The sequence below is a fragment of the Triticum aestivum genome, chromosome 1B (assembly GCF_018294505.1).
Source record: "Triticum aestivum cultivar Chinese Spring chromosome 1B, IWGSC CS RefSeq v2.1, whole genome shotgun sequence".
In the NCBI taxonomy this organism is placed as follows: domain Eukaryota; kingdom Viridiplantae; phylum Streptophyta; class Magnoliopsida; order Poales; family Poaceae; genus Triticum; species Triticum aestivum.
The window spans coordinates 578,074,532-578,146,620 of NC_057795.1; positions in this window are offsets into that span (position 1 = coordinate 578,074,532).

The following is a 72,089-nucleotide window of genomic DNA, read 5'->3' on the forward strand; positions in this document are numbered from 1 at the left end:
TCTTGGAGAGTGGGGTCTCCTAGATTGGCTAGGTGTCACTTGGGAGCCTCCGACAAGATTGTGGAGTTGAACCAAGGAGTTTGTAAGGGCAAGGAGACCGCCTACTTCGTGAAGATCTACCGCTAGTGAGGCAAGTCCTTCGTGGGCGACGGCCATGGTGGGATATACAAGGTTGCTTCTTCGTGGACCCTTCTTGGGTGGAGCCCTCCGTGGACTCATGCAGCCGTTACCCTTCGTGGGTTGAAGTCTCCATCAACGTGGATGTATGATAGCACCACCTATCGGAACCACGCCAAAACATCCGTGTCTCCAACTGCGTTTGAATCCTGCAAACCCTTCCCTTTACTTTCTTGCAAGTTGCATGCTTTAATTTCCGCTGCCTATATACTCTTTGCATGCTTGCTTGATTTGTGTGATGATTGCTTGACTTGTCCAAAGATTGCTAAAATCTGCCAAACTCTAAAATTGGGAAAATGTTAAGTTTTTAATTGGTCAAGTAGTCTAATCACCCCCTCTAGACATACTTCAAGGTCCTACAATCACTCATGGACTCGAATACATAAAGAGATCACAAAGCAAAACTCAAACTACTTGATATCAAAACTTAAATCTACTAAATTAAGATACTACTAAAAGGATCGAACTAAATAAGACGGTAAAGATATGAGTGTGATGGTGATACGATACAGGGGCACCTCCCCCAAGCTTGGCAGTTGCCAAGGGGAGTGCCCATACCCATGTGATTATGTCCTCAGAGGTGATGGAGGTGGTGATGATGATGGTGGATAATCGCAAATCGAGCGTAAAAGCTCCTCCAACTTGCGGATAATGCCCTTGAGTCCGGCAATATGATCCTTTAAAAAAATATTCTCTTGCGTGAGATACTTGTTCTGTATGCGAGCTAACTCAATCATCTTGAAAGCTTCAATCTCTGTTGGAGTAAAGAGGTTAGGTAAAGGTTGAGGGACGTCTTCTTTCACCGCCGGGACTTGAACCTCCATGGCCTTCTTGTTCCCTTCATCTTTGTTGATATCTTCCGGTTCTTCTCTTTTCAGCTCTATCTTCAATAGCTAAGCATCCTTGTCTTCGTTGTTGGAGAAGGGTGACGTCATGGTGCTCTAGATCTGAAACAGAAACAGTTCGAAATGAAAATAGAGGATATTCACATGATACGGTGGTCAAAACCTTCGGGAGTATATATAATGAATTTTTACCGACCAAAATACATAACGTGCAAGAAAACGGAGTCCGGAAGGCACACGAGGTGTCCACGAGACAGGAGGGCGCGCCCAGTAAGGGTGGGCGCGCCCTCCACTCTCGTGGGGGCCTCGTGTCCCTCTCGGACTACTTCGTTCTTCCTAAAATTCTTAAATATTCCAAAACTGATAAAAATTGCCATTGGAGTTGTTTTGGAGTCGGTTTACTTACCGTACCACATACCTATTCCTTTTTGGAGTCTGGAACGTTCTGGAAAGTGTCCCTTATGTATTCCTCCGGGGTTACGGTTTCAACAATATTAGTTTCAACATTAATAGGATTACCTGAAATATAATGTTTAATTCTTTGACCGTTTACCACCCTCGGACTTGTGCCTTCAAAGTTGTTGATTTTTATGGCACCAGAACGATAGATCTCCTCGATAACGTAAGGACCTTCCCATTTAGAGAGAAGTTTTCCTGCAAAAATTCTTAAACGAGAGTTGAATAATAACACATAATCTCCTACGTTAAACTCACGCTTTTGTATCCTTTTGTCATGCCAGCGTTTGCCTTTTTTTTTGAATAGCTTGGCATTCTCATAGGCTTGGGTTCTCCATTCATCAAGTGAGCTAATACTAAACAACCTCTTCTCACTGGCAAGTTTGAAGTCATAGTTGAGCTCTTTAATAGCCCAATATGCTTTATGTTCAAGTTCTAGAGGTAAATGACAAGCTTTTCCATAAACCATCTTATAAGGAGACATACCCATAGAATTTTTGTATGTAGTTCTATAGGCCCATAACGCATCATCAAGTTTTTTGGACCAATTCTTTCTAGATCTATTGACAGTCTTTTGCGAAATTAATTTGAGCTCTCTATTGCTCAACTCTACTTGACCACTATACCGCGGATGATAAGGGGATGCGATTCTATGATTAACATCATACTTAGCAAGCATCTTACGGAAAGCACCATGAATAAAATGTGAACCTCCATCAGTCATAAGATATCTAGGGACTCCAAACCTCGGAAAAATAACTTCTTTAAGCATTTTAATAGAGGTGTTATGATCGACACTACTAGTTGGAATAGCTTCTACCCACTTAGTAACATAATCAACAACAACTAAAATATGTGTATAACCATTAGAGGCAGGAAAAGGTCCCATATAATCAAAGCCCCAAACATCAAATGGTTCAATAACAAGAGAGTAATTCATAGGCATTTCTTGGCGTCTACTAATATTACCAATTCTTTGACATTCATCACAAGATAAGACAAACTTACGAGCATCTTTGAAGAGAGTAGGCCAATAAAAACCAGATTGCAATACCTTGTGTGCAGTTCTATCTCCAGCGTGGTGTCCTCCATATGATTCAGAGTGACACTTGCGTAGGATCTGTTCCTGTTCATGCTCAGGCACACAATGTCTAATAACACCATCTACTCCTTCTTTATAAAGGTGTGGGACATCCCAGAAGTAATGTCTTAAATCATAAGAGAACTTTTTCTTTTGCTGGTATGTGAAACTAGGAGGTATAAATTTAGCAACAATGTAATTAGCATAATCAGCATACTAGGGAGCAGTACGAGAAGCATTAATGACCGCTAATTGTTCATCAGGAAAGCTATCATCAATAGGCAGTGGGTCATCAAGAACATTATCTAACCTAGATAAGTTGTCTGCAACGGGGTTCTCAGCTCCCTTTCTATCAATAATATGCAAATCAAATTCTTGGAGCAGGAGAACCCATCTAATGAGTCTAGGCTTAGCGTCCTTCTTTTCCATAAGATATTTAATAGCAGCATGATCAGTGTGAATAGTAACTTTGGAATCAACAATATAAGGTCTAAACTTATCACATGCAAACACAACTGCTAAGAATTCTTTTTCAGTAGTAGCATAATTTCTTTGGGCAGTATCAAGAGTCTTACTAGCATACTGGATAACATTCAATTTCTTATCCACTCTTTGCCCTAGGACAGCACCTACAGCATAATCACTAGCATCACACATAATTTCAAAAGGTAAATTCCAATCAGGTGGCTGAACAATAGGTGCAATGATCAAAGCTTTCTTAAGTATTTCAAATGCTTCTACACAATCATCATCAAAGACAAAAGGAATATATTTTTGCAATAAATTAGTCAGAGGCCTAGAGATCTTAGAAAAGTCCGTAATGAACCTCCTATAAAAACCGGCATGACCAAGGAAACTTCTTATACCTTTTATGTCCTTGGGACATGGCATATTTTCAATAGCATCAACTTTGGCTTTGTCAACTTCAATACCTCTCTCGGAAATCTTATGCCCCAAGACAATGCCTTCATTAACCATAAAGTCACACTTTTCCCAACTCAGGATGAGACTAGTGTCTTCGCATCTCTGCAAAACTCGATCAAGGTTGCTCAAACAATCATCAAAAGAGGATCCATAAACGGAGAAGTCATCCATGAATACCTCACAAATCTTTTCACAAAAATCAGAGAATATAGCCATCATGCATCTTTGAAAGGTAGCAGGTGCATTACATAAACCAAAAGGCATACATCTATAAGCAAAAGTACCGAAAGGGCAAGTAAAAGTAGTTTTTGATTGATCCCCCGCTGACACAGGTATTTGAGAGAAACCGGAATAACCATCTAGAAAGCAGAAATGTGTGTGTTTGGATAGTCTTTCTAGCATTTGATCAATAAAAGGTAAATGGTAATGATCTTTCTTAGTAGCTTTATTTAATTTACGGAAATCAATTACCATCCTATAACCTGTAATAATTCTTTGCGGGATCAATTCATCTTTATCATTAGGAACGACAGTAATACCTCCCTTTTTAGGAACACAATGGACAGGACTTACCCATTCACTATCAGCAACGGGATAAATTATACCTGCCTCAAGGAGCTTTAGTATCTCCTTTCTTACCACTTCTTTCATCTTGGGATTCAGTCGTCGTTGAGGATCTCTGACGGGTTTGGCACCTTCCTCCAATTTAATTTTGTGTTGGCATAAGGTGGGACTAATGCCCTTAAGATCATCCAGAGTGTATCCAATAGCAGCGCGTTGCTTCTTCAGAGTTTTCAATAATCTTTCTTATTCTTGCTCTGAAAGGTTAGCGCTAATAATAACAGGATATATTTTCTTTTCATCAAGATAAGCATACTTAAGATTATCAAGTAATGGTTTGAGTTCAAACACGGGATCGCCCTTGGGTGGAGGGGGATCCCCGAGAATTTCAACGAGAAGGTTATGTTTCAGCAAAGGTTCTGTTTAAGGAACACTTCATCTATTTCCCTTCTTTCCTTCATAAACATATCATCTTCATGGTGTAGCAAATATTGTTCTAACGGATCAGTAGGAGGCACGACAATAGAAGCAATACCAATAATCTCATCCTTACTAGGTGATTCTCTATCACGGGTTGTCTATGAAATTTAGCAAAATTAAACTCATGTTTCATATCCCCCAAGCCAATTTCAACAATATCCTTGTCACATTCAATCTTAGCTTTACAAGTATTCAAGAAGGGTCTACCAAAAATAATGGGACAAAAGTCATCTTGTGGGGAACCAAGAACAAGAAAATCAGCATGATATTTAACCTTCCCACAAAAGACTTCAACATCTCTAAGAATCCCAAATGGCTTAATGGTATCCCTATTAGGAAGCTTAATAGTAACATCAATGTCTTCTAATTCAATGGGTGCAATTTTGTGCATAATTTCTTTATATAAATCATAGGGTATTGCACTAGCACTAGCACCCATATCACATAAGCCATGATAATAATGATCTCCTATTTTAACAGAAATAACAGGCATGCCTACGACAGGTCTATGTATCTTAGTATCTGGTCTAGCAATATTAGCAGTCTCACCACAGAAATAAATAACATGTCCATCTAATTCATCGTCCAGGAAATCTTTAACCATAGCAATACTAGGTTCAACTTTGATTTGCTCAGGAGGTGTATAAGTCCTACTATTACTCTTACGAACAACAGTGGTAGTTTTAGCATGATCCTTTATCCTAACAGGGAAAGGAGGTTTCTCAACATAAGTAGTAGGAACAATAGGATCACTATAGGTGATAGTCTTTTCTTCAACTGTAATAGGTGCAACTACTTTCACTTCAATGGGAGGATTAAATTTAAACCATTTCTCCTTAGGGAGATCAATGTGAGTAGCAAAAGATTCACATAAAGAAGCTACTATCTTAGAGTCAAGTCCATATTTAGCGCTAAATCCACGAAAAGCATCGGTATCCATAAAAGATTTAACACAATCGAACTTAGGTGTCATACCTGACTCCTTACCATCGTCGGAACCCCAATCTTCAGAGTTGCGTTTAATTCTTTCTAATAAGTCCCATTTGAAATCAATAGTCTTTACCATATAAGAGCCAGCACAGGAAGTATCGAGCAGGTTGCGATCATTAAGAGAAAGCCGAGCATAAAATTTTTGAATAATCATTTCCCGGGAGAGCTCATGATTGGGCATGAATATAACATTGATTTAAGCCTCCCCCAAGCTTGAGCGATGCTTTCTCCTTCGCGAGGCCAGAAATTATATATGTAAGTGCGATCATGATGAACAAGATGCATAGGATAGAACTTCTGGTGAAATTCCAACTTCAATCATTTATAATTCCAAGATCTCGTATCATCACATAGCCTATACCATGTCAATGCATCTCCCTTCAAAGATAAAGGTAAGACCTTCCTTTTGACAACATCATCGGGAATACCTGCAAGCTTAAATAATCCACAAATTTCATCCACAAAGATAAGGTGTAAATCGGGATGCAATGTTCCATCTCCTGTAAATGGATTAGCTAGCAGTTTCTCTATCATACCCGAAGGAATCTCAAAGTAAATATTTTCAAAAAGTTCAGTAGGTTGAGGATCAACTCTTTGCTCTTCTGGTCGGGGTGAAGATACCCCGAACAAGCCCCTCAAAGGATTAGTTTCCATAGTGACAAGTAACAGAAAATTTCAGCACACTATATAAATGTTTCCTTACCAAGTTCCACTCACCACAAGCGCTAAACTCCCCGGCAACGGCGCCAGAAAAGAGTCTTGATGACCCACAAGTGTAGGGGATCTATCGCAGTCCTTTCGATAAGTAAGAGTGTCGAACCCAACGAGGAGCAGAAGGAAATGATAAGCGATTTTCAGTAAGGTTTTCTCTGCAAGCACTGAAATTGTAGGTAATAGATAGTTCTGTGATAAGATAAATTGTAACAAGTAACAAGCAATGAAAGTAAATAAAGTGCAGCAAGGTGGCCCAATCCTTTATGTAGCAAAGGATAGGCTTGGACCATTTCTTATAGTGATAAAGGAGCTCCCGAGGACACATGGGAATTATCGTCAAGCTAGTTTTCATCACGTTCATATGATTCGCGTTCGGTACTTTGATAAATTGATATGTGGGTGGACCGGTGCTTGGGTACTGCCCTTACTTGGACAAGCATCCCACTTATGATTAACCCCTATTGCAAGCGTCCGCAACTACAAAAGAAGTATTAAGGTAAACCTAACTACAACATTAAACATATGGATCCAAATCAACCCCTAACGAAGCAACGGATAAACTAGGGTTTAAGCTTCTGTCACTCTAGCAACCCATCATCTACTTATTACTTCCCAATGCCTTCCTCTAGGCCCAAATAATGGTGAAGTGTCATGTAGTCGACATTCACATAACACCACTAGAGGAAAACACAGCATACATCTTATCAAAATATCGAACGAATACCAAATTCAGATGACTACTAATAGCAAGACTTCACCCATGTCCTCAGGAACAAACGTAACTACTCACAAAGCATATTCATGTTCGTAATCAAAGGAGTAATAATATGCATAAAGGATCTGAACATATGATCTTCCACCAAGTAAACCAATTAGCATTAACTACAAGGAGTAATCAACACTACTAGCAACCCACAGGTACCAATTTGTGGTTTTGATACAAGAGATGAACTAGGGTTTTGAGAGGAGATGGTGCTCGTGAAGATGTTGATGGAGATTGACCCCTCCCGATGAGAGGATCGTTGGTGATCACGATGGTGATGATTTCCCCCTCCCGGAGGGAAGTGTCCCCGGCAGAACAGCTCCGCCGGAGCTCTAGATTGGTTCCGCCAAGGTTCCGCCTCGTGGCGGCGGAGTTTCATCCCGTAAGCTTGCCCACGATTTTTTCCAGGGTAAAAGCCCTCATATAGCAGAAGATGGACACCGGGGGGCCACCAAGGGGCCCAGGAGACAGGGGGCGCTCCCAGTAGGGGTGGGCGCGCCCCTCACCCTCCTGGCCAGGGTGTGGGCCCGTGCAGAATAGGTTTCCAATGTTTGCTCCTTTTCTAGCCAGAATTCTAGCTGCCGGCATTCCCCCTCTTCATGGTAAACCTTGTAAAATAAGGGAGAATAGCCATAAGTATTGAGATATAATGTGTAATAACAACCCATAATGCAATAAATATTGATCTAAAAGCATTATGCAAAATGGACGTATCAGTACGCCTCAACTTAGTAGGCCCACAGGTCAGCTTCTGAAACGGTGCGCCCCAGATGTCAGGAGGAGGAATCATTTTTTGGGCGGGTGAAGCTAGAATATCCGAGATTGAATAAGAAGCACGACATCCGTTGGATGGACATCCAACGACCACTGCTGCTAGAACCGTGTGTTGACTATAAGTTGACAAAGCCTTGCATACGCATCAACTTAGTTTTTTTGAAGGGACGCGTCAACTTAGTAGGCCCACAAGTGTGTGGGAGAGAACTTATAGCCGATTTGAGATTTGTAAGAATGTACGATCCATTTTTGAATTCTAATGGAATTTACTACATCTCATTTACAGTTTGTTAAAAGTACAACCCATTTTCTAGGTAGGACAATGATTAATAATTTTAACCAACTGTTCAAAATAGAATTCAATAAAATTTCCCACATTTTGATGGGATCCGAAATATTTTTATCCCGAAATTTCTAGTCAGATTAAATACAATTCCAATATAAATTTGTATTACGTAAAAATCCAACGAAACATTGCGCGCGCAACAATTAATGAAATTAAAATTTTCAAAATCTAAAAATAACATTTTATAAAGTAATTACGTGTTTGGTGCATTTTTTTATAGTTACTGCCCAGTTTTTATAATTACATCCCATTTATTATTTCTTAAAGCCCATTTTCTTGTTAAGCCTAAAGCATCCCTCCTAGGAAATATTTGCAGCCCAGCGGGGCGGAGAATAACAAGTTGATCTTGCTTGGGTATTGATACGTCTCCAACGTATCTATAATTTATGAAGCATTCATGCTATTATATTATCTGTTTTGGATGATTATGGGCTTTATTATACACTTTTATATTACTTTTGGGACTAACCTATTAACCGGAGGTCCAATCCATATTGCTGTTTTCTTGCCTATTTTAGTGTTTTGAAGAAAAGGAATATCAAACGGAGTCCAAACGGAATGAAACCTTCGGAAAAGTTATTTTTGGAACAGAAGCAATCCCGGGAACTTGGAGTGCAAGCCAGGGAAGCGTCGAGGAGGCCACGAGATAGGAGGGCGCGCCCTCCACCCTCATGGGCCCCTCGAGGCTCCCCCGACCGACTTCTTTCGCCTATATATTCCCATATACCCTAAAAACATCAAAAAATAAGATAGATCAGGAGTTCCACCGCCGCAAGCCTCTGTAGCCACCGAAAACCTCTTAGGAGCCCGTTCCGGCACCCTGCCGGAGGGGGAACCCATCACCGGTGGCCATCTTCATCATCCCGGTGCTCTCCATGACGAGGAGGGAGTAGTTCACCCTCGGGGCTGAGGGTATGTACCAATAGCTATGTGTTTGATCTCTCTCTCTCTCTCTCTCTCTCGTGTTCTCTCCATGGCACGATCTTAATGTATCGCGAGCTTTGCTATTATAGTTGGATCTTATGATGTTTCTCCCCCTCTACTCTCTTGTAATGGATTGAGTTTTCCCTTTGAAGTTATCTTGTCGGATTGAGTCTTTAAGGATTTGAGAACACTTGATGTATGTCTTACCGTGCTTATCTGTGGTGACAATGGGATATCACGTGATCCACTTGATGTATGTTTTGGTGATCAACTTGCGGTTTCCGCCCATGAACCTATGTATAGGGGTTGGCACACGTTTTCGTCTTGACTCTCCAGTAGAAACTTTGGGGCACTCTTTGAAGTACTTTATGTTGGTTGAATAGATGAATATGAGATTGTGTGATGCATATCGTATAATCATGCCCATGGATACTTGAGGTGACAATGGAGTATCTAGGTGACATTAGGGTTTTGGTTGATTTGTGTCTTAAGGTGTTATTCTAGTATGAACTCTATGATAGATTGAACGGAAAGAATAGCTTCATGTTATTTTACTACGGACTCTTGAATAGATAGAACAGAAAGGATAACTTTGAGGTGGTTTCGTACCCTACCATAATCTCTTTGTTTGTTCTCCGTTATTAGTGTCTTTGGAGTGACTCTTTGTTGCATGTTGAGGGATAGTTATGTGATCCAATTATGTTATTATTGTTGAGAGAGCTTGCACTAGTGAAAGTATGAACCTTAGGCCTTGTTTCCTACCATTGCAATACCGTTTACGCTCACTTTTATCATTAGTTACCTTGCTGTTTTTATATTTTCATATTACAAAAACCTATATCTATCATCCATATTGCACTTGTATCACCATCTCTTCGCCGAACTAGTGCACCTATACAATTCACCATTGTATTAGGTGTGTTGGGGACACAAGAGACTCTTTGTTATTTGGTTGCAGGGTTGCTTGAGAGAGACCACCTTCATCCTACGCCTCCTACGGATTGATAAACCTTAGGTCATCCACTTGAGGGAAATTTTCTACTGTCCTACAAACCTCTGCACTTGAGGCCCAACAACGTCTACAAGAAGAAGGTTGTCTAGTAGACATCAAGCTCTTTTCTGGCGCCGTTGCCGGGGAGGTGAGTTCTTGAAGGTATATCTTTAGATCTTGCAATCGAATCTTTTTGTTTCTTGTTTTATCACTAGTTTAGTTTATAAAAGAAAATTACAAAAAAATGGAATTGAGTTTGTCTCATACGCTTCATCTTTTTAATATCTTTCGTGAGAATGATGGAAAGGAAAAGTGTGCTCAAGTGCTAGAAGAAGAAGACTATAAAATGCTTGATACTAAATCTTTGAATGATGAGCATGATTGCAATATTGTTAGTATGAACTCTTTGAATATCCATAGTACTAATGATGATTGCACTAGTTATGATGAAAATATCTCTTATAAGCATGTCGATTTTTGTGGAGTAGATTGGGTTTGCAAGTACACACCAAATAGGGAAAATAGATATTGCAAGAGGCATAAGCATTTAGAAACTAAATTGTTGCAAGAAAGGCTAGATAAGAATGCTGAAAATTTACATTTCCTTTGCCGTACTTGTGAACTTTGCAATGAACGTGGTCATTTACATCTCCAATGCAAATTATTTCATGATTGAATCATGTCCAAAAATTGTGATGATTTGATTTCCCTTGCACATTAGAATGAATTTAGTTTGCTTTTGGGTTATGAAGACTTGAAATGCTTAACTAAGAATCTTCCAGAATTTGCCCTTGAGAAATTTCTTGATATTGATCTAGAAAAGATTTATTTGTATTGTGCGGTGAATTGCATTGAAAATCCTTATATTGCCAATTACCTAAAGAAAAGAAAGCAAATAGAAGATGATGAGAATACTAATGAAAGGGAAGAGACTTCCCAATCTCCTCCTATTATTTCTTATGATGAATCAGGTAACGAGGAGGAGCCTTCTATTCAACCATACTCACTAATAACGAGCTCAAGGAAGAAGGTTGAACCCACAGATAATGTGAAGAAGAAAAAGAAAAGAAGGAGCAACAAAGGTAAAAAGGTATCCCTCTGAAGTGATGTTGCTCCTACTACTCATTGTGATGATGATAATTGCTATACTATTGGTGCTATACAAACTATTAATGATGAGAGTGGTTATGTCTATGATATGAAAAGGCCCAATCTCGGGGAGGCTACGTTTGATGAGAATGACATATTTGAGAATATATTTGCTGCAATTGATGTTTGTCCCAAGCTTGGGGATGCTATGTTTAATGAAGATGATATTTTTAGCATCCCAAGTTTTGATATGCAAAGTTGTTATGATGATAGCATGCCTCTTACCTATGATGATTATATTGATGAAAGTGGGTTTGGAAGAGTGTCAGCTTTAGGAAGTAGTGATCCCACTATTTTGGAGGATGTTGAATTTTATTGTGATGAATATTAAAGTGGATTTGGAAGAGTGTCAACTTTATTTAGTGATGATTCCACTATCTTCGGAGAGGTTTCAATCGATTATGATGAGAACAAAGTTGCTACTTATGATGATTATTGTGATGAAACTTATGCTATAAAGAGTAGTGATGATTATATTTATAAAACTTGTCAAGATTATGATTACCCTTTTTCTGAACATTACTCTGAAACAATTTATAGTATTCAAGTCTCTTATGATACTCCCACCATTCCGAATAAGAAGAATTTTGCTTATGTGGAGAGTAGTAAATTTTCTATGCAAGTAGATCATGAAAATAATGCTTTAGGTGCTGGTTATATTGTTTAATTCATTCATGATGCTACTGAAAAATTATTATGAGGGAGGAACATATGCTTGTAGGAATTGCAATAATATCAAGTTTCCTCTCTATGTGTTGAAATTTTTGAAGCTATGCTTGTTTTACCTTCCTATGCTAGTTGATTATTGTTCCCATAAGTTGTTTGCTCACAAAATCCCTATGCATAGGAAGTGGGTTAGACTTAAATGTGCTAGTCATATTCTTCATGATGCTCTCCTTATGTTTCAATTCTTATCTTTTTTCTGAGCATCATTGAAATCATCATGCCTAGCTAGGGGCGTTAAACGTTAGCGCTTGTCGGGAGGCAACCCAATGTTATTTTTGTTCCTTGGTTTTTGTTCCTGTTTAGTAATAAATAATTCATCTAGCCTCTGGTTAGATGTGGTTTTATGTTTTAATTAGTGTTTGTGCCAAGTAGAACCTTTGGGAAGACTTGAGTGAAGTCTTTGTGATCTTGCTGTAAAAAACATAAATTCTAGCGCTCACGAGAATAGCTGCCATTTTTTTACTGAAGAGTGATTTTAGGATGATTATTTTTTTAAATGATTAATATACAAATTCCTAAGGTCCACCAATTTATTTAAGAATTTTTGGAGTTCCAGAAGTATTCGAATGATACAGATTACTACAGACTGTTCTGTTTTTGACAGATTCTGTTTTCTATGTGTTGTTTGCTTATTTTGATGAATCTATGAGTAGTATCAGAGGGTATGAACCATACAGAAGTTACAATACAGTAGATATTTCACCAATATGAATTTAGAACGAGTTCACAACAGTACCTAAGTGGTGGTTTTATTCTTTTATACTAACGGAGCTTATGAGTTATGTGTTGAGTTTTGTGTTGTGAAGTTTTCAAGTTTTGGGTAAATATTTGATGGACTATGGAATAAGGAGTGGCAAGAGCCTAAGCTTTGGGATGCCCAAGGCACCCCAAGGTAAAATTCAATGACAACCAAAAGCCTAAGCTTGGGGATGCCCCGGATGGCATCCCCTCTTTTGTCTTCGTTCATCGGTAACTTTACTTGGAGCTATATTTTTATTTGCCACATGATATGTGTTTTGCTTGGAGCGTCATTTTATTTTGTTAGTATTTGCTTGCTGTTATTTATAATAATGTTTTTCATCTATTTTTTAAATAAAAATGTCAAGGATAGCCTTTACCATGCTTATTTTGCTAGTATACATGTTGCTGTTTGAAAACAGAAAGTTTACCGCTGTTGCAAAATTTCCCTAGAAAAGTCAGAGAATGATATAATATTGAAACTTTTTGCATATTGAGCTCTGATAAATCTTCTACAGTTTAGTTTTTTCTCATAATTTTTGGAGTTAGGGAAGTATGATGAATCTTGCATTCTTTACAGACTATACTGTTTTGGCAGATTGCTATTATGTTTGCATTGTTTGCATATGTTTGCTTCTTTAATGATTCTATTTGAGGATAGGATTATCAAATATGCAGAGACATTTATTATGCAATGTTGAATAATAATTTTAGTGATTTGTTACAGTAGAAAATGATAAGGTTTTTGCATTGGTTTATACTAACTTATCTAACGAGTTTTTGTTGAGTTTTGTGTGGATGAAGTTTTTGAGATTTAGGGAAACCGTGATATAAAAGGAATAAAGGAGACACAAAAGCTCAAGCTTGGGGATGCCCAAGGCACACCAATATAAATTCAAGAAGTCTCAAGCATCTAAGCTTGGGGATGTCCCGGTAGGCATCCCACCTTTCTTCTTCAACAACTATCGGTTAGTATCGGTTGAGCCTAAGTTTTTGCTTCTTCACATGAGTTGTGCTATCCTTGCAATGTAATTTTATATTGCTTTGCTTGCTGTTTGAATAAAATACCAAGATCTGAAATTCTTAAATGAGAGAGAGTCTTCACATAGTTACATAGTTATTTAACTACTCATTGATCTTCACTTATATCTTGTTGGAGTAGTTTGTCATTTACTCGTGTGCTTCACTTATATCCTATGAGTAATTGGTTGAATGAGTTGAATGGCATAAATCTGAAATTATATATGTCTCATTTGCTTATCCCATGGGGAGTAATGACTTCACATCTAAGAAGTAGAGGTTGTAAATTTATTGAAGGTTAGCAAGCATTGTATTGGTCATCTGAACAATTCATGAAAGAATATTGAAGGAAGAGAGATTTCACATATAAATATACTATCTTAGACATCTTTTATAATTGTGAGCACTCATTAAGTATGATGTGCTAAAGAGTTGATGCTGGATAAGGAAGACAACATAATGGGTTATGTTTTCTCACATCTCAGTTAAAGTATATTGTCATGGATCATGCAAACATGTTGAGCTTGCCTTTCCCCCTCATGCTAGCTAAAATTCCTTGCACCAAGTATAGATACTACTTGTGCTTCCAAATATCCCTTAAACTAGTTTTGCCATGAGAGTCCACCATACATACCTATGGATTGAGTAAGATCCTTCAAGTAAGTTGTCGTCGGTGCATGCAATAAAAATTGCTCTCTAAATATGTATGATCTATTAGTGTGAAGAAAATAAGCTTTATACGATCTTGTTATGGAAGCAATAAAAGCGACGGACTGCATAATAAAGGTCCATATACAAGTGGCAATATAAAGTGACGTTCTTTTGCATTAAGATTTTGTGCATCCAACCATCACTACAAAAAAATACACTTCCGTGATGATACATGTTTGTCACAGTAGGTCACGTTTTCTGTCATGCATGTACATCCATGACGATTTTATGACAGAATCAAGATAGTCATACCTGTGCTGTCGTAGAAGTGTTCCATGACATTACCAAAATTATCGTCACAGAAGTGTCCACTTCCATGACGATAAATCGCGCGTCACAGAAGTGATTTCATCAAGGGTGACCGACACATGGCATCCACCGTAACGGAACACCGTTAAGCTATCGGGTCCGGTTTTGGATCCGATAACCCATTAACAGCCCCGACCAATGGGGATTTTCCACGTGTAAAATCATCATTGGCTGGAGGAAACACGTGTCGGCTCACCGTTGGGACAGATGTCATCCACTCATTGGACCTAAGGCGCCTATGATACGATGACACATGGCACGGCCCAACAGAGGCCCATTCCTGTGAAAAGGCTGACCCGTTTGACTTGGTCAAAAGGTGGCGGGCCGGCCCAGGGAAAGCCTGTTAACGGCCTGTTTGCATATAGCCGATTTACGACCCGCTAACCCAGGGCCCATTACAACATCTCCGAATTAGGCCCAGTAGCGTCATCTGGGCCGTCCAATGTGGTTCTAGCCCGTTTTAACTTCTGGCCCATGTGTGGCCCAGGACTTCTTTCGGTCCATATGAGGCCCTTTGTAACTCTTGGCCCATTAACGACCCATGGTGAAACTGGCCCGTAATGAACAGTGTATCACTTTATGCCCATTAACGGCCCGTTATTCCATTGGGCCGTTTCCAGCCCAAGTTATCTTTCGGCCTTCTCAGGGCCCATTGATTCTTGGGCTCATTTGCAGCATTCGGTTACATACGGCCCGTTACTGTCATTTTCTGCTTGTGGGCCAAATTCAGCCCGTCGTTATAGTCGGCCCGTTTGCGGACCATTAATACGTTGGGCCATTTTCATGTCAAAAAAACCCGTTGGGCTGTTTTCATAGAGTTAGCAAATACGGCCTATCAACGTCCTATTATGGTCCATGAATAGTATGGCCCATGATTGGCGATATGATGATATGCCCCATAGAAGGCCCATGGATCCTACGACCCGTATGAGGCCCATGGATAGTACGGCCCGTAGAAGGCCCATGGATCAGACGGCCCGTAGAAGGCCCATGGACCCTATGGCCCGTAGAAGGCCCATGAATCCTAAGGCTTGTATAGAAGGCCAATGGATCCTACGGCCCGTATAGAAGGCCAATGGATCCTACGGCCGGAAGAAGGCCCATGGATCATACGGCCTGTAGGAGGCCCATGGTTACAACAGTTCGTGTGTTGCCATGATTATTTTGGCCTAGTTACCAAAAATAGGCTATTATGGCCACTAGCAAAACACAGAAAAAGAGCTGCAGTGACTAGAAGCAAACAACTAAACAAGACAATAAGGAAATAAATAAGCAAGCAATTAACGCTAGCCTATTACCGCTATTACACATATTACATCCACTGGGCATCAAAGTTTGCCACCAGTGCAAATATAGGGAACAAAGCAGCATATTACATACACCGGCCGTCAAAATTGGCCACCCGTGCAAATAAACGCGACAGCAAAACAAGATTATAACTGAAACAACTTCAGAAGAGCTCAAGAAATGTTATCCTAGGTATCCACCATGCTGGCAATAAGCTTAGCAAGCTTATTAGCTTCATCCTGTTTGGCGCTAAAATCCTCCAATGCTTGCTGTTGCACCAGAAAGTATGCATCGGAATGCTCCAAGGACTTCTGTAGTCCTTCCGCTTCTTGTCACAGCACAACCGATCGATGACTTTCTGCTTGTAGTTGAGACTCAAGAAACCAAACTGATTCAGACAGTGAATTTGAATACCTTGTGCAAGCGGTAGTAGCTAGTAACTCGAACACTAAACAAAGACAGGACTTTGGGGTTGTCTCGCTCTCTTCAAGATAGTCTTCCTTAGCTGTTTTATCAACTTTGTTGGAGACCAACAAGGATGTGTCACTATCCTGAACCTTATCTGCATTACTTCCTTTACCATTGCTTAATAAGGCACTCTTCCCAAATATTCTGCCAGCATTCTAAAAGAAGAAACAAGCAGACGCATAACAAGTTTAGCATGTACTAGTATATGAAACTCATTTCAGTGAACCAGTTCATTAGTAAGGTGGACATGATTAAACTACCAAGTCTTCTATTGCCAAGTACCAGTACATAATAAAAGCATCAAACAAACATATATCTATGTCCTATGGTCACTGCATTGTCTTGCCAAATCAAAATAGAGACACGGTTCAACTCATATTAGGTAAAGACAAAGCAGCAGTGAAAGAATACAAAGCGTGGGAAACTACACGGCACAACAAGATTTCAGATGGGTACCACGGGTCTACATGTACAACAACACTATTGGCTCTGTTGTGATGCTAGTAATGTGCATGATATGAAAGTCAACTGTATGCACAATTGAAATTGAAATCAACAGAGCTATTGATAAGAGCAAACCTGTTAAAGAAACATGTGTGAACATACCTGCTGTGCCATTGGAGTTTCCATTGGATCCTTCAATTTAAAACTAAGTTTGTATGAGTAAATACAGTGATACAAGAGCAAAGCAATCATAGTTGAAAAGGCACGCCTAAGCGAGCGCTTAAGCACGCCTAGGCTCTAGGCGTTGGCAAAACACATCGCGCATAACTATGCTTAATCTGTGCATAACTGCGCATAAGCATGCACTTTGGTCAGTAAAGCGCAAGGCGGTGGCAAAACGCACAATTAGAACAGTTATTCTTCAGGTTTAGGCACTTGTTCTACATGAATAGAGTATAGTAAGACGCAAAAATATAATACTTAAAAATAGAAAATGAGCTCATAGACCTTACCACATTCTTGGTTCGGGACCAGTACAGAACAAGGAGTTCCCAGTCATCGTCCAGTAAATGTGTCTCAGGAGAACGTAAGGGAAACTGATGAGTTTCTTTGCCGGTGAAGTACGTTTTCTTCAGGTAATTCCGATACTGCTACCAAGCATTCTTGAAGATAGCAGAGGTATTAGCACAGGTTACCTCATCTTGAGTTTCCAAATCGGTCCTTCTCTATAGAGAAAAATGGGAAAATTTGCTGTATTATAACCATCATGGAGGTAGGATGTATGGGATGAAGCAAAGTAATTGCCATGAATAACATTACTTACACATAACTAATGGACAAACACCTGCAACTGACATTTTCCTTCATCTTCCGTATAATATTTCCAAGATGGGAAGATACGCACATACGATTTAACAACATCAAATGCGATAGATGCTAAACTATGACTAGCTGGTTGTGCTTCCTCCACAGGAATAGGCGTACTAACTGGTGGAGTTGGGGTTCGCCGTGATAGTACTGGCCCTTTGGGCACTGGAGCTGCCTTACTAACTGCTCTTGTTTGGGAGCTCTATGGTGGAGATGGTGCTGTGTCAACAGGAACTGGGTTACTATCGGCTGGGGTTGGGGTTAGATTGGGTGAAGCTGGTTTTCTATCCATCGCAGTAGGGGTACAATCTGCAAGAGTTTGGGTTATGTGTGGTAGGGCTGGTTCTTGTGCATGTACAACCGAGGCGCTATCTCCACCAAGAGGTAGCGCTGTTTTATTTGAAGACCGTGTTTTTAGTCTGCTAGATACTGGCATCACCCGCTCCAATTCAAATGGCTGATAAACAGGAAACATAGTTGAATGTACATACATTGTATGAGAGACAGATGCAATCGATAGTGTGGAAAAAAGAGGTCATGAAATAGTTGACATGTATATTGTTTAACTAAAACGGATAGCATGACATAATTTCACATATATGATGTCTATCTAAACTGGATAGCATAGCATAACATCATTCAAAGATATGATGAATAACTAAACATGATCGCATGACATAATTCACCTACATGTTATCTAAGTAATCAGGATCGCATCATTTAATTCACATATGTGATTTATATGCTAAACAGAGAGCATTCGATATGATGTCTGAACTAAGAACATGGTGTTGAATATTGTGTATATGATGTCTAAACTATGCAATGCAAGACACCATATGCATGATATGAGCAGTATAACCGTGCCAAGTTAGAGCATACACCTCAGTGGGGAATAGGACCGGTCATTTGTCTCTGAATCCATCTCTGAGGAGCTATCGGGACCCAACAAGAGATCTGCTTCGACATGTAGCACTGTCTGCTCTGAAGGCCTTGTTTTCACTCCAGATTTTTCCATCTCCCACCCAAATGGCTGATTCACAGGAAGAGTAGTTTAATGTACAAACATCATCGACAAATGGAAATGTAATGAAGAAAAGGATGGGCAAGATATCATTCAAATATATGATGCTTGGTTAAACAGGATGACATTGCACATTTCACATATATTATGGCTGGCTAAAAGACATGAGACTGCATAATTCCCATATATGATATAGAAACTAAACAGGTGGCATTACAGAACATGTCTAAACTAAGCAGATGACATATATGATGTCAAAAGTAGGCACTGCAAGGCAACATATGCATGATATGACTAACATCATCATTGCAAGGTAGAGCAAACACCTTGGGGGGTAAATAGGAGTCGTCAGCGGTGTCTGAATCCGCCTCAGAACAGATATCTTCCTCTGGATTACAATCTGGAGAGCGGTGGGGAGGGTTTGCCATTGAACTCACCATGGAGCGATGTCTACATGACATTGTATTGCCGCGAAAAACTCTTCTCTTTTTCTCTACATGTTCAACATTACTGTGTACAATATCTGACATGCATACGAAAAAAATATGGTGAGATTATGTAAGGAGAGCATGCAGAAATTTAGAGTGATGGTAACAACCAGTGGATGGATCCAAAAATAATGATAGCAGGCTGATGATTGCTTTAAATTAATAAAAAGACAAATGATGATTGCTTTACTATTTGTTTCCCACCAAGATGAACAACATAGGCATACCCTAGGTGAACCAGATATTAGACATACATAATATTCATTGCTGCCTCAATATGTGCCCCACAACTAATTTAGAACTCAAGTTTGAACATTAATTTGGACCTGACTTGGGAGTCCAAGAGCTGAACAGGACGATAAAATAGCAGGTAAGTTTAAGAAATGCATAACATAAGCAGAAACAAAAGAGTGCGACCTCTCTTGTGGACCCGTGTACTCCTTAGGTTCATCTTCTTAGTCGATGATGGTGATGCCGATGCGGTGGGTGCTGGCGACAGGGAAGGAGATCTGAGGCGGCGAAAGACGGCCAGGAGTCGTGATGTCTGGTTTGGTGGATGCTTCTATCGATGGAACAACTTAGGTGAGGTGGACGACATCGCGGCAGGAGCAGGACAAACCACACAAAGTTCCCTTCGACATGTACCTGTCACTAAAGTAATTCTTTAAGGGCTTATTTGGCTTGCATGATTCTTAAAACGCAGGGATAGGAGAAACACTGGAATAGGATAGGAATGCACATGGTAAACAGAGCATTTGTAAACACAGGATTTCAATCAACTTGGGTGTTTGGTTTACAGGAATTGGAAGAGCAGAGGAATGCAAAGAAACATGGCCAAAATAAAGTGAAACCATATGAAAGCATGTACAGATAGAATGTTATTCTGGCACTAATGCACTTGGTCTTGTTTTCATGCATAGGATTTTGAAAAGTAGGTCCAGGTGGATGTTTTGCTTCATTCCTTTCAACAAAATGCATGAATAATTGAATAGTAGAGTGCCATTGGAAAATTACCTATTGCTATGTTTTTCCATTTAACCAAAATAGCCCTAATGGATCGACGTGAATGTATAGTAATAAGTGATGCAACAAGTGTACAACCTCTTTGCCGTAGCCGTGTCGACCTCAGTATCATTAGGTTGGTCGCTGAAGCAGTTGAGGTAGAGGTGGTTGTCGGAGGTGTGGAGCAAGATCTGAGGAATCTGTAGAAGGCGTCTAGGGCACTGCTCTGTTGTGATGGATCGTTCTGTCGTTGGAGCAGCTCCGGTGAGCCGTAAGATGTCAAGGCTGAAGCAGCACAAGACAGACATCGTCAATCTCAAGTGGGATTCTAATAGCATCTCCAATAGATGAGGTAAAATGGATGTAAAATTTACATCATGAAAAACCACCTGACTACAACAGATGAGGTAAAAACTATTGACTCTGAACTTAACTGTCGAAACTGAAATTTACTGTGGAATTTGAATGCTACTGTCGAAACTGAATGCAATGGTAGCAAAGAGGCACTTGACATGTAGTTTAGGGAGGGCCTGCAGTTCACTTCAACCTGCACCGCCTGAGCCGCCAGCCACCACTGGCCGAACTGCCGGCCCCAGCGCCACCTCGCCGCCCCGAAACAACTCCCCACCGCCGCCCCGGCCAGCCCTCTAAGCCCCCGCCCCCACCCTGAACCCTAAGATAGATAGTGGGGTACCTCTCCGGCGAGCCCCCGTCCCCGCTGCGGGTGGTTCTTCCTTAACTTCGGCGAGCCCCCCAACCCCTGAAAATTGACTGATCCAAAAGTCGATTCAGTCGACTGAAGTGTGGCTAAATCAGAGCAGAGCAGCAACACAAGCGAGGGGGAGAGCAGCAGCAGTAGCTGGGCAAGCGAGCGATCGAGCGAGAGCTGGAGCAGCAGCAGCAGCGCAAGCGAGTGAGCGAGAGCCGGAGCACCAGCAGCAGATCCGGCTGGTATGGATGCCGCCGCCGAAGGGGCCTTGCACTAGGGGAGATACGCCGTGGGGATGTCGCTCGCGGCGCCGGCTTCAAGGTAGCCGCTCCATGGGGGTGAGGGATGGAGCACCATCGGCGCCGGGAGGTCGAGTTAAGGAGAAGGTGCGATGTGATGAGTGTACAACCTCTTTGGTGGCTCCGAGTAGGCCTTGGCTTCGTCCGAGGAGCCGGTGAGGATGTTGCGGTTGTCGGAGCAGCTCCTTGGAGGTGGAGAACGGGGTGGCTGAACCGGCGGGACGATGAGATGGACGACGGATCCTCATCTGGGGAGGTGGACGAGGGACGTCGAGCTGTTGCGGTGGACGACATCGTCGGGGAAGAGGCTCCGGCTGGGCAGCAGTGAGGTGGCGGACGGAGGAGGGTGGGGTTTCGCGGCTGGAGCAGAGAGGTTATGGTGGCCTGGGATTTCGAATGGCGAAAAGGGGGTGATGGGAGGGGGTGAAGCATGACTTAGGGACGCGCTTGTCCAAAATGTAGGGTGTGTTACAAAAGTACCCCCACTGATTTGAACTAGCGGCCCTTTCGGCTCAGGGTTAGAAGGGGGATTTCACGTGTCGGGATTTGGCAGCTGGAGGGAGTTTTCGCGCGCGTTGTAATTTCGGGATAGCAAGGCGCGGGTTGTGAAGGCGCCAGTTTTGGGAGCACAATATCTGAATTTTCGGGATATAACAAGACGCGGGTTGAATTTTAGGGACAAGCCTAACATGTAGTAATATTGTACTTGTACGTACCAAATCAATTCGCACTTCCCTCAAGCAAAAAGAAAACGAAAAAATAAAACTATTCACACCACACAAAGAGAGAGTCTTGCCCCGTTTTACTATACAAATGCTATTCAAAGCTACTCCCTCCCTCCATCTATATAGGGCCTACTGCGTTTTTCGATGCTAACTTTGACCAAATATTAGAGCAATAATATATGACATGCAACTTACACAAAGCACACCGTTAAATTCGTCTGTGAAAGGTTCTTTCAATGATATAATTTTCACATTGTGCATGTCATGTACTATTAATCTTGTCAATAGTCAAAGGCGGTCTTAAAAATCTCATTACGCCCTATATAGATGGAAGGAGGGAGTATGAATCCATGTTATGTCCAATTAAATTTTTTCGCTTGCTGTATAATGCATGTAACCTACTCATACCAACATTTTAGTGCATTCCAAATATCTATACTACCGCTGCAATTCGAACTAAATTTGAATTCGTTTCTCTATTTCAATAAGAATCTACAATCATGATTGTTGCCAACTTCAACCATCATTCGTGTATTACCTTAATAACACACCACATGATTACTATAGAGATAGATATGAACTATACTACATGAACTCGAATTCTATTTTTTGAATACACTTGATGTTGATTCCAAATAATAGTACATTTGATGTACTAACTATATATTCATAATCTAAACCATGTTCCATACGTACACCGTGTTTATCACACAAAGTATAGTGCCTCGCTCCCTACATTATGACAAGTATTTAGACCTGAGTTGCAAAAGCCACACATTAGCCCAAATTATAATCACTGTTCTACATTATGATATCTTCTTCAAGTATCCGTATCCACTTTTTTATAATGAATTATGATCTTTGTTCATCTTTTACACCTTCACGATCCTCTTCTATTTGTAGCTAGCCAGCGCTAACTTTCTATCGTGCATGCACACGCCCGCCCCCCTCTCACCCACCCTTAGCGTCCGCTCCATCACGCACGTTCATTATTTCTCTTTAGGTCGTCCACCATCGGTGTGTGTAGGCCCCCGGCTCCTTCTTTCCGGCACACACCGGTCGATATACCTCTCTAGCCAAGTGTGCCTACAACAAACACATATATACTTCCCCTCTTCTCTTCTCACCGTCCATGCCCCCCTATGTCCAATACGATTCCACGCAGGTGCACACTCCCGCCCCTCTTTTCATTGATCACATACTCGCACACTCCTCCCCCCTTGACATGGTAGGCCTCTCGCACCACCTCCTAGCCACACCCTCTCCCCTGTCTGCCTCTCCAGACCTTATTTGCTTCTAACACATGCAGGCGTGTATATGAACTGATCTCCCTACATATAGCCAGGTCGACTATAATTCGTTTTCACCAAGCACCGATACACTTACCTTGCTAGTTATGTCTCTCCTTTTCTCGGACACACGATGATTGATCTTCCTATGTAGTTACGTATGCTTACCACAACCATATCTTCTCCCCTCATCATCCTTGAATACCTCCCGACCCGTCTCTCACACGCACGTGCATAGATAGACAGACACCCCCACCCTCTCTTATTGATATTGCACTCATACCCTCCATTTGTCTAGCATCCCCCCACCATTTGTGAGACGCCACTCCACCACCAACCCTACGACGCTCTACCTTTGTCTTTCTCCCAACCTTATTCCTCTGCTACAATATCCATGGATGTCGATTGATCTCCCTCAATACATAGCTAGGCCTCTCTCCTTCCCCACACATATACTAGTCGATCGGTCTCTGCCCCCTCCCCCCACACACACCGATAGTCAAACGTTGTTGGTAGGTATCCATGCCACGGAGAAAAACTACACCTCTGCCCTCTCAAATTCCAGTAGGCCAGCCGCCCTGTATCTTTGACGTGGGCAAACACAAATTCGATGGCACTCTTTATCGATCGCGCAGCCACACACTTCATCCCTGTTTTCAATTCTATCAATATCTCACGTCCATGACTCCGTTTCACACACATTGCATATGTTACGTTTTTCTGATTGAGATATCATCAACACATTGCCTCTGTTTCGCACAAACCATCTCTCTCACACCCACCCACGTACGTACCTGCACCTAAAGAAGAAGTGCACGTAGGACGCACATACTCACGTCTCGTTCCCGGCCACACCCGCGCGGGTACATGGTGGAGTTCGTTTCTGTACGAAAAGGCAGCCCATGTGATAATTTGACGCGTGCAGCGGTTGTTTACTCGAAGGTGGGTCGGGTACCACGCCTAGATGGAACAAAGTTTGACTTGACGCGTTAGCATTAAATAAAGTTATATATTCCTCAATGGCACATACAGAATATAAAACGATCGCCGTGGGGAAAATGGAAAAATGGGTTTCTCTCTCGTCACACCATCTCACACAAGGCCGCCGTGGCCTCTCTCTCTCTCTTAGCGTTGGTCAGTGATCCGGCCACATCCCATCTGCCAGCGAAAAGGGAGGATGTGCATCGTCTCTCTGTTCGACGGTGTTGAGGCAGCACGTCCCGATCTGCGGTACCCGTCGTTCTCTCTGACCAAGCTCCGGCGTGGTAGGGCCTTCGCCACTTGCTCGCTGCCGCAGTATGGGAAGATCCCGGCCGCCGGCGCCCTCCTAGTAACATCCCGACAACCCTCAGGTACAGCTTCCTCTGGCCTTGCTCCACTGCCCATCTTCCCACGTTGCTGCATGTGGATCTTCTTTAGTTGTTTGCTTAAATCGTATCTCAGCCGGCGTACTTTCCATCTTGCAATCTCGTCCTCAAACCATTTTTGATAAACCACCACGTGCTATCTTTCCCTTATTACATGGAACATGCTTCTTTTTTGTCGGCGTACGTGTCTTCAACTCGTGTTATTGGGCAGTAATTGTTTCCTTTCGACCTCCTTTTGCAAACAGGGCTATCCATTTTCACCTCGTTGCTATTGCAACCTTTTGGTGAACTGCACAAATCACTTTTTTCTAAAGAGTGTTTTGTGCAGTTCCGCCAAAATGTCACACGGGTAACGTTTTTACATTTCTGTGGGACCGCGGAAAGGGAGATTGGTTTTGCTATCCTCCTCATCCAACTCCGTGCCTAATCTTCTCCAACAAGAAGTTAGTCCTAAAGAGAGATCATAGAGGTGATCGGCTTCTATTTATATGTGTTATGTTTCATCATCTAGTTCCACTATTATTGTAATCACATTGACTGGATATCTTTGCAAACAGGGATGGTCCGCTCGATTTTAGTGGAGCTGCACAAAATGATCAGATTGTGGTGTCCTTCATACACCTCTTTTTTGGCTACAGAGCTGGGTGAAACTAGCTGCCAAGCAATGAAAACCGTGTCAAGGAAATGGAGCCATGCCTATGAACAGCATCGATCAATTATATTTTTTTTCTTTATTTGCACACCTTCCAACAACCTTGTCTTCGGTTGTGATGTGAATATTGGCACTGATCTGCGAACCATTGAGATGCATTAGCCATGGTAGTTTCATTTGTATTTGATGGAATGTTGTAACGAGATAATCTCGAGGCAAGACACATGAATCCTAAGTTGAAACCTTTTTTTCCTGCGGAAACCAAAGTTGAAACCTTCATAGCATCATAGTACAATTTCATCAAAATTATGCGTACATATAAACAGATCCTGAAGGATTGATAGCAATGCCAGAAACAATTCAACTTTGCTTCGCCGACATGTTGGACATCCTTCATCCAGCTCCACCTGCCATGCAGCAAAATTGAGTGCACAACACAACTTCAGGGAAAGATTCACCCCGGTCGTTGCATCGCAGTGGTAATGACTAGTGAGCAGTCAAATCACAGAGCCACACCTTCGCCACAGTAAGTTACTCGGACGAAGCAACCATCATTTCTCTGTTCCTTGAATCCGCTGGTACTCCCATATTCCCACAGTAATAAGTTGCTCGAGCGAATCAACCATCACTATATCCGCTCACGTGTGATGACCACAGGAGCTACCCATTCAGATTGCATGTTAAAAAAAATAAAGGTCGATAACTAATGCGGTAAACTTTCAAGAAAAAACTAATGCGGCACCTCGGGCCAACGCGGCCAGATCGCATTTTGCACGAGAAATTACACACCATGTTTCGTTGACATGTGATCCCGTTCCAACATATCAGTGAGACGAGGCGAGTCCTTTTCTACTAGTATTTCCGAATGGACGTGTAGGCCGGGGCGCCTCTTCGTGTACCGTGGCAAACTGGCAACCGTCCACCGACTATTCACCTTTCCCTCTCGATTTGGAACTGCTGTCGCATGCTCTTCCTCTCGCTCCTCCATTTTCCTTCAGCCCTTCACCCTTCCTTCTGCCATTGTTTGATTGTCTTCTCCATGGAGGGAACAGGCCGGAAATGACCCCGTTATTCTTGCCCCGATCTGAAAGATGACGTGGTGGAGGAACTCATTGATCGGTGCGACGTCATCACCTCGGCTAGCATGGCAGGTTCATTCAAGACCATTCTCGACTCAACTAATAACATCATTACAAGGAACCCAAGAGTCAAGGAGCGGTTTGATCTCCCCTATCTTCTTTGCCGTGACCCTGATGACTACTGGCGCGGGGACGACAAAGGCCTCGCCTTGTGCAAGTTGATGCCGCTTGATAATGATACATATGATGCTAAGATGCCATCGCTTGAGGGCAAGGATTGGGCAGGCGCAAATGAAGATTGGGTTGTTTATATTGGGTACATGTGCGAGTGGGAACTTGTGAATGTGTACACTCGTCACCGGGTTCCACTTCGAAAAATCTCAGCAGACTGCCCAGAGGTTGAGCACACCGGTATTCTACGCACATTCAAATACGATCATGGTGACTGTCTTCCACGGAAGATAGCAATTTGTCGAGTTCCCGACCGCTCTTGGAATTACAAGAACTATGAAGTTGTTGCTATATTTGACAAGCTTGTTGCCGTCCTTTGTGGTTCGACTCAATGGATATTGCTCAAAAATCAGTTTCTATACACGGATGTGTACTGTGATGCAATTCAATACGAGGGTCTTGTGTTTGCTTCCACCGCTCATGGCACTGTTTTTGCATGGGATCCTCGTAGTTTCGGTACGTTTGTCTTCCACTGTAATTATAATTGTTTCATCCACATGCATGCGGGTTAGCAAGTTTCCCTTTACTAATTAGCCTTCTTCTTGTGTTTCCAAGGTCCTATGAACATTCCACCACCTATACTTGAAAATTTTTATACCAAGGGGGAGATGACGATGGTGATGATAACGAGCATGAGGACGAGCAGCGACCATATACTCTGTGGCGCCTGGCAACTAATTCTGATGGATCACCTCTTCTTGTGTGTATACAACCCACTGATGATGTTACTACTAAGGAAGCAGGTGTAGTCTCCCATGGTCGCACTCTCCAGACCTATTCCAACACTCGTTGCATGGTATTCGGGATGGATACTAGTGTGCTAGTGCCAACTCCTTCTCCCTGGTATAAGACTGATAGTCTTGGAGAAAACTCGCTCTTCCTTGGACAAAACTATCCAATGATGGTGAAAGGCGATCCAATTGTTGTTGACACGATGTTACTACCATTTATGAGAAGCAACTGTATCTATACCTCAGACATTTGGGTGGTTCCCTACCCTGGTACTGATATATTAGGCTACTTCAGCCTGGGCGATCAGTCCTGCGTTGGTCTCGAGATCGACAATGGATGGCCCGTCCCAGAGAATCACTTGTGGTTCAAAGCAAGCGTTTCCAACGCCGAGGAATGGTTGAGTTGAAGTTCATTTCATTACTTGTTATTTGTTGTGTGATGAAAACTTTAGTATTTATAATGTATCCTCGTTGTCGATGTGGGTTGATGACCTGTTGTATGTAATAAAATGATATGCCTGTGATAAACTTACTAAATTTATGAATGGCTTTCGAGTTGCTTCTCTGAGTGAGTGGTGCGACGAGGCAAAAAAATATTTTCCGAATACATAGTTGTACGCGCATTGCAACAGGTTATCGGATGAGGCCAATCAAGAATAGTAGTACACTATTTGTACTAGGTTCACATGCTTTGCGCGTCGGGCGGGTGTTTTTACTGTAGCATTATGTTAATGTGTTCGCTGTACGTGACCAGCACCTCGAATCCTTGATACTAGTACTTACTATATAAGTAGTAGGAGTAGTAGGGTGGCATGGGCCAGAACAAGCATTCACGTCCAGGAGTACGGCACACGCCACCAGCACGACTTCCATCTGACACCATATTTCTTGGAGCCCGTGCTAGAACAATCTCTTCAACCTCATCGTTTCTCTAACTCAGCCATCGTGCGGCGAGCGAGGTGGGGGTTTGCCGATAGTCGGTTTCCTCAACTGCGGTCCCACTTGTAAGGCCAACTCCAACGCTCTATCAATATATCAATGTACTCTTCTTCCCAATACCAAAACTTGCATCCATTCTACTCCCTCCGTTCCACAATACATGCCTTCTATTTGTCAAAATATAGATGTATCTAGACATGTTTTAGTATATAGGTACATCCATTTTTGGACAAACAGAAGTCAAGTATTTTGGAACAGAGGGAGTACACAACAAAATTTTTAAGTTAGCACAACTAGTCTAATCTGAGAGCACAACCGAAGATTTGGTCAGGTTCTTCCTCCTTTTGCCGACACGTGGGACATCTAGCATCCAGGTCGTGTCATGCAAGAAAATAGAGTGGTAGTTGAAGCCACGTGATGTGCATCTTGGGTTAAACTGTAAATAGAATCTTACTACTCTTGAGTAACTCCAAAAGCAGCCACTGAAGATCTTTATTGGATTTGTTTTTCATCACCAACACATTGAGGTGAAAGATGTGCAGGTTCAGTGGGTCCTCTTGCATTTTCACTGACATGTGGGACCGCATGTGAGCAAACAGACGATGGGCTCCATGCGTCCGCTGGCTGGCTGGGAAGAGAGATAGAGGAGGGCTAAGCACGGACTCCAGGAAATTTTTTCTACGTAACCAGCACCGTGATATTTGCTTGTGGTTGTTTCTAGAATAAAAAAAGGAGGTACCCCTACTTATGTTACACCCACTACGCCTAGCCTAAGGTTAGTAGGTGACTTGCGCTTGGCTCTTCGCCTCTTCTGGAAGTCGATGGTTCTATAGTAGTGTTTCTGGCAATCTGACACCAAATGAACTGCTGCACGTCCACCGCTTGTAAGCAAAAGTTTCTCCTCGTGCTGCGAGCCACCGCGCACGCGTTGGCGAGGGAGAAAGTGTAATCAAGCTTCTCATCGTTCTGCGAGTTGATGGGACACATCAAAGTTATTTAGTACGTATTCTCTCCAAAAGAGGGCTGGCCATGTCATTGCTACCATCCCTTGCTCCATCGTTGAGTACGTGCACTATTCACGTGCCACCGAGGAGAAAAAATATTGCGTAGGTGCCATCGAAGTGCATGACTCACTTACGCACTGCTTATCTGATTATCTCCATTTTCTTGCATGACACGTGCACCTTGATGCTAGATGTCTCCCGTGTTGGGAAAAGGATGAACAAAGCTCACATAAAAGAAAAGAGTTGAAGAGCATAGATTCCCGACAACCGAGAAGGAGCAAGGAACCTCGCGGTGGAGCGTCTGCAAGGAACCTTGTGTGTTTCCCCCTGTTTTTTGCCGCCTGCCCACCTATAAACAAATAAAAGAACATGAACTTTTTGCTAACCACTAGAAACGGTACATCAGGATGCTAAGTTGAAGATGTTTTATACTCCCTCTGTTCCCAAATATAAGTCTTTTTAGAGATTTCAATAAGGGACTACATACGAAACAAAATGAGTGAATCTACACTCTAAAATATGTCTACATACATTCGTATGTTATAGTCTATTTGAAATGGCTAGAAAGACTTTTATTTAGGAACGGAGGGAGTAGTTTATATTGAATTATTTATAACCACGCAACAAGTCACGCATGTACAGGACACATGCAGCCACGCATGTACACAAGCCAACACACTAACTCCATCTGATCCAACTCATGCACATACGTGCACAACATGGAGCACACAACACACATACACAACACGTGCATGCACACACGCTCGGCCGCAGAATGCACGTGAATAACACATGCATGCGCACACACTCGGCTGCATGGAGGCATGCGCCATCCGCGGCAACGTCTGGTTCATCGTGCTACGGCGAAGCTCGCACGCAACGGTGCATACGCATCTCTTGCAACACCTCTTTGTCGTCGTTGCTAAACTACTAGTCAGAGACGAAGATGACCGCAGCCTCGGCCTTAGAGCTAGCACCGATGAAAAACACACACGCTGCACGCACAGGAGCACATACGAAGTGCCCACAACATGGTGGTGGTGCGTCCCCAGTCGCCTCTACTCCTTCTGCGCACGTTGTCTATCAAGGCAGCTGCATGCTAATGATGATGTGGGTGAGATCTGTTGGGGAACGTTGCATAAAATAAAAATTTTCCTACGTTCACCAAGATCAATCTATGAGTTCATCTAGCAACGAGAGAGAGAGAGAGAGAGCAGTGCATCTACATACCCTTGTAGATCGCGAGCGGAAGCGTTCAAGAGAACGGGGTTGAGGGAGTCGTACTCGTCGTGATCCAAATCACCGGAGATCCTAGCACCGAACGGACGACACCTCCGCGTTTAACACACGTACGGTCAGCGTGACGTATCCTCCTTCTTGATCCAGCAAGGGGGAAGGAGAGGTTGATGAAGATCCAGCAGCACGACGACGTGCTGGTGAATGCAGCAGAGATCCGGCAGGGCTTCGCCAAGCGACTATGGGAGGAAGAGGTGTAGCAAGGGGGGAAGGGAGGCGCCAGGTGTCAGGGTGCGGCTGCCCTCCCACCCCCTCTTTATATAGGGACCCCAGGGGGGCACCGGCCCTAGGATATGGGATCTCCTGGGGGGGGGGCGGCCAAGGGGGGAAACTTGCCCCCCAAGGCAAGTGGAGGCGCCCCCTCCCCTAGGGTTCCCAACCCTAGGCGCAGAGGGGGGCCCAGGGGGGCGCACTAGCCCACCAGGGGCTGGTTCCCCTCCCACTTCAGCCCATGGGGCCCTCTGGGATAGGTGGCCCCACCCGATGGACCCCCGGGACCCTTCCGGTGGTCCCGGTACAATACCGGCGAACCCCGAAACTTTCCCGATGGCCGAAACTCGACTTCCCATATATAATTCTTTACCTCCGGACCATTCCTGAACTCCTCGTGACGTCCGGGATCTCATCCGGGACTCCGAACAACTTTCGGTTTGCTGCATACTCATATCTCTACAACCCTAGCGTCACTGAACCTTAAGTGTGTAGACCCTACGGGTTCGGGAGACACGCAGACATGACCGAGACTGCTCTTCGGTCAATAACCAACAACGGGATCTGGATGTTTGAAATATGCCCTAGAGGCAATAATAAAAGCATTATTATTATATTTCCTTGTTCATGATAATTGTCTTTTATTCATGCTATAATTGTATTATCCGGAAATCGTAATACATGTGTGAATACATAGACCACAATACGTCCCCGGTGAGCCTCTAGTTGACTAGCTCGTTGGTTAACAGATAGTCATGGTTTCCTGACTATGGACATTGGATGTCATTGACAACGGGATCACATCATTAGGAGAATGATGTGATGGACAAGACCCAATCCTAAGCATAGCACAAGATCGTGTAGTTCGTTTTGCTAGAGTTTTTTCAATGTCAAGTATCTCTTCCTTAGACCATGAGATCGTGTAACTCCCGGATACCGTAGGAGTGCTTTGGGTGTACCAAACTCACAACGTAACTGGGTGACTATAAAGGTACACTACAGGTATCTCCGAAAGTGTCTGTTGGGTTGACACGGATCGAGACTGGGATTTTTCACTCCGTATGACGGAGAGGTATCTCTGGGCCCACTCGGTAATGCATCATCATAATGAGCTCAAAGTGACCAAGTGCTTGGTCACGGGATCATGCATTATGGTACGAGTAAAGTGACTTGCCGGTAACGAGACTGAACGAGGTATTGGGATACCGACGATCGAGTCTCGGGCATGTAACATACCGATTGACAAAGGGAATAGTATACGGGGTTGCTTGAATCCTTGACATCATGGTTCATCCGATGACATCATCGAGGAGCATGTGGGAACCAACATGGGTATCCAGATCCCGCTGTTGGTTATTGACCTGAGAGCCATCTCGGTCATGTCTGCATGTCTCCCGAACCCGTAGGGTCTACACACTTAAGGTTCGGTGACGCTAGGGTTATTAGGAAGACTTGTATGTGATTACCGAATGTTGTTCGGAGTCCCGGATGAGATCCCGGACGTCATGAGGAGTTCCGGAAGGGTCCGGAGGTAAAGATTTATATATGGGAAGTTGTCAAACGGACACCGGAATTGGGGGCATATCGGTATTGTACCGGGGCCACCGGAAGGGTTCCGGGGGTCCACCGGGAGGGGCCACCCCTCCCGGGGGGCCACATGGGCTGCGTGGGGCAGGAGCCAGCCCTTGGAGGGATGGGCGCGCCCCCCTTGGGCTCATGCGCCTAGGGTTGGGGGGGGGACCCTAGAGGGGGCGCCCCCCTTTGCTTGGGGGGAAAGTCCCCCCTCCCTGGCCGCCGCCCCCCTCTAGATCCCATCTAGAGGGGCCGGCCCCCCTTGCCCCTTCCCCTATAAATAGAGGGGTGAGGGGAGGGCTGCACACCCAAGCCAAGGCGCAGCCCCTCCCCTCCCCAACACCTCTCCTTCTCCGTCACGAGCTTGGCGAAGCCCTGTCGGAGTGCTGCTTATCCACCAACACCACGCCGTCGTGCTGCCGGTGGAGCTGTCTTCCTCAACCTCTCCTTCCTCCTTGCTGGATCAAGATGGAGGAGACGTCGCCCGTACCGTACGTGTGTTGAACGCAGAGGTGCTGTCCGTTTAGCACTTGGTCATCGGTGATCTGAATCACGTCGAGTACGACTCCATCATCACCGCTCCCTCGAATGCTTCCGTACGCGATCTACAAGTGGTATGTAGATGCAAACTCACTCCCTTGACTCGTTGCTTAGATGAACTCATAGATGGATCTTGGTGAAACCGTAGGAAAAATTTTAATTTTCTGCAACGTTCCCCAATAGTGGCATGATGAGCTAGGTCTATGCGTAGTTCTCTATTGCACGAGTAGAACACAATTTTGTTGTGGGCGTAGATCTTGTCAACTTGCTTGGCGCTACTAGTCTTATCTTGCTTCAGCGGTATTGTGGGATGAAGCGGCCCGGACCAACCTTACACGTATGCTTACGTGAGACCGGTTCCACCGACTAACATGCACTAGTTGCATAAGGTGGCTGGCGGGTGTCTGTCTCTCCCACTTTAGTTGGAGCGGATTCGATGAAAAGGGTCCTTATGAAGGGTAAATAGAAGTTGACAAAATCATGTTGTGGTTATTCGTAGGTAAGAAAATGTTCTTGCTAGAACCAAATTGCAGCCACGTAAAAGATGCAACAACAATTAGAGGACGTCTAACTTGTTTTTGAAGCAATTGTCATGTGATGTGATATGGCCAGAAGTTGTGATGAATGATGAATGATATATTGTGATGTATGAGATCATGTTCTTGTAATAGGAATCACGACTTGCATGTCGATGAGTATGACAACCGGCAGGAGCCATAGGTGTTGTCTTTATTTTTTTATGACCTGCGTGTCATTGAAGAACGCCATGTAAATTACTTTACTTTATTGCTAAACGCGTTAGCCATAGAAGTAGAAGTAGTCGTTGGCATGACAACTTCATGAAGACACAATGATGGAGATCATGATGATGAAGATCATGGTGTCATGCCGGTGACAAGATGATCATGGAGCCCCGAAGATGAAGATCAAAGGAGCTACATGATATTGGCCATATCATGTCACTACTTTATATAATTGCATGTGATGTTTATTATGTTTTATGCATCTTGTTTACTTAGAACGACGGTAGTAAATAAGATGATCCCTTATAATAATTTCAAGAAAGTGTTCCCCCTAACTGTGCACCGTTGCTAAAGTTCGTCGTTTCGAAGCACCACGTGATGACTGGGTGTGATAGATCCTTACGTTCACATACAACGGGTGTAAGACAGATTTACACATGCAGAACACTTAGGGTTAACTTGATGAGCCTAGCATGTACAGACATGGCCTCGGAACACAGAGACCGAAAGGTCGAACATGAGTCGTATGGAAGATACAATCAACATGGAGATGTTCACCGATGATGACTAGTCCGTCTCACGTGATGATCGGACACGGCCTAGTCGACTCGGATCATGTAACACTTAGATGACTAGAGGGATGTCAAATCTGAGTGGGAGTTCATTAAATAATTTGATTAGATGAACTTAATTATCATGAACTTAGTCTAAAACTTTTGCATAATATGTCTTATAGATCAAATGGCCAACGTTCATGTCAACATGAACTTCAACGCGTTCCTAGAGAAAACCAAGCTGAAAGATGATGGCAACAACTATACGGACTGGGTCCGGAACCTGAGGATCATCCTCATAGCTGCCAGGAAACAATATGTCCTAGAAGGACCGCTAGGTGACGCTCCCGTCCCAGAGAACCAAGACATTATGAATGCTTGGCAGTCTTGTGCTGATGATTACTCCCTCGTTCAGTGCGGCATGCTTTACAGCTTAGAACCGGGGCTCCAAAAGCGTTTTGAGCAACATGGAGCATATGAGATGTTCGAGGAGCTGAAACTAGTTTTCCAAGCTCATGCCCGGGTCGAGAGATATGAAGTCTCCGACAAGTTCTATAGTTGTAAGATGGAGGAAAATAGTTCTGTCAGTGAGCACATACTCAAAATGTCTGGGTTGCACAACCGCCTGTCCCAGCTGGACATTAACCTCCTGGATGAGGCGGTCATTGACAGAATCCTTCAGTCGCTCCCACCAAGCCACAAGAGCTTTGTGATGAACTACAATATGCAGGGGATGGTGAAGACCATTCCTAAAGTATTTTCAATGCTGAAGTCGGCAAAGGTTGAAATCAAGAAAGAACATCAAGTGTTGATGGTCAATAAGACCACTAAGTTCAAGAAGGGCAAGGGTAAGAAGAACTTCAAGAAGGACGGCAAAGATGGTGCCGCGCCCGGTAAGCCAGTTGTCGGGAAGAAATCAAAGCATGGACCCAAGCCTGAAACTGAGTGCTTTTATTGCAAGGGGAAGGGTCACTGGAAGCGGAACTGCCCCAAATACTTAGCAGACAAGAAGGCCGGCAACACTAAAGGTATATTTGATATACATGTAATTGATGTGTACCTTACCAGTACTCGTAGTAACTCCTAGGTATTTGATACCGGTGCCGTTGCTCACATTTGTAACTCACAGCAGGAGCTGCGGAATAAGAGGAGACTGGCGAAGGACGAGGTGATGATGCGCGTCGAGAATGGTTCCAAGGTCGATGTGATCGCCGTCGGCACGCTACCTCTACATTTACCTACGGGATTAGTTTTAAACCTCAATAATTGTTATTTAGTGCCAAGTTTGAGCATGAACATTGTATCTGGATCTCGTTTGATGTGATATGGCTACTCATTTAAATCCGAGAATAATGGTTGTTCTATTTATATGAGAGATATGTTTTATGGTCATGCCCCGATGGTCAATGGTTTATTCTTAATGAATCTCGAACATAATACTACACATATTCATAGTGTGAATACCAAAAGATGTAAAGTTGATAACGATAGTCCCACATATTTGTGGCACTGCCGCCTTGGTCACATTGGTGTCAAGCGCATGAAGAAGCTCCATGCTGATGGACTTTTAGAGTCTCTCGATTATGAATCATTTGACACATGCGAACCATGCCTCATGGGCAAGATGACCAAGACTCCATTCTCCGGAACAATGGAGCGAGCAACCAACTTGTTGGAAATCATACATACCGATGTGTGTGGTCCAATGAGCGTTGAGGCTCGTGGAGGATATCGTTATGTTCTCACTCTCACTGATGACTTGAGTAGATATGGGTATGTCTACTTGATGAAACACAAATCTGAGACCTTTGAAAAGTTCAAAGAATTCCAGAATGAAGTAGAGAATCAACGTGACCGAAAGATAAAATTCTTACGATCGGATCGTGGAGGAGAATATTTAAGTCACGAATTTGGTACACACTTAAGAAAATGTGGAATCGTTTCACAACTCATGCCGCCTGGAACGCCTCAGTGTAACGGTGTGTCCGAACATCGTAATCGCACTCTATTAGATATGGTGCGATCTATGATGTCTCTTACCAATTTACCGCTATCATTTTGGGGATACGCTCTAGAGACAGCTACATTCACTTTAAATAGGGCACCGTCTAGATCCGTTGAGACGACACCGTGTGAATTATGGTTTGGAAAGAAACCTAAGCTGTCGTTTCTAAAACTTTGGGGATGCGATGCTTATGTCAAGAAACTTCAACCTGAAAAGCTCGAACCCAAGTCGGAAAAATGCGTCTTCATAGGATACCCTAAAGAAACCATTGGGTATACCTTCTACTTGAGATCCGAGGGCAAGATCTTTGTTGCCAAGAACGGATCCTTTCTGGAAAAAGAGTTTCTCTCGAAAGAAGTAAGTGGGAGGAAAGTAGAACTCGATGAAGTACTACCTCTTGAACAGGATAGTAGTGCAGCTCAGGAAAATGTTCCTGTGATGCCTACTCCAACTGGAGAGGAAATTAATGATGATGATCAAGGTACTTCTGATCAAGTTGCTACTGAACTTCGTAGGTCCACAAGGACACGTTCCGCACCAGAGTGGTACGGCAACCCTATCCTGGAAATCATGTTGTTAGACAACGGTGAACCTTCGAACTATGAAGAAGTGATGGCGGGCCCAAATTCCAACAAATGGCTTGAAGCCATGAAATCCGAGATAGAATCCATGTATGAAAACAAAGTATGGACTTTGACTAACTTGCCCGATGACCGGCGAGCGATAGAAAACAAATGGATCTTTAAGAAGAAGACGGACGCGGATGGCAATGTCACCATCTATAAAGCTCGACTTGTCGCTAAGGGATATCGGCAAGTTCAAGGGATTGACTACGATGAGACTTTCTCTCCCGTAGCGAAGCTTAAGTCTGTCTGAATCATGTTAGCAATTGCCGCATACTATGATTATGAGATATGGCAGATGGACGTCAAAACGGCATTCCTTAACGGGCATCTTAAGGAAGAACTGTATATGATGCAGCTGGAGGGTTTTGTCGACCTAAGAATGCTAACAAAGTATGCAAGCTGCAACGATCCATTTATGGGCTGGTGCAAGCATCTCGGAGTTGGAACATTCGCTTTGATGAGATGATCAAAGCATTTGGGTTTATGCAGACTTACGGAGAAGCCTGCGTGTACAAGAAAGTGAGTGGGAGCTCTGTAGCATTTCTCATATTATCTGTAGATGACATACTCTTGATGGGAAATGAGATAGAATTCTTGGACAGCATTAAGGCCTACTTGAATAAGTGTTTTTCGATGAAGGACCTTGGAGAAGCTGCTTATATATTAGGCATCAAGATCTATAGAGATAGATCGAGACGCCTCATAGGTCTTTCACAAAGCACATACCTTGATAAGATTTTGAAGAAGTTCAAAATGGATCAGTCTAAGAAGGGGTTCTTGCCTGTATTGCAAGGTGTGAGATTGAGCTCGGCTCAATGCCCGACCACGGCAAAAGATAAAGAAGAGATGAGTGTCATCCCCTATGCTTCAGCCATAGGATCTATTATGTATGCCATGCTGTGTACCAGACCTGATGTAAACCTTGCCATAAGTTTGGTAGGAAGATACCAAAGTAATCCCGACAAGGAACACTGGACAACGGTCAAGAATATCCTAAAGTACCTGAAAAGGACAAAGGACATGTTTCTCGTTTATGGAGGTGACGAAGAGCTCGCCGTAAAGGGTTACGTCGACGCTAGCTTCGACACAGATCTGGATGACTCTAAGTCACAAACCGGATACGTGTATATGTTGAATGGTGGAGCAGTAAGCTGGTGCAGCTGCAAGCAGAGCGTCGTGCCGGGATCTACATGTGAAGCAGAGTACATGGCAGCCTCGGAGGCAGCGCATGAAGCTATTTGGGTGAAGGAGTTCATCACCGACCTAGGAGTCATGCCCAATGCGTCGGGGCCGATCAAACTCTTCCGTGACAACACTGGAGCTATTGCCCTTGCCAAGGAGCCCAGGTTTCACAAGAAGACCAGGCACATCAAGCGTCGTTTCAACTCCATCCGTGAAAATGTTCAAGATGGAGACATAGATATTTGCAAAGTACATACGGATCTGAATGTCACAGATCTGTTGACTAAACCTCTCTCGCGAGCAAAACATGATCAACACCAGAACTCTATGGGTGTTCGATTCATCACAATGTAACTAGATTATTGACTCTAGTGCAAGTGGGAGACTGTTGGAAATATGCCCTAGAGGCAATAATAAAAGCATTATTATTATATTTCCTTGTTCATGATAATTGTCTTTTATTCATGCTATAATTGTATTATCCGGAAATCGTAATACATGTGTGAATACATAGACCACAATACGTCCCTGGTGAGCCTCTAGTTGACTAGCTCGTTGGTCAACAGATAGTCATGGTTTCCTGACTATGGACATTGGATGTCATTGACAACGGGATCACATCATTAGGAGAATGATGTGATGGACAAGACCCTATCCTAAGCATAGCACAAGATCGTGTAGTTCGTTTTGCTAGACTTTTTTTCAATGTCAAGTATCTCTTCCTTAGACCATGAGATCATGTAACTCCCGGATACCGTAGGAGTGCTTTGGGTGTACCAAACGTCACAACGTAACTGGGTGACTATAAAGGTACTCTACAGGTATCTCCGAAAGTGTCTGTTGGGTTGACACGGATCGAGACTCGGATTTGTCACTCCGTATGACGGAGAGGTATCTCTGGGCCCACTCGGTAATGCATCATCATAATGAGCTCAAAGTGACCAAGTGCTTGGTCACGGGATCATGCATTACGGTACGAGTAAAGTGACTTGCCGGTAACGAGACTGAACGAGGTACTGGGATACCGACGATCGAGTCTCGGGCATGTAACGTACCGATTGACAAAGGGAATAGTATACGGGGTTGCTTGAATCCTCGACATCGTGGTTCATTCGATGACATCATCGAGGAGCATGTGGGAACCAACATGGGTATCCAGATCCCGCTGTTGGTTATTGACCTGAGAGCGTCTCGGTCATGTCTGCATGTCTCCCGAACCCGTAGGGTCTACACACTTAAGGTTCGGTGACGCTAGGGTTATTAGGAAGACTTGTATGTGATTACCGAATGTTGTTCGGAGTCCCGGATGAGATCCCGGACGTCACGAGGAGTTCCGGAAGGGTCCGGAGGTAAAAATTTATATATGGGAAGTTGTCAAACGGACACCGGAAAGTTTCGGGGGCATATCGGTATTGTACCGGGGCCACCGGAAGGGTTCCGGGGGTCCACCGGGAGGGGCCACCCCTCCCGGGGGGCCACATGGGCTGCGTGAGGCAGGAGCCATCCCCTGGAGTGCTGGGCGCGCCCCCCCTTGGGCCCATGCGCCTAGGGTTGGGGGGGAACCCTAGAGGGGGCGCCCCCCTTTGCTTGGGGGGCAAGTCCCCCCTCCCTGGCCGCCGCCCCCCCTCTAGATCCCATCTAGAGGGGCCGGTCCCCCTTGCCCCTTCCCCTATAAATAGAGGGGTGAGGGGAGGGCTGCACACCCAAGCCAAGGCGCAGCCCCTCCCCTCCCCAAGACCTCTCCTTCTCCGTCACGAGCTTGGCGAAGCCCTGTCAGAGTGCTGCTTCTCCACCAACACCACGCCGTCGTGCTGCCGGTGGAGCTGTCTTCCTCAACCTCTCCTTCCTCCTTGCTGGATCAAGACGGAGGAGACGTCGCCCGTACCGTACGTGTGTTGAACGCGGAGGTGCTGTCCGTTTAGCACTTGGTCATCGGTGATCTGAATCACGTCGAGTACGACTCCATCATCACCGCTCCATCGAACGCTTCCGTACGCGATCTACAAGTGGTATGTAGATGCAAACTCACTCCCTTGACTCGTTGCTTAGATGAACTCATAGATGGATCTTGGTGAAACCGTAGGAAAAATTTTAATTTTCTGCAACGTTCCCCAACACTGGATACCCATGTTGGCTCCCACATGCTCCTCGATGATCTCATCGGATGAACCACGATGTCGAGGATTCAAGCAACCCCGTATACAATTCCCTTTGTCAATCGGTACTTTACTTGCCCGAGATTCGATCGTCGGTATCCCAATACCTCATTCAATGTCGTTACCGGCAAGTCACTTTACTCGTTCTGTAATGCATGATCCCGTGACCAGACACTTGGTCACTTTGAGCTCATTATGATGATGCATTACCGAGTGGGCCCAGAGATACCTCTCTATCATACGGAGTGACAAATCCCAGTCTCGATCCGTGTCAACCCAATAGACACTTTCGGAGATACCCGTAGTATACCTTTATAGTCACCCAGTTACATTGTGACGTTTGGTACACCCAAAGCACTCCTACGGTATCCGGGAGTTACACGATCTCATGGTCTAAGGAAAAGATACTTGACATTGGAAAAGTTCTAGCAAAACGAACTAGACGATCTTGTGCTATGCTTTAGGATTGGGTCTTGTCCATCACATCATTCTCCTAATGATGTGATCCCGTTATCAATGACATCCAATGTCCATAGTCAGGAAACCATGACTATCTGTTGATCAACGAGCTAGTCAACTAGAGGCTCACTAGGGACATGTTGTGGTCTATGTATTCACACATGTATTACGATTTCCGGATAATACAATTATAGCATGAATAAAAGACAATTATCATGAACAAGGAAATATAATAATAATCCTTTTATTATTGCCTCTAGGGCATATTTCCAACAGTCTCCCACTTGCACTAGAGTCAATAATCTAGTTACATTGTGATGAATCAAACACCCATAGAGTTCTGGTGTTGATCATGTTTTGCTTGCGGAAGAGCTTTAGTCAATGGATCTGCGACATTCAGATCCGTATGTACTTCGCAAATATCTATGTCTCCATCTTGAACATTTTCACGGATGGAGTTGAAATGACGCTTGATGTGCCTAGTCTTCTTGTGAAACCTGGGTTCCTTGGCAAGGGCAATAGCTCTAGTGTTGTCACAGAAGAGAGTGATTGGCCCCGACGCATTGGGTATGACTCCTAGGTCGGTGATGAACTCCTTCATCCATATTGCTTCATGCGCTGCCTCCGAGGCTGCCATGTACTCTGCTTCTCATGTAGATCCCGCCAAGACGCTCTGCTTGCAACTACACCAGCTTACTGCTCCACGATTCAAGATATACACATATCCGGTTTGTGACTTAGAGTCATCCAGATCTGTGTTGAAGCTAGCGTCGACGTAACCCTTTACGACGAGCTCTTCGTCACCTCCATAGACAAGAAACATGTCCTTTGTCCTTTTCAGGTACTTCAGGATATTCTTGACTGTTGTCTAGTGTTCCTTGCCGGGATTACTATGGTACCTTCCTACCAAACTTACAGCAAGGTTTACATCAGGTCTGGTACACAACATGGCATACATAATAGATCCTATGGCTGATGCATAGGGGATGACACTCATCTCTTCTTTATCTTCTGCCGTGGTCGGGCATTGAGCCGAGCTCAATCTCACACCTTGCAACACAGGAAAGAACCCTTTCTTGGACTGATCCATATTTAACTTCTTCAATATCTTATCAAGGTATGTGCTTTGTGAAAGACCTATGAGGCGTCTCGATCTATCCCTATAGATCTTGATGCCTAATATGTAAGCAGCTTCTCCAAGGTCCTTCATTGAAAATCACTTACTCAAGTAGGCCTTAATGTTGTCCAAAAGTTCTATATCATTTCCCATCAAAAGTATGTCATCTACATATAATATGAGAAATGCTACAGAGCTCCCACTCACTTTCTTGTAAAGCAGGCTTCTCCATAAGTCTGCATAAACCCAAACGCTTTGATCATCTCATCAAAGCGAATGTTCCAACTCCGAGATGCTTGCACCAGCCCATAAATGGATCGCTGGAGCTTGCATACCTTGTTAGCATTCTTAGGATCGACAAAACCCTCTGGCTGCATCATATACAGTTCTTCCTTAAGATAGCTGAGGGAGTCCTGGATTAGGGGGTGTCCGGATGGCCGGACTATGACCTTTGGCCGGACTCCCGGACTATGAAGATACAAGATTGAAGACTTCGTCCCGTGTCCGGATAGGACTTTCCTTGGCATGGAAGGCAAGCTTGGCGATATGATATGAAGATCTCCTCCCATTGTAACCGACTCTATGTAACCCTAGCCCTCTCCTGTGTCTATATAAACCGGAGAGTTTTAGTCCATAGGACGAACAACACTCATACCATAGGCTAGCTTCTAGGGTTTAGCCTCTCTGATCTTGTGGTAGATCAACTCTTGTACTACCTATATCATCAATATTAATCAAGCAGGAGTAGGGTTTTACCTCCATCGAGAGGGCCCGAACCTGGGTAAAAACATTGTGCCCCCTGTCTCCTGTTACCATCCGCCTAGACGCACAGTTCGGGACCCCCTACCCAAGATCCGCCAGTTTTGACACCTCATAATGGGAAAATTAAGCTTACCGCACTGGCTTGGCGCCTCGCGCAGAATCCGCGATCCTCGGTGATGGGAGGGTGGACCTCGGAGCTCTTGAAAAGCACTTTCCAGGCATCTTTGTGCATTGTATCAAAGAGCCTGGACAAAGTTTGGTGTTGAGCCGGGTCGAATTCCCACAGATTAAAGGCCCGTCGTTGACACGAGAGGATCCGGCGGAAAAGCATGACCTGGACTACGGTGACAAGTTTGACCTTCCTGTCTATCAGATCTTTGACACAGGTTTGAAGCCGGTCACCTCTGCCGCACTACCCCATGACAGGCCCGTCTCTTTCCAAGATGTGAGCCGTGTGGGGATGCCAAATCGAAATTCGGGGGCCACTGCCCATTCAGGGTCACGCGGTCGGTGATATAGAACCACCCCGACTGCCACCCTTTGATGGTCTCTATGAAGGCGCCCTCAAGCCATGTAACATTGGCTATCTTGCCCACCATGGTGCCTCCGCACTCCGCTTGACGTCCGCTCACGACCTTCGGCTTGACGCTGAAGATCTTCAGCCATAGGCCAAAGTGAGGCTGGATGCGGAGGAAGGCCTCGCACACGGCGATAAACGCCGAGATGTTGAGGATGAAGTTTGGGGCTAGATCGTGGAAATCCAGGCCATAGTAGAACATGAGCCCCCGGACGAACGGGTGAAGAGGAAAGCCCAGTCCGTAGAGGAAATGGGGGAGAAACACGACCCTCTCATGGGGCCTAGGGGTGGGGATGAGTTGCCCCTCATCTGGAAGTCGGTGCGCAATGTCGTCAGACAAGTATCCGGCCTTCCTCAACTTTTTGATTTGCCCCTCCGTGACGGAGGAGGCCATCCATCTACCTCCCGCTCCGGACATGATTGGAGAAGGTTGAGGTGGTAAGTGCGGACTTGGGCGCTGGAGCTCGAGTGCGCAGGGATGGATAAGCAAAGGAGGAAGAAGGCGTAAATGGAAAGGGTGGATCCTTATCCCCTTATATGGGTAGCCAAAACTATAAGCCCCCCACCAGCCTAATAAAACTCTCTTATCTCCCAAGCGTCGCGGTTAATGGCGCAGTTGGGTTACCCACGCCCGTATTGATGAGAATCCCGGAATAAGGGGACGCGATCTCTGCTTTGACAAGACGTGCCAAGGAAACCGCCTCGCTAAACGCGCTGAGGTGGAACAGTAAAACGATTCGAATAAGGGCTTGGCATGGCATGATGTCACGCTGCATGATACGTCAGCAGATTAGATTTGTTCAGATATTATTCTCTCTATGGTGGTATGTGGAACTTATTTTGCAGAGCCGGACACTATCCTTGTGTTCAACATCTTCTATGAAGTATTCGGAGGAGGAACCCGCCTTGCAATGCCGAAGACAATTTGCGCGCCGGACTCGTCGTCATTGAAGCCTGGTTCAGGGGCTACTAAGGGAGTCCTAGATTAGGGGGTGTCCGGATGGCCGAACCATGACCTTTGGCCGGACTCCCGGACTATGAAGATACAAGATTGAAGACTTCGTCTCGTGTCCGGATAGGACTTTGCTTGGCGTGGAAGGCAAGCTTGGCGATATGATATGAAGATCTCCTCCCATTGTAACCGACTCTATGTAACCCTAGCCCTCTCCGGTGTCTATATAAACTGGAGAGTTTTAGTCCATAGGACGAACAACACTCATACCATAGGCTAGCTTCTAGGGTTTAGCCTCTCTGATCTCGTGGTAGATCAACTCTTGTACTACCTATATCATCAATATTAATCAAGCAGGAGTAGGGTTTTACCTCCATCGAGAGGGCCCGAACCTGGGTAAAAACATCGTGTCCCTTGTCTCCTGTTACCATCCGCCTAGACGCACAGTTCGGGACCCCCTACCCGAGATCCGCCGGTTTTGACACCGACAATAGCCGTTAAGTAATGCCGTTTTGACATCCATCTGCCATATCTCATAATCATAGTATGCGGCAATTGCTAACATGATTCGGACGGACTTCAGCTTCGCTACGGGAGAGAAAGTCTCATCATAGTCAACCCCTTGAACTTGCCGATAACCCTTAGCGACAAGTCGAGCTTTATGGATGGTAATATTACCATCCGCGTCCGTCTTCTTCTTAAAGATCATTTGTTTTCTATCGCTCGCCGGTCATCGGGCAAGTCTGTCAAAGTCCATACTTTGTTTTCATACATGGATTCTATCTCGGATTGCATGGCTTCAAGCCATTTGTTGGAATCTGGGCCCGCCATCGCTTCTTCATAGTTCAAAGGTTCACCGTTGTCTAACAACATGATTTCCAGGACAGGGTTGCCATACCACTCTGGCGTGGAACATGTCCTTGTGGACCTACAAAGTTCAGTAGCAACTTAATTCGAAGTACCTTGATCATCATCATTAATTTCCTCTCCAGTCAGTGTAGGCACCACAGGAACATTTTCCTGAGCTGCACTACTTTCTGGTTCAAGAGGTAGTACTTCATCGAGTTCTACTTTCGTCCCACTTACTCCTTTCGAGAGAAACTCTTTTTCCAGAAAGGATCCATTCTTGGCAACAAAGATCTTTCCTTCGGATCTAAGGTAGAAGGTATACCCAATGGTTTCCTTAGGGTATCCTATGAAGACGCATTTTTCCGACTTGGGTTCGAGCTTTTCAGGTTGAAGTTTCTTGACATAAGCATCGCATCCCCAAACTTTTAGAAACGACAGCTTAGGTTTCTTCCCAAACCATAATTCATACGGTGTCGTCTCAACGGATTTAGACGGAGCCCTATTTAAAGTGAATGTAGCTGTCTCTAGAGCGTATCCCCAAAATGATAGCGGTAAATCGGTAAGAGACATCATAGATCGCACCATATCCAATAGAGTGCGATTACAACGTTCGGACACACCATTACGCTGAGGTGTTCCAGGCGGCGTGAGTTGTGAAACGATTCCACATTTCCTTAAGTGCGTACCAAATTCGTGACTTAAATATTCTCCTCCACGATCTGATCGCAAGAACTTTCTCTTTCGGTCACGTTGATTCTCTACCTCATTCTCAAATTCCTTGAACTTTTCAAAGGTCTCAGACTTGTGTTTCATCAAGTAGACATACCCATATCTACTTAAGTCATCTGTGAGAGTGAGAACATAATGATATCATCCGCGAGCCTCAATGCTCATTGGACCACACACATCAGTATGTATGATTTCCAATAAGTTGGTTGCTCGCTCCATTGTTCCGGAGAATGCAGTCTTGGTCATTTTGCCCATGAGGCATGGTTCGCATGTGTCAAATGATTCATAATCGAGAGACTCTAAAAGTCCATCAGCATGGAGCTTCTTCATGCGCTTGACACCAATGTGACCAAGGCGGTAGTGCCACAAGTATGTGGGACTATCGTTATCAACTTTACATCTTTTGGTATTCACATTATGAATATGTGTAACATTACATTCGAGATTCATTAAGAATAAACCATTGACCATCGGGGCATGACCATAAAACATATCTCTCATATAAATAGAACAACCATTATTCTCGGATTTGAATGAGTAGCCATCTCGTATTAAACGAGATCCAGATATAATGTTCATGCTCAAACTTGGCACTAAATAACAATTATTGAGGTTTAAAACTAATCCCGTGGGTAAATGTAGAGGCAGCGTGCCGACGATGATCACATCGACCTTGGAACCATTTCCGACGCGCATCATCACCTTGTCCTTCGCCAGTCTCCGCTTATTCCGCAGCTCTTGTTGTGAGTTACAAATATGAGCAACGGCACCGGTATCAAATACCCAGGAGTTACTACGAGTACTGGTAAGGTACACATAAATTACATGTATATCACATATACCTTTAGTGTTGTCGGCCTTCTTGTCCGCTAAGTATTTGGGGCAGTTCTGCTTCCAGTGACCCTTCCCTTTGCAATAAAAGCACTCAGTCTCAGGCTTGGGTCCATTCTTTGACTTCTTCCCGGCAACTAGCTTACCGGGCGCGGCAACATCTTTGCCGTCCTTCTTGAAGTTCTTCTTACCCTTGCCCTTCTTGAACTTGGTGGTTTTATTGACCATCAACACTTGATGTTCTTTCTTGATTTCTACCTCTGCCGACTTCAGCATTGAAAATACTTCAGGAATAGTTTTCACCATCCCCTGCATATTGTAGTTCATCACAAAGCTCTTGTAGCTCGATGGGAGCGATTGAAGGATTCTGTCATTGACCACCTCGTCCGGGAGGTTAATGTCCAGCTGGGACAGGCGGTTGTGCAACCCAGACATTTTGAGTATGTGCTCACTGACAGAACTATTTTCCTCCATCTTACAACTATAGAACTTGTCAGAGACTTCATATCTCTCGACCCGGGCATGAGCTTGGAAAACCTTTTTCAGCTCCTCGAACATCTCATATGCTCCGTGTTGCTCAAAACGCTTTTGGAGCCCCGGTTCTAAGCTGTAAATCATGCCGCACTGAACGAGGGAGTAATCATCAGCACATGACTGCCAAGCGTTCATAATGTCTTGGTTCTCTGGGATGGGTGCTTCACCTAGCGGTCCTTCTAGGACATATGCTTTCTTGGCAGCTATGAGGATGATCCTCAGGTTCCGGACCCAGTCCGCATAGTTGCCGCCATCATCTTTCAGCTTGGTTTTCTCTAGGAACGCGTTGAAGTTCATGTTGACATGAGCGTTGGCCATTTGATCTACAAGACATATTTTGCAAAGATTTTAGACTAAGTTCATGATAATTAAGTTCATCTAATTAAATTATTTAATGAACTCCCACTCAGATTTGACATTCCTCTAGTCATCTAAGTGTTAAATGATCCGAGTTGACTAGGCCGTGTCCGATCATCACGTGAGACGGACTAGTCATCATCGGTGAACATCTCCATGTTGATCGTATCTTCCATACGACTCATGTTCGACCTTTCGGTCTCTGTGTTCCGATGCCATGTCTGTACATGCTAGGCTCATCAAGTTAACCTAAGTGTTTTGCATGTGTAAACTGTCTTACACCCGTTGTATGTGAACGTAGGAATCTATCACACCCGATCATCACGTGGTGCTTCGAAACGACGAACTTTAGCAACGGCGCACAGTTAGGGGGAACACTTTCTTGAAATTATTATGAGGGATCATCTTATTTACTACTGTCGTTCTAAGTAAACAAGATGCAAAAACATGATAAACATCACATGCAATCAAATAATAGTGACATGATATGGCCAATATCATATAACTCCTTTGATCTCCATCTTCGGGGCTCCATGATCATCTTCGTCACCGGCATGACACCATGATCTCCATCATCATGATCTCCATCATCGTATCTCCATGAAGTTGCTCGCCAATTATTACTTCTACTACTATGGCTAACGGTTTAGCAATAAAGTAAAGTAATTACATGCGTTAAATCATTGACACGCAGGTCATACAATAATTAAGACAACTCCTATGGCTCCTGCCGGTTGTCATACTCATCGACGTGCAAGTCGTGATTCCTATTACAAGAACATGATCTCATACATCACAATATATCATTCATCATTCATCACAACTTTTGGCCATATCACATCACAAAGCAATTGCTGCAAAAACAAGTTAGACATCCTCTAATTGTTGTTGCATCTTTTACGTGGCTGCAATAGGGTTCTAGCAAGAACATTTTCTTACCTACGAATAACCACAACGTGATTTGTCAACTTCTATTTACCCTTCATAAGGACCCTTTTCATCGAATCCGCTCCAACTAAAGTGGGAGAGACAGACACCCGCTAGCCACCTTATGCAACTAGTGCATGTCAGTCGGTGGAACCTGTCTCACGTAAGCGTACGTGTAAGGTCAGTCCGGGCCGCTTCATCCCACAATACCGCTGAAGCAAAATAAGACTAGTAGTGGCAAGAAAGTTGACAACATCTACGCCCACAACAGATTTGTGTTCTACTCGTGCAATAGAGAACTACGCATAGACCTAGCTCATGATGCCACTGTTGGGGAACGTTGCATAAAATAAAAAAATTCCTACGTTCACCAAGATCAATCTATGAGTTCATCTAGCAACGAGAGAGAGGAGTGCATCTACATACCCTTGTAGATCGCGAGCGGAAGCGTTCAAGAGAACGGGGTTGAGGGAGTCGTACTCGCCGTGATCCAAATCACCGGAGATCCTAGCGCCAAACGGAAGGCACCTCCGCGTTCAACACACGTACGGTCAGCTTGACGTCTCCTCCTTCTTGATCCAGCAAGGGGGAAGGAGAGGTTGATGAAGATCCAGCGGCACGACGGCGTGGTGGTGGATGCAGCAGGGATCCGGCAGGGCTTCGCCAAGCGACTATGGGAGGAAGAGGTGTAGCAAGGGGGGAAGGGAGGCGCCAGGTGTCAGGGTGCGGCTGCCCTCCCACCCCCCTCTTTATATAGGGACCCCAGGGGGGGCGCCGGCCCTAGGAGATGGGATCTCCTGGGGGGGGCAGCCAAGGGGCGAAACTTGCCCCCCAAGGCAAGTGGAGGCGCCCCCTCCCCTAGGGTTCCCAACCCTAGGCGCATAGGGGGGCCCAGGGGGGGCGCACCAGCCCACCAGGGGCTGGTTCCCCTCTCACTTCAGCCCATTGGGCCCTCCGGGATAGGTGGCCCCACCCGGTGGACCCCCGGGACCCTTCCGGTGGTCCCGGTACAATACCGGCGAACCCCGAAACTTTCTCGATGGCCGAAACTCGACTTCCCATATATAATTCTTTACCTCTGGACCATTCCAGAACTCCTCGTGACGTCCGGGATCTCATCCGGGACTCCGAACAACTTTCGGTTTGCTGCATACTCATATCTCTACAACCCTAGCGTCACTGAACCTTAAGTGTGTAGACCCTACGGGTTCGGGAGACACGCAGACATGACCGAGACTGCTCTCTGGTCAATAACCAACAACGGGATCTAGATACCCATGTTGGCTCCCACATGCTCCTCGATGATCTCATTGGATGAACCACGATGTCGAGGATTCAAGCAACCCCGTATACAATTCCCTTTGTCAATCGGTACGTTACTTGCCCGAGATTCGATCATCGGTATCCCAATACCTCGTTCAATCTCGTTACCGGCAAGTCACTTTACTCATACCATAATGCATGATCCCGTGACCAGACACTTGGTCACTTTGAGCTCATTATGATGATGCATTACCGAGTGGGCCCAGAGATACCTCTCTGTCATACGAAGTGACAAATCCCAGTCTCGATCCGTGTCAACCCAACATACACTTTCGGAGATACCTGTAGTATACCTTTATAGTCACCCAGTTACGTTGTGACGTTTGGTACACCCAAAGCACTCCTACGGTATCCAGGAGTTACACGATCTCATGGTCTAAGGAAAAGATACTTGACATTGGAAAAGCTCTAGCAAAACGAACTACACGATCTTCTGCTATGCTTTAGGATTGGGTCTTGTCCATCACATCATTCTCCTAATGATGTGATCCCGTTATCAATGACATCCAATGTCCATAGTCAGGAAACCATGACTATCTGTTGATCAACGAGCTAGTCAACTAGAGGCTCACTAGGGACATGTTGTGGTCTATGTATTCACACGTGTATTACGATTTCCGGATAATACAATTATAGCATGAATAAAAGACAATTATCATGAACAAGGCAATATAATAATAATCCTTTTATTATTGCCTCTAGGGCACATTTCCAACAAGATCTTCTAGGACTCAGATGATGACGAGGAAAATTATGAGACACAAGGTGACGTACACTGTCAAGGTCCACAGTCAAGGGGGTGCTAGTAAGTGCTTAGATGTGCTTAGGCTGGTCGTAATGGCGAGTATCATATACTAGTATCATGCATATGATACTAGTGTATGATACTGAAAGTGCTAGTTGTCGACTAGAGGGGGGTGAATAGGCGATTTTTCTGAAAGTCTTCAAAACATGGAAGTTTCGAAGACAAACAATGGAAACAACCTAATTGATATGCGGCGGAAGATAAACTACAACAAGCAAGCCATAATCAAATATGCAATAGCATTAACGTTCGAAGATTAATAGCAGCTAGGTAGTAGGATCAGGATGGAAGATAGTATGAAGCCAATCAACAATAGTAGTCAAGCAATGAAGTCAATCAGATAAGACGATAAGCAATGACTTCACGAAGACAAATTCAAGTAAAAGAGGGAAGAGATAGAACCAGTTGCTTGTTGAAGACACATGATTTGTTGGACCAGTTCCAGTTGCTGTGACAACTGTACGTCTGGTTAGGGAGGCTGAGATTCAACTCAGAAGACCGTGTCTTCACCTTATTCCCCTTGAGCTAAGGTCACTTAGTCCTCGCCCAATCACTCTGGTAAGTCTTCAAGGTAGACTTCCAAACCTTCACAGACTTTGTTCACCCGGCAATCCACAATGACTCTTGGATGCTCAGAACGCGACGCCTAACCGGTTGGAGGATACACAGTCCTCAAGTGTAATAAGTCTTCAGGTCACACAGACAGAAAGGCTTCAATGATGCCTAACACTCTTTGGCTCTGGGTGTTTGGGCTTTGTCCTCACAAGGATTTCTCTCTCTCAAATGCTTCGAGGTGGGTTTCTCTCAAACGACAAAAGCCGTATATTAACTCTGAGCAACCACCAATTTATGGTGTAGGGGGTGGGCTATTTATAGCCACTAGGCAACCTGACCTGATTTGTCCGAAATGACCCTGGGTCACTAAGGAACTGACACGTGTTCCAATGGTCAGATTTCAAACACACACGGCAACTTTACTTGGGCTACAAGCAAAGCTTACTCATCCAACTCTGGATAAGATTTGCTCTCATTGTCTTCGCTCGAAGACATAGGATTTGGGTTGAGCATCACTTCAGTCACTCTGACTTAGTTCACTTGGACCCCACTTAACAGTACGGTGGTTCCTATGACTCAACAAAGAAGAAAAGGAAACAACGAAACCACACAGTCTTCGTGCTCCATAGTCTTCACGCAATGTCTTCTCATGTCACAGTCTTCAATATGAATATCTTCTCATACCACCATTGTCGTTAATGTCTTCATACATTTTAGGGGTCATCTCCGGTAGGTAAACCGAATCAATGAGGGACACTACCTGCGTTATCCTGCAATTCTCACAAACGCATTATTCCCTCAACCAACTTTGTCGTCAATACTCCAAAACCAACTAGGGGTGGCACTAGATGCACTTACAATCTCCCCCTTTTTGGTGATTGATGACAAACTGGTTGAAGTTTTCAACGGGGATAAAGTATGTGAAATTGTAAAGGATAGGAATTTGTCTTCATAAGTAGCAAGGGCTCCCCCTGAAGATGTGCATATAAATAATTTTGCTTTTGGAATGCAAATGCACATGGCAGGTTGTACTTGTGGAGATCCACTTCAACTTATGAAGATAATTCATCATGCATGAAATGATATAGCATATAGGATGACATGCATAATGAAAAATGGACGTCTGCTGGATGATTTAAGTGCGGAAGTTATCACCGCACGTGGAAATGCAAATAAATAGCAGACGACCATCAAGTTTAAGTGTTACAACTCAGAGAACCAAATGTTTGAAAATGCAAGAGTTGTAAGCACGAGGCAAAATATAACGCAACCGCCCATTTAAACCCGCTTGAAGACTATCAACTCATACGCTTCTCCCCCTTTTGTCAGTAATGACCAAAAAGGTTTGAAGACATAGAGCATCTACTCGTCTTCTTGATGAGTAGGTGAAGCAGCAGGGTTGTCGTCGTTGGGTGGCGGTGCAGATGAACTTGGTGCAGTGTCAATGCGCAGAGTAGTAGTTGGAGGTGGTGAAGTAGCATCATCTTCAACATTGATCACTCTGGCATTTACCGTTGCCGCGGAGGAAGAATATTCAGAGTCTTCAAGAGATGGAGTTCTTCGTAAGATAGCATTCCATGGAGGAGTGGAGTCAAACTGAAATCTTTCATTAAAGCCATCGTCTTGAAGATCCGCTTCAGCACTAAGCAGGGTCAAACTCTTCCATGATCGCCGGCAAGTTTCATGAGCAACAAAGGCATTCTTAGTGGCAAGGTTGCGAATGCGATTGACATCCACCAAGAGGCTTTGCATCTGTCTCTTGAGCAAAAAGTGATGTTTATCCTATTTCTGATGAAGGGCCACAAGAAGTTCTCGATCATTGAGAATGCGAGAACGCTTCCGAGGCCTTTGGGCAATGGTGCTTTCAGTGGCTTCAGTAGGTGCTCGATGAGGCAGACGAGTATTTCCAGCCAATGGATAGATTTGTGTAGCTGCTTGAACACCTTCAATGGGTTGAGTGAAGCTTTGGTGCTCGGCATTCTGAAGACAAAGAGGCTTCTTGGCTGGGTCAGGATATATAGCTTCAACTTACATATCAACCTCAGGTAGAAAAATCACATGATTGCGAGCAGAAGGTTGATAGTTGACAGTAGAGTGTCGCTTTATGAGGCGCATGACCCATGGAGCATAAAACTTCAGACCAAAGAGATCAGAGCCGGAGGCAGCAAGTTGTCTGATAAAGAAATCTTGTGCATTGAAGCTGATGCCATTGAAAATGTAGAAGACCAAAGTCTTCATAGCTCCTTCAAGCTTTGCCGCTGATGTATGTCCTTTGATAGGCCATAGAGTCCGCCTGATGATGTGATATATGGTGCGTGGCAGATACTCAAGGTCTTCAACAAAGAACTCAGTTGGATATTCAGCGTCACGGGGCAAAGGCTTCATCATGCTCAGCATCTGACTCATATTGGGTTCAGGCCTATGAAAGATGCTTTCCAGGGCATTGCGATGATGTTGACAGCCAGGTTCATAGAGTTCTCCAGGAGTGGACATGCCTGTAAGCTCGATGATATCCATAGCTTTGGCTTCATGATGAATGTTTCCGGTCATCCACTCGAGAACCCAAGTCTTCGTATCTCTGTTGTAGCCGCGAATGTGCATTGTGGCATAGAATTGAAGCAATAGTTCTTCATTCCAGTGTTCTTTATCTGTGACAAAACTGAGCAGCCCAGCATCACGAAAGCAGTCAAGTGCTTCTTCTAAGCAAGGGAGTCCAGTAATGGCTTCAGTGTCGAGGCGCATATGAGGGAAGATGCGCCCTTGATCATACAGAACACAAGAGTAATAGCTTCGCTGCTGATGGCTCCAGAACTGATCTGATGATATTCTTGGCTTCGTGTAGGGGTTCTTTGAGCTGTCAAAGAATGTGTTGTGGCTCTTGAAGCCATTTGCATTGAAAGACCCGACAGCGGTGGCAATACCAAGAAACCTTGGCAGTCTTGGCTTGGGCTTCTGGACTTGAGGCCTATGCTCAACATGATAGTCAAATTGAGGACCAGAGAAATTAGGCGGAGGGACCAGAATGGGCCATCTGACTATTGTTAGCTCTCTGTGGTGATATGCCCGCTCAATTGTATAGGGCCTTGGTGGCGGAACAGGAGCAGTTGCAGCAACTGAGGCTTCAGGCTGCACAACAGGTGCTTCAGAAGCAGTAGCCTCACTAGCTTCAGGTGCAGTGGCCGCATTAGCTTCAGGCACACTGGTTGTTGCAAGCTCCATGTTAGCTTCAGCCATGACAATGTCATCGGCTTCACTTGCGTTGGTTGTGGCAGCTTCAGAATTTTCAACCTCCACTTGAGGAGCTGGAGGGTCAGGCATTGACACGTTCATTTCATGAACTATTTCTTCAGGAATGGGGGGAGTAGAGACACGTTCTTCTTGACGTTCTTCATCGGCTGATGCAGCCGGATTGTCTTCAGCAGCAGGTGTTTCAGACGCAGAGACATTCACAGCAGGAGTGGCTTCTGAAAACACTTGACGTGCGACAGGTTGATGATGCACTTCTCCTTCTGGAACGCTCGGAAGAGGATCTTGAGGCCTTGGTCCTTTGCGAAGCCTTTGAAGTACTAGCGACGCTTTTGGAGATGGAGTGGGCAGGCCCTCATCCTCTTCAGCTTGTACGGATGTTGTGACTTGTTGTTGTTGGGGAGTGTTGGGGGAGTCTTGTTCTTGCGGGCGATCAGCCCATGAATCATCCTGTGCAATTGGCGTCAAAGGACGACCAATGCTGATGAGTTCGCTGTTCGTACGAACAGTCGATGATACCACATTGTATTCGATCTGAGGAAGAACTTCATCATCTTCAACATTGTCATGATGACCAATGTCTTCAACAGCGGTGGGTTCAGCTGCTAGAATATCTTCAGCTTCAGGAGCCTCTGTGGAAGCAGGCTCATGAACAGTCATGTGAAGTTCTTGGGATGCAGATGCAGGATGAATCACTGAGATGGGTTCAACAAAAAGGGGCTCTGTGGGAGCAGCCCGATTCTTCTTGGTCTTGCGCTTCTTCTTGGAGGGAGCAGCATCAGAGGCTTCGGTATTCTTCCTCTTTCTGGCCTTTGCCTCGGCAGTCCTCGTTTTCTTCTGTTCTGAAGCGGTTGTGGTGACCTTTGGCTTCGAGCTAGTCATGCTACTTGGGAAGATAATGCGTGGAGCTTCTTGGCTTGAAGGCGCAGGCTGATCAGCAGGAAGCTTCTTCTTTTTCTTTGCTGCCATCCTGGGGTCAATGCCAGGATGGCCAAGTGACTTGCGCTTCTCAGCCTCATTGTAGGCGAGCACACACTTATCAGCCAAACTCTTCATGCGCTCACGAGAACCTTGAGCTTCTTGGCGCTTCTTCAGAAAAGCTTCTTTAAGCTCATGCATCATGACCTTGAAGTTCCGGATGTCTTGAACACTTAGCTTGGCCACATGCTTCTTGAATTGAGCTTTCTCATAATCAATCTTGTTCTTGATCTCAACGATTCACTGAGCGAGAGCCAGCTTAGAAGCAATGGCGCCATTGAAAGAGACGCTGAGGCCAATTGGAAGCTGTAAATCTTCAAAGCTGACATTTGGGGTGTCGAACCACTCATCAATGAAATTGTGGATGATGGCCACATCAAAGAGAGGCAAGTTGTTGAAGATTTCTGCTTCTTCCTTGCTCTTTATCAGCTGCTCAAGAGCATCATCCGCAAGATCTTCATCACTTGATAGATCAATGGGTTCTTCACGCAAAATAGCAGCAGAAGTCAGAGCTTGAGCAGTAAGCCTGACAAGTTGTCTTTTCTTCTTCGTCTTCTTGGAGATACGAAATTGATCTTCAGACTGCACACTGGCTTCAGGAGGTGCAGTGGCCAATGGCTTCACACGAGAAGCTTTTGGAGGTGCGGCTGATGATGTAACCTTAACCTTCTTTGGCTTCTTCAGCCTTGGAGTAGAAGCAGGGGCTTCATCAGAATCAGCATCATTGTTGGGATGATCCACTCTGGCACCATGAACCAAGACGTAGGAGATGAGACCATCAAGGTTTGCAAAGGGGCCAATTCTATTCTCTTCAGCTTCACGTGTCCCATCCTCACGGGGAGCAGAGGGACCAGGATTGAAGTCTAATCCCCATGACTTCTTGTTTTCCTTTGCTGAAGACATAGCAAACTGGAAGTTGCGCTTGAAGAGATTGTTGTCGCGACACCAGAGCAATGATGATGGGTCGGCTTCTTCAGGCTGTGGCCCACGGACCATGCAAGGACAGAATTCTTGCGCAATGGCTTCAGCTCTGTTCTTGGGGGGAAGGCCTCGATAGAGAATATCACCCCAAGGGCTCTTGATAGCATATTTCTCTGCGTACTCCTGGGTGACGAACTTGTACTTGTACCACTGTTCAGCCCAATAGCGTCGAATCCATTGGATTCGAGTCTTGTGTTGGTTGTAATCTTCTTCAGGATCTGTTTTATACATTTCTACCAGATCCTCAGGCAGATCCTTCGAAGTTCCCCCACGACGCTGTCTGCCACCCTTCCTTGCTGATTTTTCTGCAGCCATGAACTTCAAGATGAATGGCTTCAATACGTTCAGAGGCTTCAGAGATTTACGCTTGCTGGTCAAGCAGGAACTGGCTTCAGGAGAATTGATATGATGCTGTAAGTATTCTGCAAACGAATGCAGACTATGAGAACCAAGGGATTCTCCCACGGACATGTACCTGTGACAGCATTAGAGATGCGAGGGAAGGGGAAGAGGTCATATGCATTCTCAGAAGATTTTGAAGATAAATCAGTTTGAAGACATTGACCTCATGATGCGAAGACATTCACTTATATGTGGTGAGTTGGTTCCTGATTTGTACCAATCCGTGAATAAGTACAAGTGAGGAATCAAACTAGATAGGAAATCTAAGTGAATAGACTAGGCATTATGAGATGCAGATAGATCTAGCATTGAGTAGGCAGAAACCACTTTCGGTAAGTAGGATGAATCTATGAAGATCAAAAAGGTGGTAAAAATAGAGTTATAATTACCGCACGACGAACTGCTAGATGGGAAGAATGAGAGACCGAGCAGTTCAGTCCACCGTGCCCTAACTTGGCGACGGAGGACACCTACGGCGACGGCGGAGAGGACGATGTCCGCGGCCGGCGTGAGGACGGCGTCGGAGAAGTCGCGACGGCTAAGCGCTTCGTCGCCGGCGTTGTCGCGAGCTAGCGGTGGCGCTAGGGTTTTGACGGAGGTGGAGAGGTGGAGGAAGGATTTCTTTACCGCAGGGGACAAGTATTTATAAGTAGGTGAGAGACACAGCGCAATTACGCTGGTGCCCCTGGCGGTTCACATCTGAGGGGTACGTGGCAAGCATGCAACATACTTAGTATTGTCCCACGTTCCCACGCCTGCCAAGTATGTCGGATGTTCGTTCCGGCTTCTCCGGATATCGACAATTTAGATGATTCATTTAAGTAGGACTTGATGTTCTGTGTCTGTGTCTTCTGCTGACAAGGATGCAGAGAAGACATTCAACAGTTTCAATAGAATGCATATGATTTGGACAGATAGAGTTTGAGATAGTAAGCATAGAGAGATTAGGGTCCGATCACATTCACTTAGTTCAAAAGATTCAACTTGAAGACATAGCTATAAGTGAATGTTGTAGAGGACAGAACGCTAGTATACATATATATGCAATCAAATCATCATAGTGCAGAAAATCATGAAGATAAATAGAAACTGACGGCAAACCAAATGTGAAGTCTTTGCAAAATAACGCCATGAGTGAAACACTTGAGAAATTTGGTGGTGGCGTTACCCACCGTATAGGAAGTAGTAGACCCAGACACGGCGCACAATTATCGTGGCGCTCCGAAGTCAATTCCATGTTAATCTATTCACACTCAGAGTGTAAATCTTCATTGATTGAAGATATACATTACTTTGTGTGTTGCACATCTAAGTCATCAACATGCATAAGTGTTAGGATGTGTGCCTGATCACAGGACATTTGAGGATTCCAAGATATTTAGCTCACACCGTAACTTGCAAAACCTTTTCTCATCCAAGGGCTTTGTGAAGATATCTGCCAGTTGCTCTTCAGTGTTGACGTGCATGATATCTATATCTTTCTTCATAACATGATCTCTAAGAAAGTGATGACGTATTTCAATGTGCTTTGTCTTCGAGTGCTGGAATGGATTGCTGGCAATCTTGATGACACTTTCGTTGTCGCAGAAGAGAGGGACTTGCTTCAGATTGATGCCATAGTCCTTGAGAGTTTGCTTCATCCACAGAAGCTGAGCACAACAGGATCCAGCAGCAATGTATTCAGATTCAGCAGTTGAGAGTGACACACAGTTCTGCTTCTTTGAAGACCAACAGACAAGTGATCGACCAAGAAAATGACATGTGCCTGATGTTGACTTGCGATCCATCTTGTCACCAGCATAATCAGCATCCGAGAATCCAACCAGATCAAACCTTGAGCCCTTTGGATACCACAATCCGAGTGTTGGGGTGCAAGCCAAATATCTAAGAATTCGCTTCACTGCTAAGTGATGTGATTCCTTTGGTGCCGCTTGAAATCGAGCACACATGCAAACACTAAGCATAATATCTGTCCTAGATGCACATAAATAAAGCAAAGAACCAATCATGGAGCGGTATACCTTTTGATCAAACTCTTTACCATTGTCGTCGGGACCAAGATGATGTTTGGCTGGCATTGGCGTCGTGTAACCTTTGCAATCTTGCATGCCGAACTTCTTCAGGCAATCTTTGAGATATTTTTCTTGAGATATGAAGATGCCATTTCTTTGTTGACGAATTTGAAGACCAAGGAAGAACTTCAGCTCTCCCATCATGGACATTTGATATTGCTCTTGCATCATGTACCCAAACTCATCACTGTACTTCTGGTTGGTGCAGCCGAAGATTATGTCATCAACATATATTTGGCACACAAACAGTTCACCATCATATGTCTTCGTGAAGGGTGTGGGATCGAGGGATCCCGGTTTGAAGCCTTTACTTTTCAGGAAGTCTTTGATTGTATCATACCAAGCGCGAGGAGCTTGTTTGAGGCCATACAGTGCTTTGTTGAGTTTGTACACCATATCAGGATGTTTTGGATCTTCAAAGCCAGGTGGTTGTGCAACATATACTTCTTCTTCAATCTTGCCATTGAGAAATGCACTCTTTACATCCATTTGATATGGCAAGATGTTGTGATGATTTGCATAGGCTAGCAGTATGCGAATGGCTTCAAGCCTAGCAACAGGAGCAAATGTTTCATCAAAGTCAATTCCTTCAACTTGAGTATATCGTTGAGCCACAATACGTGCTTTGTTTCTGACGACTTGACCATGCTCATCTTGCTTGTTTCGATATATCCATTTTGTTCCTATAATGTTATGCTTGCGAGGGTCAGGTCACTTGACAAGTTCCCAAACATTATTCAGCTTGAACTGTTGAAGTTCTTCTTGCATGTCTTGAATCCATTCAGGTTCCATAAAAGCTTCAGCAACTTTCTTGGGTTCTGATATTGACACAAATGAGAAATGCCCACAGAAATTTGCTAACTGTGTTGCTCTTGAGCGAGTAAGTGGACCAGGCGCATTGATGCTGTCAATTATCTTCTCAATTTGTACTTCGTTTGCAACACGAGGATGAACTGGACGAAGACCTTGCTCATGCTGATCATTGTCAACATTGGAAGTATTGTCTTCGGTCTGAGCATTGTCTTCAGGTTGGTTTGGTGCAGAAATGATAAGTTCCTCTTCAGGCTGTGCTTCAGAGGGCATGATCTCACCAGTTCCCATCAACTTGATAGATTCACACGAAGGAGCTTCATCAAGTGTACTTGGCAGAATTTCTCTTTGTGAACCATTGGTTTCATCAAATCGCACATCCACTGTTTCAACGATTTTGTAGTGGAAGAGGTTGAAGACTCTGTAAGAGTGCGAATCCTTTCCATAGCCAAGCATGAAGCCTTCGTGAGCTTTGGGTTCAAAATTTGACTTGTGATGGGGATCCTTGATCCAGCACCTAGCACCAAAGACTCTGAAGTAGCTGACATTTGGCTTCTTGCCAGTGAGGAGCTCATAGGATGTTTTGCCCAGAAGCTTATGGATGTAGACACGGTTGATGATGTGACAAGCTGTATCAATGGCTTCAGGCCATAACTTTCTTGGTGTCTTGTACTCATCGAGCATTGTGCGAGCCATCTCAATAAGAGTTCTATTTTTGCGCTCAACAATGCCATTTTGCTATGGTGTGTATGGAGCAGAAAATTCATGAGTGATTCCCATTGTATCCAGATTAAGATCAAGGCCGGTGTTCTTGAATTCAGTGCCGTTATCACTTCTGATATGCTTGATCTTGACGCCATAGTTGTTCATTGCTCGATTGGCGAATCATCTGAAGACATCTTGTACTTCAGTCTTGTAGAGAATTATGTGCACCCATGTGTATCTTGAGTAGTCATCAACAATGACGAAGCCATAGAGACACGCCGTTGTTGTGAGGGTGGAGTAGTGGGTAGGTCCAAATAAGTCCATGTGCAGTAGCTCGAAGGGTTGAGATGTTGTCATGATTGTCTTCGAAGGATGCTTGGCCCTTGTCATCTTTCCAGCTTCACAGGCACCACACAGATGATCTTTCTTGAACTTGACACCTTCGATGCCTATGACATGCTTCTTTTTGACGAGAGTGTGCAAGTTCCTCATGCCTGCATGCCCCATCCTTCGATGCCAGAGCCAGCATTCTGAAGCTTTTGCAAGAAGACATACGGCAAGTTTTGGACCTGCTAAGAAATCTACCATGTATAGATCACCTTTCCTATACCCTTCAAAGACTAGAGATTTGTCAGATTCCATTAGTACAAGGCAATGATATTTTCCAAATATCACAATCATGTTTAAGTCACAAAGCATTGAGACAGACATTAAGTTGAATCCAAGGGATTCAACAAGCATCACTTTATCCATGTGTTGATCCTTTGAGATTGCAACTCTACCTAGACCCAATACTTTGCCTTTACCAGTGTCAGCAAATGTGATTTGACTCTTGTCGGATGGACGTAAGGTTGAGTCCATGAGAAGACTTTGATCACCAGTCATATGATTAGTGCATCCGCTATCAATAATCCATTCTGAAGCTTTTGGTGACATGCCCTACAGTGCAGTTAGGAGGATAGGCTTCACAATGTATGTTGTGAAGCATAAGCATTTGATGCACACTTGGATTATCACAGCATAGACGAAAGTTAGCACACAGTATGACAGGTAAGTGATTCATATGTGGAATACATAGTAAGTCATTTTATCATGCGTCCCTTTATGTTTTAGGTCCCCAGCAATTATATCGGACGCCATTGATTTCTGGCTGGAGACCACATTCTGCAAAAGAGAGTTAATTCTTCTTCACCACCCACATTTTTAGGGGTGGCTTAGAAGCAATGAGTCTAAGTGCAACATCTGAGAATTTCGGCTTTGAAGCCCTAGCAAATAGCCTTGCAGGAGGTGAATGATACTCATGTGAATAAGCAAAAAAGTTCTTAGTTCTATGAATATAGCAATTTGAAGACACACGCTCATATTCATGAGTCTGAGTATGATTTCCCTGCAAAACATTGGCGTTAGGGTGACTCAAGTGAGTCCTGTGTTCGTAAGTAGCCGTTGGACCATATGATGCCTTTGGTCTGGGGTTTGTCTTCTTCCCTGGTGGTGTCATGATGACATTCACAGGAAGATTTTCAAGGCAGCTTTTGGGAACCCAGATCTTCTTCATAGGAGGTCCATTCCTGCAATTAGTACCAATATACCTGGCAAACACTTCACCATTCTGATTTTTGAACAGTTTATAGTTTGCATCAAAGGATTCATCAATGATAATAGGATTAGCACAGGTAAATCTAGACAAGGTAGATGGATCCACTGAAGGTTCCTTTGCAGCAACCCATGTGGTTTTGGGATACTGCTCAGGCTTCCAGTAGGAACCATCAGCATTCATTTTCCTCTCGAACCCAACACCCTCTCTCCTAGGGTTTCGGTTCAGAATCTGCTTTTTGAGGACATCACAAAGTGTCCGATGCCCTTTCAGACTTTTATACATCCCTATTTCAAGCAATGTCTTCAACCTAGCATTTTCATCAGCAATAGTAGTGGTATCCTCAGAAGAGGGGTTAGTTACCGCGTCAGTAGTTGAAGACAGAGCAACAGTAGCAGCAGTGGAACATTCAGCAATAGAGGTAGCGCTATCACGCTCAATGCATTTTAAGCATGGTGGTTCAAATTCATCCTAAGCGGGACTGGTCTGTTGAGCGCGAAATGACTCATTCTCTTTTTGAAGATCTTCATGAGTCACTTTCAGTTTCCCAAGCTCTTGCTTCCTTTGAAGATAATCATAGGAGAGCTTTTCATAAGTGGTTGAGAGTGTCTCATGAAGACTTTCAAGTTCTTGATACTTAGCATGAAGATTTTTTATGTCTTCAACTAAGAACTGTGAACGTGTCATTTCCGTGTCCAACAGGTCATAGCTTTTGTCTAACAGTTTTTGAGTATGTTCCATAGCCCTTTGTTGTTCAGTAGCAATTTTAGCAAGTGTTTTGTAGCTGGGTTTAGATTCACAATCAGAGTCATCTTCACTTGATGTTTGAAAGTAAGCATCACGCGATTTTACCTTGGCACCGCGTGCCATCAAGCAGTAGGTGGGAGCAAGATCGTCCTTGTCATCATCAGCGTTGGTGTGGGAGTCATTGTCTTCAGTGTTGAAGATGGACTTTGCGACGTAGGCTGTGGCTAGAGCCAGACTTGCAACGCCAGAGTCAGACTCAGCTTCAGATTCCACCTCTGCCTCTTCAGATGCAGACTCCTCCTCTGAATCCATTTCCTTGCCAACAAAAGCACGAGCCTTGCCAGATGAGCTCTTCTTGTGAGATGAAGACCTTGATGAGGACTTGGAAGAAGACTCCGAAGATTTCTTCTTCTTCTTGTCATCGGAGTCATATTCCTTGCTCTTCTTCTTATTCTTCTCGTTGTCCCACTGAGGACACTCAGAGATGTAGTGCCCAGGCTTCTTACACTTGTGACATGTTCTCTTCTTGTTGTCTTGAGTGGAAGCTTCATAATTTCTTGAACTGGATTGTGAAGACTTTCTGCAGCCCTTCTTCTTGGTGAATTTCTGGAACTTCTTCACAAGCATAGCAAGCTCCCTTCCAATGTCTTCAGGATCGTCAGAACCGCAGTCAGATTCTTCTTCTTCAGATGAGGAAACAACTTTTGCCTTCAAAGCACGAGTTCAGCCATAGTTGGGGCCATAGATATCTCTTTTCTCAGAAAGCTGGAACTCATGTGTGTTGAGCCTCTCAAGTATATCAGACGGATCGAGTGTCTTGAAGTCAGGACGTTCTTGTATCATGAGGGCAAGGGTGTCAAAGGAGGTGTCAAGTGATCTCAGCAGTGTCTTGACAATTTCATGCTTGGTGATCTCAGTGGCGCCGAGAGCCTGAAGCTCATTTGTGATGTCGGTGAGGCGATCAAACGTGAGCTGGACATTTTCATTGTCGTTTCTCTTGAAGCGATTGAAGAGATTGTGAAGAACACTGATCCTCTGGTCTCTTTGTGTAGAGACGCCTTCATTGACCTTGGACAGCCAGTCCCAGACTAGCTTTGACGTTTCCAGAGCACTCACACAGCCATACTGTCCTTTGGTCAGATGACCACACATGATGTTCTTTGAAGTCGAGTCCAGTTGAATGAACTTCTTGACATCAGTAGGGGTGACACCTTCACCAGTTTTGGGAACGCCATTCTTGACGACATACCAGAGGTCGACATCAATGGCTTCAAGATGCATGCACATCTTATTCTTCCAGTAGGGATATTCTGTTCCATCGAACACGGGGCAAGCAGCGGAGACTTTGATTATCCCTGCAGTCGACATAGCTAAACTCCAGGTGGTTAAACCGAATCACACAGAACAAGGGAGTACCTTGCTCTGATACCAATTGAAAGTGCTAGTTGTCGACTAGAGGGGGGGGTGAATAGGCGATTTTTCTGAAAGTCTTCAAAACATGGAAGTTTCGAAGACAAACAATGGAAACAACCTAATTGATATGCAGCGGAAGATAAACTACAACAAGCAAGCCATAATCAAATATGCAATAGCATTAACGTTTGAAGATTAATAGCAGCTAGGTAGTAGGATCAGGATGGAAGATAGTATGAAGCCAATCAACAATAGTAGTCAAGCAATGAAGTCAATCAGATAAGATGATAAGCAGTGACTTCACGAAGACAAACTCAAGTAAAAGAGGGAAGAGATAGAACCAGTTGCTTGTTGAAGACACAGGATTTGTTGGACCAGTTCCAGTTGCTGTGACAACTGTATGGCTGGTTAGGGAGGCTGAGATTCAACTCAGAAGACCGTGTCTTCACCTTATTCCCCTTGAGCTAAGGTCACTTAGTCCTCACCCAATCACTCTGGTAAGTCTTCAAGGTAGACTTCCAAACCTTCACAGACTTCGTTCACCCGGCAATCCACAATGACTCTTGGATGCTCAGAACGCGACGCCTAACCGGCTGGAGGATACACAGTCCTCAAGTGTAATAAGTCTTTGGGTCACACAGACAGAAAGACTTCAGTGATGCCTAACACTCTTTGGCTCTGGGTGTTTGGGCTTTGTCCTCGCAAGGATTTCTCTCTCTCAAATGCTTCGAGGTGGGTTGCTCTCAAACGACAAAAGCCGTATATTAACTCTAAGCAGCCACCAATTTATGGTGTAGGGGGTGGGCTATTTATAGCCACTAGGCAACCCGACCTGATTTGTCTGAAATGACCCTGGGTCACTAAGGAACTGACACGTGTTCCAACGGTCAGATTTCAAACACACACGGCAACTTTACTTGGGCTACAAGCAAAGCTGACTCGTCCAACTCTGGATAAGATTTGCTCTCATTGTCTTCGCTCGAAGACATAGGATTTGGGTTGAGCATCACTTCAGTCACTCTGACATAGTTCACTTGGACCCCACTTAATAGTACGGTGGTTCCTATGACTCAACAAAGAAGAAAAGGAAACAACGAAACCACATAGTCTTCGTGCTCCATAGTCTTCACGCAATGTCTTCTCATGTCATAGTCTTCAATATGAATATCTTCTCATACCACCATTGTCATCAATGTCTTCATACATTTTTAGGGGTCATCTCCGGTAGGTAAACCGAATCAATGAGGGACACTACCTGCGTTATCCTGCAATTCTCACAAACGCATTAGTCCCTCAACCAACTTTGTCATCAATACTCCAAAACCAACTAGGGGTGGCACTAGATGCACTTACAGATACTACATTCATAGTGCATAGTATCATAAGTCTGTATCATAGCTAACTTCATTTATTGCCATGCATGACACATAGTAGCACACCATTTAATATGATACGGTATCATGATATGATACTCAACCCTCTCTTTCTTCATTCAATTGTATGCCACCTCATCAAATTTGCCTAGTTTTCATGCATGATACTACCTATGATACGACCACTACGACCAGCCTTAGAGCAAGTACAATAGAGTTGAGTCACCAGGCTATAAGGAATAAACTAGTATATTTCTGCTTAGTTGGAGGAAAGAGAAGAGGAGGGAGAAGGTAAGCGGGCTCTTCGTGAAGAGCCAGCTCTAGCACGTGCTCCTAGGCACTTTGTGAGAATGAAAGGTGGGCCACATAATAAAAAAGTAGTACACTCTTTTGATCTACTGGTGTACATGTTGACTATAAGATGGGCTGTAGATGACATGACACTGGCATATAGTCAGCAGCTGGCTATACTATTAACCATGCTCTTTAGATGAGGTGCTAAGTGCATTAAATGGCTTAGTAACTCAAGTCTTCAATGCGTAGGTGCTTAGTTTATTGGTGCCACATCATATTTTATGCCTACGTGGCAAGCTTAGCAGGTATACATGGTGGAGCACTGGGAGAGGCCAAGGCTGGTCATAGTGGGGAGTAACTTATACTGTAACATATTACTATGTTACTCTAAACATCTCTATAAACCGGAAAGGAGGGAGTAGTAACATAGACTAGTGTCATATGCAGAGTATGGGAGCACATGATATTTCCCTGTCCGGACCGATCCCAAGTTGGCTTCTCACCTTCTTGACCCAACAAAAACCCCTCCCCCCTCCCGCACGTGCTTCCCGCCCGGCGCCAGCTGAGCCCGCCGCTCCACATTGATGGTAAGTCAGGGCGACGCGACCTCTCACTGCTTCCGCCGTTGAAGCGGAGCGCCGACCGAGGGCACCGCCCGCTGCACGCCCGTCATTTCAGACTACACAGTGGAGAGTAACTTTAGAGAAAGTACTACAATTAGATGACATAAGCAGGCTATAAGGATTTAAGTATAGTATTTGTGCTTAGTTGAAGGAGAGAGAAGAGTAGCGGATTGTAAACGTGTAGCCGGTTGTACTCCAACATACTTTGTGAGACAAAAGGTGGGGGCATTATTAATGATATAGTATTTATACTAAAGGGACTAACGGACGCCTTAATTACTCCGTTTTTGGAGACAAATCTAGGTGGGGCTATTATTGACTTTTTTTGAGCTATTATTGACTTGGACGTGGGGTTTGGGGGCCAAAGGCCTACTATTATACTCGCACGACCGACCTGGCATGCTCTACCCTAGCTGCCGCTGTATCATATGGTTTCGCACCGTTCCAAATCTTAGCGCCGCCACGCAATTCTTCTTCAGCCCTCCTTCCAGCGTGCACCACGAGAAGGGACAGCAGTCCTCCGAACCCCGCCTTTCGTGATCCTGTATGGGAGAGGGGCGATCAGGTTTTTGGGGAGCACACTCCTACGACTGCTGCCAGCGACAACTTCCTCAATGACAGCCTTCTTCGCTGACCTCGGTAACCTCTTCATCAATGACATGAGTGACAACATCAACCATATCGGTTCTGCTCCCGCTATACAATATGTGATTCTATCCTCCTGGTTTAGTCCGCATCATTACTTTGATGTTTGCAATTGTCGTCATGGTCTATTTACTGCTGATTCGGTTTAAATCTCATACTAAATTGCTCATATATTCAACAATCCAATCCAAAAACCTGATTACAGGCAATTTACTCCGAGTGGTTTTGCTGCGCTTTTGAAGCCGCCTACTTTTAAGGGGGTGCAATATAAAAGGTGGCACACAAGAGCAGTATATTGGTTTCAGATCATGTACTGCTATGACACCACTAAGGGTAAGCCTGAGGGTGATATTAATCCTACACATCAGGAAGCTTTTCAGAACATGGATACCCTCTTCAAAGCCGCCCTGCTGAGTGTTCTTGACGATTCCATTGTGGATTCATATATGTCGTTTGACAGCGGCAAAGACATGTGGGCTGCGCTGGAGTCCACGTTTGGGCCCTCGGGTGCTGGCAACGAGTTGTACGTCATGGAGCAATTCTGTGACTACAAGATGACTGATGAGCGCTCTGTTGTTCAGCAGACTCATGAGATACAGTCACTCTCTAAGGAACTTGAGTACTTTAAGTGTGTGTTGCCGGACAAATTTGTTGTTGGGACCATCATTGCCAAGCTTCCACCTTCATGGAACGATTGTGCTACTTCTCTGTAAAACAAGAGACATGAGTTTTCTGTTTTGGATCTCATTAGCACTCTTGATTTTGAGGAGAAGGCGAGAGCAAAAGACACACATGCTTGGGTCGCTGAGGGAGTTTCTAGTGCCCACATGGTACACGAGAAGAACTTCCAGCCCAACCAGCCCCAAAACAATAAGAACAAATCTTAGGGGAAAGGCAAGTTTGATGCAAAGAACAAGCCGTCACATTCTACCAACTTCAAGAAGAATTCTCATAACGGTAAGGGATACATACCTCAAATTTGGTAGCACCGCACAAAATTTATATGGCTGCATCTACCTGCTGTCAGCTAACCTCATGGTGCTCCAGGTATTCCTACATTCGTAAGTAGGTACAATGACCACCGCAAGATGAAATTAGGTTATTCATACGTTGACTTGCTGAATGCAGTGCGGAACGATCCTGTCATGTGTGGAAGAGCAAACAAGTAGTGCAGCCAAAGGTGGAAATCAACCAAGGACTTATGAAATTATATATAATATTCCTTAGGCAGGTCGGTATACCCTTCGTCTAGATGATCGTGTTTTGTCATGCCGAGCTATTGATATGTGCTACTGTTTTGCAACACCGTTTAAGTATAACTACTGTTTTCCTATCTTTTCAGATTAAGGACAATGAATATGATTTCAGGGGAACTGCACAATATGGACCCATGTTGAGTCATCTCTATCGCGTCATGTGTTTGCTGCAAATGTGTCAGCATCAATTGCAAGATGAGGCAACTAGCTAGCTGTGGAGTTGCCAACATGCTCAAAGTGCTCGCAACATTGAGAAGAAACAAGCATGCCCAGGAAATTAATGTGTGCGCAGGGAGGCCCTTTGCTTAGAGAAGCATCGACCGATTTTCTTTATTTCCACACCTTCTCACAGCTTTGTATTGGTTATAGTATGGTGAATCATTGTGATGCATAGACACGCTGAACTTTTGTTCTTCTGAATGTTAGTTTAATGTGAGTGTCTGCATCCAGTACTGCATCCTCTAATTTGGTGGATGCACACAAAGAAAATAAATCCCCTTAATTTACTCCTTAACCACCCTATTAAATAGGCCTAGTAACAAACCAGGCGCATGCAGTGGCCGGTGGGCACATGCATCCTGCATGCATGGCCAGTCAGCCAAGTCCATGCGCCAGCTCCAATGCAGCAACACAAAAGAAGAGAGCGGTTCTTGGAAAAAAGCGAGTAGTTAGTGCAGCGGGCCTTATAAACATGAACAACTCGCTCTCACGCTTCTGTCTCCCCCCAATTCCCCCCGCTCCCCAATCTTCCTCACTCGTCCAGAAAACCCCGCTCACCTTCTTCCTCACTCGTAAAGAAAACGCCTGCTCCTCTTCTTCCACTCCTACAGAAATCCCCAGCCCTCCTTCTTCCCCACTCGCACTGCCACTAGGCTCGTCTCTGGCTACTCTGCTCAAACCCGTGAGCTCAGCGTGACGCCCACAAGGAAAATGGAGTCGGCTGGCCCTAGCGCCAAGAAGATGAGGCTCCTGCCAGTGGCGACGCCGGTTGTAGATCCCGCACCCGGTAGCGCGGGGAGAAGCGGCGAGCCCCCCCCACCCGGATCTGAGGAACCGGTAGAATCTCTGGTGGACCACATCAGCGATGTCCCGGGCATCATCCTTGAGGAGATCATCTTGCTTCTCCCCACCAAGGATTGCTGCCGCACACAAGTCCTCTCAACTCGGTGGCGCCCTCTATGGCGCACCGCGCCCCTCAATCTCGATTGTCGTCAGATATATGTCCTCCTAGAATTTGATCACCTTAGAGCCATCATCTCTTCTCACCAGCAGGGCCCCGTTCAATGCCTCTGCATCCCGACACACTACCTATTGTCCATACCCGTCAAGGTGGACGCTTGGCTGACATCCCCTGAATTCGGAAAACTCCAGCAGTTTGAGTTGTACCATTACCACAAAAGTTTCATACCACGAACACACCAAGAATTCGTGCCCACACCACTGTTGTCCATCTCGTGGTTTTCCTCCTTTCTCCACACCGCCACCTTCGCCCGGTGCCATCTACCAGACAATCTGGTACAAATGCTTCGACTCCCACTGCTGAAAAAACTTTCGCTTGTGGTGGTTTATCTGTCGGAGGCCTCACTGCACAGCATCATTCACTCCAGTTGCCCTGCCCTGGAGCGCTTGCTGATTGTTTTGGGAATAGAATTCAGTATCAGTTGTCTCCAAATAAAGTCACCTCACCTTAAAAGCATTGGAATTTGTTTTAAAGGACAACAGCTCATCATCGAAGATGCCCCTTCACTTGAAAGGTTGCTCCTTCATAATTGTTATACACCTTCAGAAATAACTATCGTCTCTGCGCCCAAACTGGAGACCTTGGGTGTAATTCGTGACCCGTTTAATAATCACATGGAGTTGGTGTTTGGCTCCTCACTTTTTCAGGTACCGTATATTATCATCTACACATTTGTAATCATATGCTGCATTTTTCATTTGTGCGCATAAGTTTTATATCATCTTGGAGTACACTTTGGGTACTAATATTATGTTATATGCTCAATGAAGAGTTCGTCCATTGATAGCCTATCAATGCTGCTGGATTCTGTCAAGATCATATATATCAGAATGTATAGTTTTGATCTGGACATAATTATTGGCTTGCTGCGATGCTTTCGATCTCTGGAGAATTTATACATAGAGGTGATGATTTCATGCACATTGAAAGCCCGTATATATTGTACTAGAATTAACTGTTCAGCTGTCGTTCTTTCGACATACTCTTTTTCAGACCTTAACTGTTTTCAATCTTCATGTCTACTCAGGCAGAACCACATGGAGAAAAACATATAACCAATCGGTGGCGTAATAAGCACAAGGATTTTCTCAGTCCTCATGACATTCGTTTGAGGATAATAATGATGGGACGATATGCATCCAACCAGGCAAACAGAAGCTTTATCACATTCTTCCTGTTGAATGCGAGGTTACTATTATCCATGAGGCTTAATTTTTACAGCAAGAGATTTCTCATGGACGAACATGTTGAACAGCAAAAAAAGAAGTTTTAGGTGGACAAATGGGCTTCTAAATGTGCTCGGCTTATATTTACAACAAGTTGTAGACATCCTGAAATAAAATAAAAATGCACAGGATGTTGATTTTATGGATCAGGCTGATCCATTTGTTTGTGACTTCAAAAAAGAGTGGTTGGGTTAGATGTTACTGTCATGTTCAATCTGGGTTTTGTCTAAAAAATTGATGAACAATTAATCCTTGGGCTTTTTGTACCATTTGTATGCTTGACTTGCATGTTGTTGCCCTCGTACTCCCCTCCACATGCCACTACACTGCCGCATCTTCCATGGCTGTTGTTCGTTCCCGTCCGAGGCCTTGCCGTCGTTCTCCACCTTGGTTCACTCGCTGTGCCCGCTGCCGTCTGGCGTTGTCAACATGGTCAACAACCAAGAGGAATCAGGAGATGACTGTACGTGGAGAGGCTGACAGTAGGGACCCACCAGGGTCATTGCATTTCGCAACTAGGTGCCTCGTTATTACAAGCCAAAAAAATACTTCCTCCTAATTGTTTGACAACTAGGTCCCATGCCATTGTCAATGTAGTCAATAAATGAGAAAATTACACAACGAGCGGATAACACCAGAGACCCAGCAGCTCGCCCAATTGTTTTTCAGTTTTAAAGGTGGAGCTCAACTGCGCGCTGTGCGGGGGCTCTCGCCCGTCTAGCCCACATTTACGCTTTTATTAAGCACATGACGAGCCCAGTTGATATATTTTTTCTTTATGAAATTGGCTAGCCCAGTTCTTTTTTTGGAGAATACCAAAACGAGGCCTACTTGCTTTTCTCAGTCCTGCTGGGCTGCAAATCTTTCAAGACAAGGAGGGATGTAAGTAGTAAGAAATGGGCTTCCCCAGAAAACGGGCTATAAGTTGTAAGAAATGGGTTGTAAACTTTTAAACCGAAGCCAACCGACAATTGCATTAGAATATCATATTTTTCAGGATTTCTCTAGTCTCTACTCTTATAAAAACCAAAGCCAACTGGCAATTACATTAAAATATCACCTTTTCTCCCCAAGATAAACTACTCATACAAATGCATCTTCATGTTCCATGCAACGAACGGGCATCTTGCTAGTTAAGATTCTAAATTTCATTCATTTTTTTTGCGGAGAATTGTTTTTTGAATTTTATTTTGATATAATTTTTTGAAAATTATTTTTAACGTGACTCAAAATTTTGTGATTAAAAGAGTTCGGACCCCACCGAAATATGCAAAATTTCATTGAAATTTTAGCAGTGCCAAGAATATATGGTCTGTAATGCTAATAAAAAGAATATGGGCTTTAAATATCCTTAAGAATTAGCAAATGGGCTGTAAATTATTGAAAATAATGGCTAATGGGTTGTATGCTGTTCTCCACAGATTTTGAGGCTGACTTCTCGGCCTACTAGGTTGACGATGACGCTGTCCTAAATTTTTTTTGACGCATACACAAGGCTTTGTCAACTTAGTCAACACACAACAGTGATTGTTGGATGTT